Below are 72,089 nucleotides of genomic sequence, written 5' to 3' on the forward strand. Positions count from 1 at the left end.
AGACAGTATGGTACTGGCACAATAACAGAAGTATAGATCAGTGGAACAGGATAGAAAGCCCAGAGATAAACCCACACACATATGGTCACCTTATTTTTGATAAAGGAGGTGCGAATATACAATGGAGAAAAGACAGCCTCTTCAATAAGTAGTGCTGGGAAAACTGGACAGCTCCATGTAAAAGAATGAAATTAGAACACTCCCTAACACCATACACAAAAATAAGCTCAAAATGGATTAAAGACCTAAATGTAAGGCCAGACACTATAAAACTCTTAGAGGAAAACATAGGCAGAACACTCTATGACATAAATCACAGCAAGATCTTTTCTGACCCACCTCCTAGAGAAATGGCAATAAAAACAAAAATAAACAAATGGGATCTAGTATCACCTCACACTGGTCAAAATGGCCATCATCAAAAAATCTACAAAAAATAAATGCTAGAGAGGGTGTGGAGGAAGGGTTACCCTCTTGCCCTGTTGGTGGGCATGTAAGTTGATACGGCCACTATGGAGAACAGCATGGAGTTTCCTTAATAAACTAAAAATATAACTACCATATGACCCAGCAGTCCCACTACTGGGCATATACACTGAGAAAACTAATTCAAAAAGAGTCGTGTACCACAATGTTCATTGCAGCTCTATTTATAGTAGCCAGGACATGGAAGCTACCAACATGTCCATTGACAAATGAATGGATAAAGAAGATGTGGCACATATATACAATGGAATATTATTCAGCTATAAAAAGAAATGAAATTGAGTTATTTGTAATGAGGTGGATGGACCTAGAGTCTGTCATACAGGATGAAGTAAGTCAGAATGAGAGAAAAAAAAAAAGTATGCTAACACATATATATGGAATCTAAAAAAAAAATGGTTCTGATGAACTTAGGGGCAGGACAGGAAAAGAGACGCAGACGTAGGGAATGGACTTGAGGACACGGGGCAGGGGAAGGATAGCTGGGATGAAATGAGAGAGTAGCATTTCCATATATACACTACCAAATATAAAATAAATAGCTAGTGGGAAGCAGCTGCATAGCACAGGGAGATCAGCTCGGTGCTTTGTGCCCACCTGGACTGGTGGGATAGGAAGGGTGAGAGTGAGATGCAAGAGGGAAGGTATAGGGGGATATATGTGTACGTATAGCTGATTCACTTTGTTATACAACAGAAACTAATGCAACATTGTAAAGCAATTTTTTTTGTGTGTGTGGTATGCGGGCCTCTCACTGTTGTGGCCTCTCCCGTTGCGGAGCACAGGCTCCAGACGCGCAGGCTCAGCAGCCATGGCTCACAGGCCTAGCCACCCCGCGGCATGTGGGATCTTCCCGGACTGGGGCACGAACCTGTGTCCCCTGCATCGGCAGGCGGACTCTCAACCACTGCGCCACCAGGGAAGCCCTGTAAAGCAATTTCGTGCCAATAAAGATGTTAAATAAATAAAAAAGAAAAAAGATCTAGGGTCAATGGTATCATTTTGGCTAGTACTTTCCCAGTTTCAGCACTGGAATTTCCATGTCTCAGGAACCCCTCAGTCCAGGTCAAATCAAGATGGTTAATCATCCTATTCAGATTTGCAAGAGGCATAATAAGATTGGGGGATGGTTTCTGAGAATATAAGAAACCCATAAGTGTACACATTTTCTCAAAAATATCTGTCTCATTTTGGTATTTTAGGGGAAGTAATAATTTATATCTTTATAAATAAGCACAAGATATCAAAGGAACATTCACTATCTACCTTAAAATTTCTGAGGTTCTCTGCTGCGCAAAAATTATTTGGGTGGAAAAGTATGAGAATATCCGATACCTTGGTTGGGCTGAAAGATATGGGTGAATGCAATGACTACAAAAGTTTGTATATTTGGAAGTTCTCATGTGACCAAATAAGGCATACTCACATAAGACATTAATAAAGATAAAATATATGATACAGCAGGAAAAAGAAAGCATAGGTAGTTTTTGAATAGTCCAAGGCTTCCAGAGGCAGCTCCCCAGGGCCCTCTCAGTCACACAGGTTGAATATGCTTTGTCTTTGGATTATGAATTATCCAAGATATGTGAGAGACATTTTATTTTTGAGAGAGCTCATGCACTAGTTTCCTGCATGTTTTTTTTTTTTTTTTGTACTCTGCTAATGACACAGCTAAAAGTGGGCTGAGTAACCAATGAAACCACATGCAAGCCATCAAGCTATATAGCCTAGACATTGCAAACAAGCTAGTATAGAATACTTCCAGGGAAGTTTTGAACTTTAAATAACAGAGTATATCTATCATGTCTCATCTTTATCTGACCATTCCCAAAGGTAAGCATAGAGTTACTCAAGTCCAACTATCCAGCTGCAAGTTAACCCTAACCACACACCGTAGATAGTTATTGGAGGTTACTCCTTAGTATTTTCATAGTAAGAAGATGAGCTTAGAATGGAGTAATTTATGAACAATGGCTATAAAATAATGAAAATAACTGGAGAGTAAGTCTCAGGATACTAGAACTAGGAGATAATTTTTGATGCCTGAATCCTGACTTAGAATAAATGAAATGAAGTATTACTTTACGATTCAGGTTGTAAACCCATGGAACTTCATTTTCTATGAGAAGGTTTGAGAAGAATATATCAATGACTTCAAAGAGGTTTTAGTAACTCATGTTGACTTAACCTTGATGGGATTTTAAGGAGGTAGGAATTGTTTGCAGATATTCTTTTTTAAAAAAATTTTTATTTATTTATTTATTTATTTTTGGGTGTGTTGGGTCTTCGTTTCTGTGAGAGGGCTTTCTCTAGTTGCGGCGAGCAGGGGCCACTCTTCATCACAGTGTGCGGGCCTCTCATTATCGTGGCCTCTCTTGTTGTGGAGCACAGGCTCCAGACACGCAGGCTCAGTAGTTGTGGCACACGGGCCTAGTTGCTCTGCGGCATGTGGGATCTTCCCAGACCAGTGCTCGAACCCGTGTCCCCTGCATTGGTAGGCAGATTCTCAACCACTGCGCCACCAGGGAAGCCCGTTTGCAGATATTCTTGAGTCTGAGTTTAGTATCAAAAATACTGACATACCTCTCCATTATAACTCCATAGATGCTCTGATAGAGAACTAATGTTCTGCTCAACAGATCATACATATCACTCAGGGTAGCATTTCTCCTGTTCTTAGTTGAGTCATTTTATCAAGACTCAGGATGTGAGATATGGCAGCTAGAAAATCTGGTAAGCTGGCCCATGTTCATTGGTCAGTTCCATAATCAGGTCCCACTTACTTTGTTCATCTGATCCACTACTATTCTCCACTCTCCATTATCTTGAATCCCTTTACATCTATCTGCCATTGGCTCACACTGGGCTAGTCACTGTTTTCTGATCTTCCAGGCTCTTCTTCACCACCCTTGCATTTGAAAATGTAATTCTATATTCAGGGAAAATTGGCAAAATCAGCATTTGTCGTCTTCCTCTTTAACTGTTATATCTTCTTCTTATCTGAGTCAAAATTACACTTGCAGTTGACCCATTGTAAATGCTCAAAATGGTTGCTAAGTAAATGAATGGATATTGGTGTATTTTCCTCCTGAAAATGTATATTTCACATGTATATGTATATGTATATTTCAATGGGGGTAATTTCTTTACACACATAAATGATCTGAATATATCATTTAATTAGGGAGAAGAAAATTGTATTTAGGTACACATGTAGCCTCACACTAAGCTTCAAATGGCACCTTCATAGGAGATCTGCACACTTCATTGCATTTTCCACATTGATGTTTAGAGGAATCTGTCAATCTTGAATCACACCAATCTCTGGACTGCTCATCATCTAGCATCATAAGATTGTGCAAAAAAGAGAGATAAAAGCATAGAGAATTCTGTATTAGGCATAATTTGACAATCTAGAATATAGAAGTGGAAAACTGTCATTTCTGAAGAGTATCGTACATATATGTGTATGTGGTTTTCCTAACTCAGGTGAAAATGTAAATAAAATGACATTTTAAAATGACATGTAAAATTATGAATTTAAATATTTAAAAACATATAAATACGAAAATATGGAGTAAAATGGTACTTCCATTTTTAATTTAAAAATAACTGGTTTTGATTGTATAATTAATAATTTTTTTCTTTCACAAAACTCCATCATATCATAAGAATACATTCATTCCACTATTCCACATAAATGACAAGCCAGTTTATTACTGGCCAGCTTTAAGCAAAGAAATAGGACACATTTAATAAAAAAAAAATCCTGCATTTTCTCCTGTATATCCCTATTAGGTCATCCACACAGAAACTTCTCTGTAGCTACTGGTAAAAGCTTTTTATCCAGATATAGTACTTATTGGACTGAGCATTTTAAAAGGATGTAGACGTTATTTCCAGTTCAGCCCAATTTATTTTCAATATGAATTTGTTCAGATATTCTCTCATCCTTTTCTTTTTGCATATAACTTATCTTCAAGCCTAATTCATGTGAACATCCTTTTGCAATGATGTAAAGATTTTCAAGAACCTGCACCTCCAGCAGTTAAAATTACTTACAGTAGAATAATTTCAGCTTGGTCTTAGTTTTGTTTTTTATTGATTCATTTTTTAAGGGGAGGGTAGGGAACTTGGCCTATTCTTTTGGTTATTCTGTAAGCCTTTTTTCTAAACCATAGTAAGTCTTACAACTCTTAAAAAAAAAAAAAAAAAAAAAAACAGTGAACTTTTCATTGCTTGCCCTGCAAGGCTAATTCTTGTTAAAAGCCTGTTTGAGTAGATGCTGCCAGTTGAATTTTAAGTTCTAACTAGGTGTCCCATGCCATGGTTACAACTTTCAATTCCCTCTCCTTCCACTTTCCAATAGAGAACAATTAAGAAATGATCAGGATCAGTTATGATTTGTGGTTTCTCTCATAGGTTACCACAGAGAAATATATGACTCCTACCAAGCTTTCATCTGTGAATTATGGGGAGCAGGGAACTGATTCAGGGTCTTCCTACAGGGCTGCCAGCATGCTGATGAATCAAACATAAGCCTGACAGTGAAGCAAGAAAACAAAAATTAATTAAAATAATTTTTGGACACAAAAGTAATACATTAGCATTATTGAACATTTAAAAAATACAAGGGAATATTAGAAATATAAAATTATCATTATGCTACCACCCAAGAAATATTAATATTAAAAAAAAATCTTCCCGTGAGCCATGGCCACTGAGCCTGCGCGTCCGGAGCCTGTGCTCCGCAACGGGAGAGGCCACAACAGTGAGAGGCCCGCGTACTGCAAAAAAAAAAAAAAAAATCTTTATATAGTAAAAAACTGAGGACATGTTGTATTTACCTTGCTTCTTTTTATGCTATTTTAGTGTTTTCACAATTCTTAACATGATTTTGAATAGCTTTATAATGTTCCATTATGTGGGTTTCCATAATAACCTGGAGTTACTTTTTTTTTTTTTTTTTTTTTTTTTCTTTTTGCGGTATGCGGGCCTCTCACTGTTGTGGCCTCTCCCCTTGCGGAGCACAGGCTACGGATGCGCAGGCCCAGCGGCCATGGCTCACGGGCCCAGCCGCTCCGCGGCATATGGGATCCTCCGAGACTGGGGCACGAACCCGTATCCCCTGCATCGGCAGGCGGACTCTTAACCACTGCGCCACCAGGGAGGCCCAACCTGGAGTTACTTTGATGTAAAATTTGGAGATGAGACCCAGTTCTAGAATTTAAATTTCTATCTTACCAAATATATGTTTGTTGATTTTAAAAAAATTATACGTCCCTCATTTTCATGGGGTTCCTGTCCTTTGTGGATAACTGCAGTGACATTGGAGTACATCATCCCTGGTGTTTCTACTCATGGCACTTACTAACTGTAAAGGTATTTCAAGGAATGCTGAGAATAGAACTCTACATCACATGTGCTAACTAATGTGAGCTTCAGAGTCTCAGTTTGGTTTTGATTGCTCTTCCGAAGCACTTTCTGAACAGGGCACTGTTTTAATGTCACAGAATCCTCCAGAGGGAAGAAACAATGCATCACGAATCTGCATGAAAAGGTAGCTAGATGAGAGCTGAATGTAATTCTTTTGTTGAAGGCAGGGCAAATTATAGCAAAGTGCCACTGTAGCAAGTTTCCAAACAAATCCATAATAAAAAACTCAGCTGAAGATAGCATTGCAGCAGAGAGTTGGCCAAAGGCCATATTTTTTGAAATCCAGAAAAAAACATATATTTCTCACCTTCAAACATGGCAGTTGAATTGATGATCTCTCTTTGTTTCTTTCTGTTTTCATTCTCTTTACTCCTGCCCTTACTCTTAGTATGTGCCTTAGATGATAAATTGTCAGTGTTTGCGGATTTTCTTGTATGATCCAAATTTCATTACTTAACCAGCAGCCTAAATCACCTTCATTGAGTGTAGTCCTTGATCAGTCTCCTTAAATTCATATTGTTTATTGGCACAGCTTTGAAACTCATTTCCAGAAATTTCACGTCCCATTTCCACTCTCATACACAGATTTACTCCATCCACACCCGCACACTCAGGCACATGCATTCAAATTGTTTCCGAAGTTTGCGCTTCTCTCTCAGCTGACTTTTGTTGTCATATCACCCCCTCCCCTTACCATCTCATAGAACTAAAAGACCATGAGCCCCGAGACAGAAAATCACGTTGGAAACTGCCTGGGTCTGAGGTCCAGAAGAACTTCAGTATCAGACTGAAGCTGCCATTGATCAGGTGTGTAAAATCAGGCAATTTACATTCCTTTTGTCACTCAGTTTCCTTAAAAAGAGACAATGAATGAGCTTATACCTGAAATCCTAAATGAAATTACTTAATAAATAATGCAGGTAATTTTCATAAATAAAATAACAGAAATAACCCTGTGTAAGACAATAGCAAGTCCTGAGAACTGCAGACAAATGAAAACTATATATCCAGTATAAAAGCATTAAAATGTGTGGCCCCAAACAAACAGATAAGCAAACAAAACAAAACCACACTCTCTGCTACCTGGATTCAGTCCATGGACTAGCAGTGTGCAGCCAAAGTTTAGATTCTCTCTTTCTCTTCCTACCTCTGAAACTCTATAACATTCCAGTGTCAAAATTCTTTACAGAAAGAATTTTTAACAATAGCCAAAGCTAAAGAGGAGAGGAAAAAGAGGATGTTGGACTACTTTCAGTATCTTGTTATCAAACCTCACACTGTATACCTGAAGACACCCAAGAATAAGGAACAGGCTTGGGAGCCAGACATAGTTCCCAATCAGGAAGAAGTAAGCTTTGTTAACACTTTGTTAGGGATGATGGATCCATTGACTTTTGAAGAAAAAACAGGGTACATTCTGAATGACTATATGCACACTCTAGAATGAGAATCATATACCAAGTATTATTAAATTAAACATGAATCATTTATAAAACCTAGCAAATAGCATGTACTATAGTTAACAGTTATAAAATTGGTGAAAAACTTTTTAGCTAAGTCTGGATCAGACACCTTTCCGATCTATCCAGTCTTGGTACACTCTCCTCAGGATCCACCTAACCTTCAGTGGCCACAGTAGTTTTATGCCATTCCAGCCAATGCAGAGGTTTTGCTTCCTTGTATTAATTTGGTACTAGTTTTCACTTGTGTTGTTTTTCAAAATTCAGAGTAAATAATAAATCTTTTTCAATGTATTGGAAGGAGACATGCTCCTCTGACATAAACATGGCAAATATCAGCTTCCACTTATTTCTCCTTAAATTAATGTTTAGCTCTCAATGTAAGGTGGTCTGAGTCACAGAGTAGCATTCTTTTTCTTGCATTACATTTCATTCTTCTAAGAAGAAATTCAACTTTCAGATTGGACTCTGAGCTTCAATTCAGTTCAACACATATTTTGTGCCAGGTACAGGGATAGAAAGGTGAATTAAATATGGAAAGAAGAATAAGAAGATTCTTACTCTTTAGAGAGTATATTCACTTGGAGAATATAGGCACATATAATAGGTACTTTAAGTACAAGGTGATAAGTACAATAATGCAGGTCTCCAAGGTGCTTTGAGGGCTCAGAGTAGAAACAGCTCACCCAAAGTAGACTTAAGGGGCAGAGGAAAAGAAAGCATTCTGGACGTTATGTATTCTGACTGCCTCATGGAGTGACAAGCAATGAGCTGGAGCTGAAAATATTAAAAAATTGAATGTATTCAGGAATTTTCAAGTAATTCTGTGTGGCTTTAGTATAACATGATGCAAAGAATATTAAAATGAGAGTTTGGCAAGAAAAAGCCAGGTAACAAACAGGCTTGTATATTATATTAGAAAGTTTATATTTTATATTTTATTTTTTTAACTTTTTTTAAACATCTTTATTGGAGTATAATTGCTTTAGAATGGTGTGTTAGTTTCTGCTTTATAACAAAGTGAATCAGCTATACATATACATATATCCCCATATCCCCTCCCTCTTACGTCTCCCTCCCAACTTCCCTATTCCACCCCTCTAGGTGGTCACAAAGCACTGAGCTGATCTCCCTGTGCTATGCAACTGCTTCACACTAGCTATCTATTTTACATTTGGTAGTGTATATATGTCCATGCCACTCTCTCACTTTGCCCCATCTTACCCTTCCCTCTCCCCGTGTCCACAAGTCCGTTCTCTACATCTGTTTCTTTATTCCTGTCCTGCCCCTAGGTTCTTCAGAACCGATTTTTTTAGATTCAATATATATGTGTTCGGATATGGTATTTGTTTTTCGGTTTCTGACTTACTTCACTCTGTATGACAGACTTTAGGTCCATCCAACTCACTACAAATAACTCAATTTCTTTTCTTTTTAAGGTTGAGTAATATTCCACTGTATATATATGCCACATATTCTTTATCCATTCGTCTGTCAATGGACACTTAGGTTGCTTCCACCTCCTGTCTATTGAAAATAGAGCTGCAGTGAACATTGTGCTACATGACTCTTTTTGAATTATGGTTATCTCAGGGTATATGCCCAGTAGTGGGATTGCTGGGTCATGTGGTAGTTCTATCTTTAGTTTTTTAAGGAAACTCCATACTGTTCTCCATAGTGGCTGTATCAATTTACATTCCCACCAACAGTGCAAGAGAGTTCCTTTTTCTCCACACCCTCTCCAGCATTTAGTTTTTGTAGATTTTTTGATGATGGCTATTCTGACCGGTGTGAGGTGATACCTCACTGTAGTTTTCATTTGCATTTCCCTAGTGATTAGTGGTATTGAGCATTCTTTCATGTGTTTGTTGGCAATCTGTATAACTTCTTTGGAGAAATGTCTATTTAGGTCTTCTGCCCATTTTTGGATTGAGTTGTTTTTTTTTTTTTGATATTGAGCTGCATGAGCTGCTTGTATATTTTGGAGGTTGATCCTTTGTCAGTTGCCTCATTTGCAAATATTTTCTCCCATTCTGAGGGTTGTCTTTTGGTCTTGTTTATGGTTTCCTTTGCTGTGCAAAAGCTTTTAAGTTTCATTAGGTCCCATTTGTTTATTTTTGTTTTTGTTTCCATTTCTCTAGGAGGTGGGTCAAAAAGGATCTTGCTGTGCTTTATGTCAAAGAGTGTTCTGCCTATGTTTTCCTCTAAAAGTTTTATGTGTCTAGTCTTACATTTAGGTCTTTAATCCATTTTGAGTTTATTTTTGTGTATGGTGTTAGGGAGTGTTCTAATTTCATTCTTTTACATGGAGCTGTCCAGTTTTCCCAGCACCACTTATTGAAGAGGCTGTCTTTTCTACACTGTATATTCTTGCCTCCTTTATCAAAGATAAGGTGACCATATGTGCATGGGTTTATCTCTAGGCTTTCTATCCTGTTCCATTTATTTATATTTCTGTTTTTGTGACAGTACCATACTGTCTTGATTACTGTAGCTTTGTAGTATAGTCTGAAGTCAGGGAGCCTGATTCCTCTAGCTCCGTTTTCCTTTCTCAAGATTGCTTTGGCTATTTGGGGTCTTTTGTGTTTCCACACACAAATTGTGAAAAAAATTTTTTCTAGTTCTGTGAAAAATGCCAGTGGTTGTTTGATACGGATTGCATTGAATCTGTAGATTGCTTTGGATAGTAGAGTCATTTTCACAATGTTGATTCTTCCAATCCAAGAACATGGTATATCTCTCCATCTATTTGTATCATCTTTAATTTCTTTCATCAGTGTCTTATAATTTTCTGTATACAGGTCTTTGTCTCCTTAGGTAGGTTTATTCCTAGATATTTTATTATTTTTGTTGCAGTGGTAAATGGGAGTGTTTTCTTAATTTCCCTTTCAGATTTTTCGTCATTAGTGTATGGAATAGGAATGCTATTCCATAGGAATGTATATAGGAATGTATAGGAATGTATAGGAACATATAGGAATACTAGAGATTTCTGTGCATTAATTTTGTATCCTGCTACTTTACCAAATTCATTGATTAGCTCTAGTAGTTTTCTGGTAGCATCTTTAGGATTCTCTATGTATAGTATCATGTCATCTGCAAACAGTGACAGCTTTACTTCTTTTCCGATTTGGATTCCTTTTATTTCTTTTTCTTCTCTAATTGCTGTGGCTAAAACTTCTAAAACTATGTTGAATAATAATGGTGAGAGTGGACAACCATGTCTTGTGCCTGATCTTAGTGGAAATGGTTTCAGTTTTTCACCATTGAGGATGATGTTGGCTGTGGGTTTGTCATATATGGCCTTTATCGTGTTGAGGAAAGTTGCCTCTGTGCCTACTTTCTGCAGGGTTTTTATCATAAATTGGTGTTGAATTTTGTCGAAAGCTTTCTCTGCATTGCTTGAGGTGATCATATGGTTTTTCTCCTTCAATTTGTTAATGTGGTGTATCACATTGATTGATTTGCATATAGTGAAGAATCCTTGCATTCCTTGGATAAACCCCACTTGATCATGCCGTATGATCCTTTTAATGTACTCTTGGATTCTGTTTCATAGTATTTTGTTGAGGATTTTTACATCTATGTTCATCAGTGATATTGGCCTGTAGTTTTCTTTCTTTGTAACATCTTTGTCTGGTTTTGGTATCAGGGTGATGGTGGCCTCGTAGAATGAGTTTGGGAGTATTCCTTCCTCTGCTATATTTTGGAAGAGTTTGAGAAGGATAGGTGTTAGCTCTTCTCTAAATGTTTGATAGAATTCACCTGTGAAGCCATCTGGTCCTGGACTTTTGTTTGTTGGAAGATTTTTAATCAGTTTCAATTTCAGTGCTTGTGATTGGTCTGTTCATATTTTCTGTTTCTTCCTGGTTCAGTCATGGAAGATTGTGCATTTCTAAGAATTTGTCCATTTCTTCCAGGTTGTCCATTTTATTGGCATAGTGTTGCTTGTAGTAATCTTTCATGATCCTTTGTATTTCTGCAGTGTCAGTTGTTACTTCTCCTTTTTCATTTCTAATTCTATTGATTTGAGTCTTCTCCCTTTTTTTTCTTGATGAGTCCGGCTAATGGTTTATCGATTTTGTTTATCTTCTCAAAGAACCAGTTTTAGTTTTATTGATCTTTGCTATCGTTTCCTTCATTTCTTTTTCATTTATTTCTGATCTGATCTTTGTGATTTCTTTCCTTCTGCTAACTTTGGGGTTTTTTTGTTCCTTTTTGTCTAATTGCTTTAGGTGTAAGGTTAGGTTGTTTATTTGAGATGTTTCTTGTTTCTAATGGTGGGATTGTATTGCTATAAGCTTCACTCTTAGAACTGCTTTTGCTACATCCCATACGTTTTGTTTTCATCATGTTTTCATTGTCATTTGTTTCTAGGGATTTTTTAATTTCCTCTTTGATTTCTTCAGTGATCTCTTGTTTATTAAGTAGTGTATTGTTTAGCCTCCATGTGCTTGTATTTTTTACAGATTTTTTCTGTAATTGATATCTAGTCTCGTAGCACTGTGTTTGGAAAAGATCCTTGATACAATTTCAATTTTCTTAAATTTACCAAGGATTGATTTGTGATCCAAGATATGATCTATCCTGGAGAATGTTCCACGAGCACTTGAGAAGAAGTTGTATTCTATTTGTTTTGGATGGAATGTCCTATAAATATCAATTAAGTCCATCTTGTTTAATGTATCATTTAAAGCTTGTGTTTCCTTATACCATAAAAATTAACATAAAATCAATCATAGGCCTAAATATAAAAGCTAAAACTGTAAGACAAATTGTGGTATAGATATATAATGGAACACTATTCATTAATTAAAAAGGAATCAACTATTGATATGCACAACATGAATACATCTCAAAAATAATATACTGAGCAAAAGGAGCCATGTATAGCATATGATTTCATATATGTAATATGGAATTTTAGAACAGGCAAAACTAATTTACTGTGACAAAGCAAATCAGTGGCAGCTTTTGATAGAGGGGGTTGGAAAGGTTACTGACTGTAAAAGGCTGTGATAACACTTTCTGTTGTGATGGAAATGTTCTATATCTTGATTATCAAAATACATCAAAGTACACAATTAAAATGAGTGCATTTTACTGTACCTCAATAACATCAATTAGAAAAATAAAACATATATATTGATAATAGAAGGATAGGAGAGACATGATATGTTTAAAAGCTGCTGTCAAAGTGCCAATAGAAAAAAAGGTTGAAGATGCTGGAGAAGCTCAATTAAGTAGGGAGGTGTGGTGTCTGGGAAAATAGGAGGAAATGATATCAAGGGCAAAGATGGGAGGCAGGTGTTACATGATAAATAGGATATTTTACATTCTGAGGTAGAAGGGAGGTAAGTGGTAATACCACTGTGTCTGTTTATGGGGTTAGGTCTGAAAACATGAAAAAAATCATGATGTGTAGCCTTAATTCCACTGGTGAAGTAGGAAGAAAATCTTCTGTTGAAAATGGATTGTCCTATTGGCCAAAGACTTGTTGCAGTATTTTCAAGCCAGAAACTAACACTTAAAATAGGACTCCATTAAATGTTAAAATTCAGTCCCACTGTCAATTCCAATTTCCCTTCTCTCTGTAGTTTCTATTCAGCTCTATGACAAGTCTTGGCTTAATGAATCTCTCCACTTAGAAAAGAATGTACAAAACAATTCAAGTTATTGAGGAAATACCATGGATATTATTAAATATTTAAATTTTGAAAATTGTAATAGAAATATCAAGTAGACTTTGCAAAATATTTAAAATTTGTGATATGCATGAAAGTCTGAAAGAGATGATATTATTTCAAGGCTTTTAATAACAAAACGTATGCTAAAAACAAGCTTATTACTTAATCTGTAATACCTTCACACTTTCCTGGCTTCATGAGATAATATCTATAACTGGGAATAACATATCCTTCTTTTTGAATTTTTAAGATGTTTATCTGTTAAATTTATTTTCCTTCAAAAATATCTAATTAGTTCTGTGTTCCTATTTACAGGGTGTTTAAGTGGAAATTTAGGTTGATTAGACCATCGAAATAAGACATTATAAAAGAAAATGTTGTATAATAAAAGCACTACAGTTAAATCTTCCTAATTTCAAATTTAAATGTCATAAAGATGTTCTTTTAATTAAAAGCCATAGCCAAAAATGCCACATAAGAACACCCATTAAATGATGCTATAAACAGAAATTGACTGAGATGTGTGGAGAGAAAGAAGCCAGGGGCCCAGACTTTAATCTACAGCTACTGTAATCAATAAATAAGTGAAACAACAGTCATTAAAAGGAATACTAAGTAATAATACTTTAAAACAGCCTCAATGTCACAGTTATGTAATAGGCATCTGTCTACCAGGGGCCTTTTAATGACTCTTTTTATGCTATCCAAGGGACTAACTCAGACCGAGTATAGTGGCCATTATGACAGAAATAGTACCACATTCTGGAGAAATAAGTTCATGTTCTCTAACATACAATGGAAAACATGCAAAAAACACAGGATATAAATTTAGTAGAACAACTTCATGTAATTATGTATTAGATATAACAGTAAAATTTTAAAAAATGGATCAAGAACACTGTTAACCTGTAAGTCACAGACACACAGTTTGAACTGGCTTAAGCAAAAGGATGAGATTATTGAAAGGCTGCTGATATATTAGATAATCCAAGAGAAAAGTTTGGATCACTCAAGATATAGGAAGGGTAGAGATGCATCTAGCCTTTGGAACTAATAGAACTAGGTTTGAAGATTGATGACATCCATTTATATCTAGACTCTGCTTCTTCTCTGTTTCCTTCCATGTTCTCTCTTGCTGAAGACTGGTTTTCTTCTTATGCAAACTCTGACCACTATTTTTCCTGAAAATTTATATCTCAGCCCTACACAACAGAAAGAGTTGTGTTTTCTCTTGGTTCTATATCTAAAAATTTACAGCAGGGACTCATTGGCTCTGCTTAGAGCAAATGCCTGCCCTTGGTCCAAGCGATTGTAGCCAGGAGAGAGGGGGCTCACGGTAAAGTGGGCGCTCACGCAACAGCTCTGAAGATGGATTGGGGGACAGGGAAGGGATTCTAACCGTGCAGATAGTTCCACAGATGACCATGCATTGCCTTATTTCTCCAAGGCAATAAAGGTGTGGTTTTAATGAAAAACATTCATAGTAAGATACAGGTACAGAGTTTAAATGTCAATTTGTAAAACCAAGTATAACTGAACCAATTTAAATTACCTTGTTTAGATGCCGGAAATACACAGAGTGTTGCATTGGTCACTTAGAGGGAGCTTAATTTCCAAGATTTATTTGTGATCTTAGAAAAATAATTGGAGGTATATTTTCTATTGGATAATGCAAATAAAGGATTCTTTTAAAGACATTACGAGTTCTGTAGGTTTAATAAATGCATTTATGAGGTCCTAGATTTTTTTCATCTTTGAGGTTAGCTGATTGGGAGGATGGCGTTATACTTTACTCAAATAACTCAAGTAACAAATAAGTCAAATAAGTCCAACAACATATAACTCAGGTTTAGTCAGGACTCCAATTAAGGGAGAATTTGTAGGCAGTTACATGTGGAAAAGTTTATACACACATATTTACTAAACACTTTGACGTGTGTCCCTGAGTGCTTATCAGAGATGCACATATTGCCCTCAAAAAGCAGTATAGGGAGGAAGACACATACAGTTAACTGTATTTCAATGATGTGTATCACTTTCTCTTGTTTTCCTTCATTTCTCTCATCTCTTGTGGGATCTTCTACTGATGTTTATCTCTTAATTGTTTAAAAAGAGAAGTTATCAACTCATGTAGATCATATATAGCTTAAAAAAATTAAACAGAAGTCTAAGTGCAAACTCTAAGAATGCTTATTATATGGTCTGAAGTTGCCCTGATAATCTGTATTATTTGATCATTTGCAGGTAGTTTTGATATGCCCGCCTAGTTAGAAACTAATAGTATTGATTCTGAGATGTGCCTGGGTCCCTGTTTTCTTTTTACTCTGAATATTCTTTCTTGATAATTACATATCATCCTGTGTCTTTATTGTTGTCCCGTGATGAAGAAGCATAAATTTATATTTTTAGCTCAGACCTGATATTCAGACAGGTACATCCAACTGCCAACTGGACAGCTCTGCTTGCAAGTTCCACCAGAATCTCACACTCAACATGTCCAAAATTAAATTCCTCATCTCCACCCAGCTCTCCCAACCAGTTCTTTCCATATTTCCTGTCTTGAGACCACCACCATTCACCTAAAATTCCATACCAGAAAGCAGGCATGTTCCTTACCTCCCCTCTCTTCCTCACCCATTTCTCTCCATCTCCACTCTGTGCCTCAATTCAGATGCTTGTCATAACTCTAATAATGTAGTGACCTACTAACTGGCCCTGCCTGTAGTCCAGTCCAGAGTTATGCCAGAGTGGCCTTGCTAAATGAAGATCGGCTTGCACAAACTCCTTGCTTAAAACTCTCCAGTGGCCTCCTGTATCTTCAGCACAAGGTTAAAATGCATTTGTCTAACAAATAAAATTTTTCTTCATCTTATATATAGTTTTTGCTTATTATTTATATGATTAGAATACAGGTGTTTTTAGGCATCAACTTAGCCTGCCTTGTTGATTATTATATTCCCTAAACCTGAAATAGCCTTGGAATACTGCAGGAGTAAACTACATATTTGTTAAATGGATTAATGTGTTAGTCAAAGACTGAAGGTATCTAATCTCTACAAACCGTTTTGACTTTGTCCTTTGTTGTATTCATGCTGAACTATTGCAATTGCAGGGACAGGCTGTGATACCACATAACAACCTCCCTCCCAGACTGCTTTCTCTCTTTTTTGGTATTCTTCTTCCTGTCTCTTCAATTTTTCTTCTTTTTCACTCCCTCCATCCCCACAATGTGAACTCCATACACACACATACTCTGACACACATGTACACATGCATGCACACAGGCATATACACTTATATCCACACTTGTTCTTTGCTAATTCCAGCACTTTCAAGCAGACTCTTATGTATCAGATTTTTGAGAATATGTTTTCTGACATGTCTTTCTTACCACCCCTCCTCCCACTCTCAAAGCCCAGTAGGTGTCCTTTCTTTATTTCCATAAAAGACTGTCTTATGTTGCAGTTGACTTTGGGGGGTTTATCTCCTCTAACAACTATAATATTTGAAAGCTAGAGCTGCATCTCAAATTCCTGAATCCTCAATATATGTTAGATAATAAATACAGATGAATGAATAAAACAATGAATGAGTGAAGCACTAAGGAAACACAGCAAAATAAGTGACAAATAATATGAAGCTGCTAAAGAACTACTATAATGTCAAAAGATGAGTGATATTAAAGAATTTATTAAGAAGTTGAAATTCACATTATTTATCTAGAATGACATACATGCCATCTGTTGAATAATTTAATTATAGATTCTAAACGACATTACTGACCTGTTACATTGTGAATGATAAGATCACATAAGTATTCACCTTCTAGGTTTTGGACTGCTGCAGTGTTGGTACCTCTTAAGTACATTGTCATTCATGCCGAAGCCAACCCCAGAAATAACGGAAAAAAGGAAGTTGAGAAATCCTATTATATGTAATAAAAGCATTAATAAATTCAATCGATTATGGATCTCACAGAAATTAAAAAAAGAAATACAAAAGGTGTGTAAAGTGAAAGATGGACATCTGAAAATTCTTTACAGACAAAATAAACAGGAAATAATATTGAGAAGTGAAATAATGAAAAGATAAAATAATAATAGTATAACAATAATATTAAAAATAGTCTGTATTTCTTTAAAGAGAGCTTGCAATATGCCAGAAACTATGCTTAGAAAGGAGTTTTAGACTAAGCTAGTTAGAAATCAAGTGAAAGTGGATCACGGAGTTTCTGATGCCAATTGAATTATGTATTATTTCTTTAAGCATAGAATTAATAGAGTGGATTCTGGAATTGGTCCACATGGCCTCAACTCTGGGCTCTACCATTCATTCAGTGGGTGAACTTGAGCAGGTTATTTAATTTCTCTGTGCCTCAGTTTGCTTCCTTACTAAGAAACAAAAGGAGTATCTACCTCATAGAGATGTGAGGACTCCATGCATTAATATACATAAAACAATGAGAACAGTGCCTGGAAAAGAGTTAACACTCAGTAAGTATTACTACTGCTACTACTACCACTACTACTGTTATTACTACTACGTCTTCCACTGGAGAGCATATTTTCCCCTGATGATGTGTGCTCGTGGCCTATGACAGGTCATAACTCAGTGACCAGCTTTCAAGACTGCCAGGAGGAAGAGGAAGGTTAGATATTATCAATGCAGAATCAAAGATTAGTTCTTTTGTATTTCAACCTTAATAAAATTTTAAAAATGGGAGAAACTGAGAGCAGATATCAGATTCTGCCAGTTCATTTTGAAACACAAGTGCTGTTCTTAAAGTAAGTTTTAAGAAATAATACATAAACTTTTTTTCTGATTCTAAAATTACACATTTATTACAGAAAATATGAACAATAATGCTTACAAAGAAAAGTTACTCATATCTCACTACACAGAGTTAACCACTCAGGATTTCTGAGCAATTATTCTCTATCATATTTTTTGCCTCTAACAATTTACATGTTTAAAGACTCTCCCATCAATAACTTCAGTTGTCCAGTGAGTTTCAAAACATATGCTTGTGCATTTGTGTGTGCGTGTGTGTGTGTGCACGTGTGGAGGAAGAGGGCTGGAAGAAATGGAGTCTTTTTTTTTTTTTTTTTTCTTTTTGCGGTATGCGGGCCTCTCACTGTTGTGGCCTCTCCCGTTGCGGAGCACAGGCTCCGGACGCGCAGGCTCAGCGGCCATGGCTCACGGGCCCAGCCGCTCCGCGGCATATGGGATCCTCCCAGACCGGGGCACGAACCCGTATCCCCTGCATCGGCAGGCGGACTCTTAACCACTGCGCCACCAGGGAGGCCCAGAAATGGAGTCTTTAATAGTAATTGCTATAAATCTTTCATTTGTAAGAAGTGGTGGATTGGATAGCTTAAAAAATCTCCCCATATATTTTAATCCTCAGGGCAAGATTCTCCTTCATTAGGGGAAGTCTATATTAGTATATATCTAACATATGAGCATATTATCTTATATAGTTAGGATCAAACTGCATTTTAATTATGTATCCCTCTTTTCTACTATACCATTTCCTCAAAAGCATTTCCTTCTTTTCAATAAAAATAATACTTTTTATGAGCATAAGTTTAAACAGCTTCATTAAACACCATGCTGGGCTGGGATATTGAACATATAGGCTATATGAGTCTAAAGCCCATACACTGAAATCTGATTGGCTCAGCCCCACAAAATCCCATATGTCTGTGTGTATTAGTCCTGCGAGCACCTACTACTCCCCCAATGGTGAGATACCGAGAGAGGGATAATCAAAATAAATTTGATGGTATACATTTTAGAGCCACCAAGTATAAGAAAATGGACAAAAAGATTAATTTTACAAAACCTTTATCAAATAAAGTCTCAACAACTGCAGCTGACTTGAAATATTTCTCATGCAGAGGGACTGAGGTGATGATATTTTATCAAACTCTCTGACTTGGCAGGAGAGGCATGCAAAGAGAGGGCATAACTACCTAATTAAATATGATAGTGGGGAAGCTGAAGGCTACTTGACTCATTTCTTTCAGTTATTCTTAAAAAATTAGGAATTCTGAAGTCAGGAAAGTTGAGCAGATCTCATGGAGACCTTGAAGCATGGTGGTGGCAGTGGAAGAAGCAAGGATAACAATAAGAAGCCATAAGAACAATAATAAAAAATGGAGCTGCATTGCTTTGAAGAGATTCTTTATATTCATTGTGTAGCCATAGCATAAATTACTTTTTCACATTTTTAAATAGTATAGGATATGTGGGTAGTTTTCAAATATTCTCTATTAAAAATAATGATATAGATCCATGAAAAGATGCTCAAATCACTAGTAGTTAGGAAAATGCAAGTCAGAAACACAATAAGATGTCACCTTCTGCCTGTTAGAATGGCCATCACCAAAAAAGAGAAGAGATAACAAATGCTGGTGAGAATGTAGAGAAAAGGGAACCCTTGTGCACTGTTGGTGGGATTGTAAACTGTAAACAGTGGTACAGCCACTATGGAAAACAGTATGGTGGATCCTCAAAAGATTAAAAAGAGAATTACCATATAATCCAGCAATTTCACTTCTGGGAATATATGCAAAGCAAATGAAAACACTCACTCACAAAGATATCTGCACCCCCATGTTCACAGCAACATTATTTACAACAGCCAAGACATGGAAACAACCCATGTCCATCAAAACTTATGAATGGATAAAGAAATTGTAATATATATGTAATACATATATATATGAGTATTACTCAGCCATTAAAAAATGAGGAAATCCTGCTATTTGCAGTAACACTTGATGGCTCCTGAGGGCATTATGCTAAGTGAAGTAAGACAGAGAAGGGTAAATACTTTATGATCTCACTTATATATAGAATCCAAAAAGCAAAAAACACTCAGATTTATAGAAAAAGAGATCAGGTTTTTGGTTACCAGAGGTGTGGTGGGAGGAGGGAGAATTAGAGAAAGGTGGTCAAAGATATAAATGTATAGTTGTAAGATAAATAATTACTAGGAATGTAGTGTACAGCATGATGACTGTATAGGAAAGTTGTTAAGAAAATAAAGCTTAAGAGTTCTCATTACAAGGAATTTTTTTTCTTTTTCTTTTAATTATATTTATATGAGATGATGGATGCTAACTAAACTTATTGTGTTAATCATCTCACAATATGTCAACCGTTATGCTGTATATCTTACATGTTTACAGTGATATATGTCAATTATTTCTTAATAAAATTGAAAAGAAAAACAAAAAACAAAAACAACTAAAAATGCAATTTTAGTAGCTAGCATTTACTGAACACTTACTATGTACCAGGCAGTATGTTAAAAGCTTTTGTTTATATTCTTTTGATTCTCTCAGCAACTTTGTGAAGTAGTTGCTTTATCATGTCCATGATAAATGGAGATTTAGAGAGTTTTCTTTCCATGTGCGTCATGCTGCTAGCCTGTAGCAGAGTGGAGCTTTGAACCCAGGCACTCATAGAGAGTGGCACACACTCTTATCCACCAAACGGTATCACTATACATTGGTAATAGCCTATGTCACATAGCTCTTTCCAGATTATAAAATGCTTCATGTTCAAAAATTATAATGATATGATGAATCTTCTCCTGCTTAAGTCTTTGTTTGCATTATGGATTATTTCTTTTCAGCGAATAAGACAAAATTTCTTAGCATAAGTTGACAAATGATGTTCCAGAGTGTTTATACCAATTTTCACTCACCTGCTAAATTAAGAGAGTGCCTATTTTTTTCATGCCCCAAAGAGAGAAGTTTGAAAACAGAAGAGTGCAACATGGTTAAATCATATATAAATAATAATGAAATGGAGATTAAACATTAAGGTGGAAACTAGTAAAGTATTTCACAGAGGAGTATCAGAGGAGCTTTACATAGGTTGATAGACTTGAATATGGTATTGATGGATTTGACAACAGAAAGAAGAAGAAGGTACATAAATTATTTGGAATTAAGAAATGCTCAAGAAACTCAAGAAATGCTCTTTAAAATCAGCACAAAATTCCAATTTATGAGTTACTTTAAGACTTGAAAAGAAAAGAAAGTGGATACCTTCCTGGGACATTCATTGAGTTGGCATAAACACAGATGTTGATAAATGTGAAAAAGATAGAAAAACAAGACAGAACGATTAATTATCATTATTATGATCATTATTTTCAGTTTAAACACATTTTGTTTTGGGCCAATCTACATATGTTTATTTCTTAATCTTTAAAAAAAGAAAAGGAAGAGAATAGACAAAAGCAAATAGGCATTTGTGAGTACTAGGTTCATCAGAAATTGATAAGGAATGTGTAGAGATTTTGCTGGTGTTGGTCATGTGAAAAGAATTTTAAATAGGTAAATACCATATAAGTAAAATTTTTAAGATAAAATATGATAAAGGATGTGAAAATACTCTGAAAAGTGTAAAGCACCATGGAAATGTAATAATTAGGTTATGACTCATTATTAGATCACAAATTATTTGAGAAATAATATGTTGGTACTCTTCTCTGACATGATTTATCTTGCATTAAATCCAGAAAAAAAAAGCATAATGGAAGATGTCATTTTGCTAGTGGCTCAGTTTGTGTTATGAGGGCATTTGTCATTAACCATGTAGTTCGTGAAGCAGTTCTGAATGTCAGTTTTCAGGGAGGGACGATTTCTACTATTATTCTTTAGACCACATAGGACCCAGTAAACTTTATAATATGTTAATGAGGTTGGACAAAGAAATACTAAAGAGCTGAGCAGTTAAATCACCTTCTAGAAAATGAGCCCTACTGTAGATAATAAATTTTATAATATTGTCCCATCTACTTTCTGTAAACACGTGTAGTACAGGCTCTAAGTTTATGAATAATGGCTCCATTTTGAAGCAATTAGGATTCAGTGACATTAACAACCAGATGTCTGGATAATTATAGTTTAGAATGTAATGTCTAAGAAAAGGCATTTCTGTTCTTATGACAATTATGCGTGTGATTAATGGTATAAATGACAATATCCAATATACATACAGAACAGCAAAATTAACTGTATCTATCATGAGTGACAGTATGAAAATTAGATGAAATCAATAAGCAGAGGTAAAGAATAGCTCCTTTAATATTGTGTTCTCCAAGGCAGGGCAGGTTGGAGCAAGGGTCTGGGGATGGGTAGAGATGGTACCTTTGTCAGTCTCTCTAGAGTCTTAGTGAAGATCAATCAGTAAATACCACCTTTAATTATGTGCACTGTGTAAGTGCACCAAAATCTTAAGGATGCTTGAATGCTAAAGGAACATCTCAGGCCCAATTTTGAAAATTGCCATATGCAAACCTTTCAGAAGGAAAATTCAATTCTAGGATTTATCATATTTTTAGAGTAGTGTGCCCCAGGACCTGTCCCTGTTAGATGAGGCAATGGGATTTTTCCAAGGCATGGAGCACACCTTTAGGTGTTAACCCCAGGCATCTGGGCATTTCCTTCCTCTACAGTGAGAAAGTGTTCTGCAGGTCTCCAAAACCAATGACTTGCATTTAGTTTTTTGTTTTTTCATTGAGACATATTTGTTTCTTTTCCACCTCCTTCCCTTCACCCTCACACAGCCCTGCACACACATGCATTTACACAGGTATCTGAATTGTTTTCATTTTGCTTTGTTTAGTGTTCATTTATTATAATACTTAATAAAGACTTTCATCAACTTTACTTTCATTTTTTTGAAACTTCTTCCTTTGGAGGTATCTTGTATCTTTTAATTCTCCTTTGTAAATATATCTTACCATCTGTACACACTAGACACCCATTAATTTCTATATAGTAAGTACTTCTTCCTCTTTTATTTCTCTACCATGCTATTAGTACTATTTTCAAATGTCTTAAAAAAAAGCGTCTTGTCATGAATAAATGGAAAAAACTTATAAAACAGATAATAGTATAATCTACCTCCATGTGCTTATCTCAGTTTAAACTATTCTCAGTGCATTTCCTTTCCTACCTACAATTACTTCCACTCTTGCACTGGATTATTTTGATGTAAATCCCAGGCTTCTTATCATTTCACCCATAAATACTCTATATTTAAAATATAAGAATCATTATTTTAAAAATAACCAGAGTATAATTATCTCACATATTATGTCAAACTACTCCCTGAATTTCCCATTCTATTTTAAACAATTAGACTAAATTCACTGCTTTATATTCCTATAGTCATCATTAAATAAATAAAAATGTTTTTGCTCCCATTCTATTGTCCTTAAAATAAAACCATTCTCTTTTTTTCTTATTTTCACCTGTTTTGACCATTATTAACTAAAAGTTATGTTTCTAATGATCTCAGATCCTTCAGTTTTCTTTGAGGTACATAATTTTATTTTCTTCTTGAAGAAAATAATAGGATGTAGCCAGGCCAGCAGGAGGGAAAGGGAATTTCATTAGAAATAATTCGAAAAGAGAAACAAACACATAAAGTACATTTTTGGTTAGATTAAGTTCAGCAATTTCACTCTTGCCAGAGTCCAGAGGGACTAGTAGGTCTTTATAGAGGAGAAGCTGTAAAAAGAAAGCAGAGCCCCAACCTATATATCATGTATGCAAGTGTTGCTTCTTTACAGAGAAATGAAACAACCTGCTTGAGGGACTTTGGGATGGGAGGAACGTAATAAGATCAGAATTTTACCAGGGGCACAATTGAGACAGCATGGAAAACGTATTTGCAAAGGGGCATATCTGGAGTCAGGTACACAAGTCAAGAACATATTGCAACAGAGTCAAAGATACTCGGGTCTTACAATAATTTAAGGTAGTGATGATGAAGAGGGACAGATTTAGTAGGAGACGATGCTGAAAGAAACTGATGGGGATAGAGGGGGGAAAATCTTTGAAGACTTTAGATTTGGGACCTGACTCAGGTTTGGAGTAACTGGATAGATTTTGGTGCTTTGAAACATGGGGGACATAGAAGAACTGATTGAGGTAGGAGCATTGGGAAAGGGAGCAGGGAAAGTTGTGATTCTAGCTTGGGACACTTTGAGTTGGAGGATCTGTGGGACATTCAAGGAGGAATATGAAGCAGGCAGTTAAATTAATCCAGAGCTCAGGACTGAGGTTGTTGCTGGGAATTTCCATCAGGAATTAATCCTGCTCAGTTGGTGTGGAGGCCTTGAGAATGAGCCTGGCAGACCTCCAGAAATGCCCAGTAGCTGAGCTTTCAAGTTCATTGCCCAGGCTGAGGCCACACCCACCACACAGGCTCCTTGCCAATGACTGAGTACAGAGAGAACAAGATGGTAGACCGACACTTGGGAGAAGCAGGACTCCTTTGCTAATCAGCTTTGGCTGAAGCGCTTCCTATGGGCTTTGCCAAACCCTTCTTAGATGGCATGTCAGTCCAGGAAGCTTCAACTCAACCCTTTCTCCCAGGCCTCCATAACTCCTTCTTATACCCCCTCTCTGAGGCCCTTCCCCCTTCCCCTCACTCCATTTCCCCTAATAAAATCCTTGCTTGTTTAATACTTTTTGGTATCACTTCTCAGAGGACCCTGAATAATGCAGTGCATGAGTAAAGTCATTTTGGTGTGGAGAGTGTAAAAAAAAAAAAAAAAAAAAAAAATCGATCAACCTGAACATAGGATAATCTGGGATTATAAACATAATAAAATATATATAAACATAAGATAACCTGGGATAATCATAAGAGGAGTGTTCCATGGAAGATGGAAAAGATCTGAAACCTAAGAGGAAAGTCTTTAGCTCAGGCATTCTTTAAGAGAAATACAGAACTACATCCAGGTTCTTAGCTTGTTAGTCCCACCGCATCTCTCATTCCATTTACATTTGTCCAGTAATCAAAATAAAAGCCCCCAAAGGCACCTCTTCCCAGAATATTCTTTTTCTAAGACTGACTCCTAATTCTTCCCTACTGACTCAGTTATTTCAGGTGGGCCCTCTAGAACCACTACTGTTGGTTAAATCAACAGTGAGTCTCATACTATTTATAGAATGCTCCCTTTTACTTCCTTACTTAATGGAAAAATTCCAAAGGCTAGACATTAGAGTCTTTTAATTAAGGTTAAGATTTCTAATATACAATACTATCAATTACATATTGACCACTTGTCCTGTGCCAGGCATTATGCTACTTGCTTGGCATATTTTATATTATTAATTGTTAAACAATGCAGTAAGATCATTAATATATCCAACTTTAACAGATGGGCAAAATCACCTAAAGTCCCTTGGCTGGAAAATTGGCAGTTGATGCAAATGAACCCTGATTCAGAGCCAGCATTCTCCGAACCCTTGAGTGCACTCTTCATGTTCTCCAGCACTCCTCTACAGTGGGGCCTTCAAGTGGGATCAGCACTGTGATCTGATCTCTGGGAAAGGTGCTTCCTTCTCTGGGATTCATCCTTCTTTATTGTATCATCTACCAAGCCCCACCTTGGTTGAGATAACACACACTACATTCTCACCTCACTTGATGTCACTTTCTCTGGAATCATAAACTCTAAACATTAATTAAAGCTATCAATATTTTTAATTTTACCATTATTTCATTCCTAATATACTTACCCTTTGGTCTCATCAAGACTTGACCATTGTTTAAAGGGGGGTGGCATGAAACAATATAATGTATCAAGAATAAAATACTCTGGCAAATAGTAGTTCTTAATTTAACTATTCAAGACAATGAAGGAAGGAAAAAAATGAATGAACATATTCTAAATAGTTCTTATCATATTATCATTTACAAATACAGTGAAATAATAATGGCCACTATTTCAGTTGACTCAACAGGTATTTATAAACTATGGAAGTTTTACTATTAAAAATGTGTTCCAATATATGTTATATATGCACGTAGTTGTATGTCTATATACATTATGTTAGCTTATCTAAACTACAATCTATTTGCAGTGGATTAAGCTAATTGCAGGGGGTTACAAAGATATTCAAGTAAAGTTCTGTGTTGGGAACCACAGGTTATCAGTAGGAGAAGCTAACTTGAGGTTAAGAGGTTTTTACACTTTACATATCAAGAGGTATTTTTGCTATGGTCCAGGGGATGGCCTTCGTTTAGCATGTCAGTAAATATGATCTTTAAACCTTGAAAGTATAACCATTTTCTCTGATAGACTCCCATAAACTAAGCTCATAGAAATGACATATAAAATTTAAAAGTCACTTTATTAATTTATACTAAGTAGTATAAGTACCAATGTAATAAGTGAAGAAGCCAAATTTTAATCAGAATATTACTTGCGAACATGGAATAAAACAAAAGGATATTTAATGAAGGGGTTTATTTAGTAACATTGGTTTAGAGCAGTTGACTTCATCTGTCTCCACCAAGGGCATCAGGAATGGAGTCCTTTGGTTCTAACAAGACACTCTCTTCTCTTTAAAGTGCCTGGATAGGCACTATCTACATTTTCCTTTGTGAATTTTCTGTTCTTACATGTTTGCTGCTGCTTAAAACTATCTCCTTCCAATCAAAGGAATTTTTCTTTAAACATGATAATATAACAGAGATGTAAGCTAAACATCCCTGCCCCTTGAGATCTAGGTAAGACTGCTTTTTAAACTCCTATTTTCTGGAGCTTGATGGAGTCCATAGCCTTCCCCAAGATTTCTGTACATTCCCAGAGTAATCTTTTAGATTCTTCTACCATTGTAATCCTGCTTCCTAAGTGTTTTCTTCTCCTTCATGCATTTATTCAGATGTGATTATCTGTCCTTCATAATTTGACATACATGCGCACATTCTACTTACAGAGAACAACAATAATTATGCTAGATTTTTACTGAAGCATTGAAGCTCTATGGGAGGCTTCATACTGGTATGTTTACTACATGCCATCTAGCAAACTCCATAGAGAAATCTCTGTTAGGCAGTCCCATCTCCCAAAATTGCTTTCAGTCATGCTGTTACTGTGATTCCCTTCCTTGGATCTGTCTCTTTAGGCAGAGCTTGACCCTCCCGTGTTCCTCCTTCTTCTTCTCTTCCTGTTCCTCACCTCTGTCTTTCTAACCTGCCCTCCAGACTTTAAATTCTTCTTCTGTATCTTGCAGAGGATATAAGCTGTATCCCATTTTCCCTAACTTGCACTGCCCAGCCTTTCAGGTAGCTGAAAGACAGAAGAGCCTTTTCATTTACAGAAATTATTCAAAAAAAGCAATTATATTTTTTAAATAACAATTAAAAATATTCATTTGTTGTAATGCCAAATCTTGAAGGACTGGTTTTAAGGTGACTTCATGCCTCCATGATATGTTACCCTTTTCAACTTACTTTCAGAGAGGAATATCACATCCAAGTTTTTGGTAGACATCTCCTGTCACCTCTGTGTACTGCCTACAGTTATCAAAATCTAAAAAGAAAATGATGTTAGTGAAAATCAAGGGTAAAAATCAACAGCAGCACAATGAACAAATAGATGTTTACCTCTTGGTAAGAATCATTCAATGTAGTATGTCAACATCTGGAAACATAAACTATTCTATGCATTTGTGTTACCATTGGGTCCCTGTGGATGAGAATATTTAGTCAGCATAATTGAAAAATTCTAATTTCAAAGTACAGGAAACTGTCATCCAAATCAATCAAAAGGTCTTTGAAGTTTTAATGTTTCAAGTTCCTTTTTTTTCATTTCTAATGGTCTGAAAAAACTTTTCAAACAAAATATGCCCAGAGAGTCATCTTTAGTTAATTGATTTACAATTTAATGACTTCTAAAGTGCCATATTGCTTTATCCACATCAACAATTTTACTTTCACTTAATTGCATAATTTCTTTTCTTAGTCACTATCTGTTACACAAGCTTTAAAAATGTGATAATACCACTGCACAGAACCATATGTTTAAATACTGGAAAAGTCCTAGAATTTTTAAGAAGCCCTAAAGAAATTTTCTTTCTGCAACATAACCTGGACAGGTCAATATCCTGTTTGTTTGCTTCTTGTTTTCCTAAAGATGTCTTAGCTAAGAGCTATAAAACACTTAGAATTCCAGAGTCCTTAGCCTCACTCCTCCTCTTGCCACCAGAACCCCACCAACTAAAATCAGTGTGTGCGTTCTGGTCCCTTTGTCATACCTGACAGTTATAGAGGAATCCAAAACCACAGTTAATAGCAATGATGTCTCACAATCAATTAGAAAGTTATCAGAAATATTTTTTAATAATTCGATTTCTTTTGTAATAAATCTGTAGGCCTTGTCTAGGGTAGGGACTATGTCATACTTATACTGGTTCAAACCCAGGTTTGCTATTTACCAGCTCTCTGACTTGGGATTATTTAGCAAAATTCTCTGTGCCTTAGTTTTCTCCCATGGGAAAGGCAGAGAATTCTGATACCTACTTCATAAATTTGTGACGAAGATTAAATAAACTAATATGTATAAAGCACTTAGTAAATTGTTCAGCATATACTAAACACTATACATATAGTAGTTACCATGATTTATTTATTTATTTATTTTAAAATATATTTCATAGCAGAGCCTTTTTTTTAAGATGTTGGGGGTAGGAGTTAATTAATTAATTTATTTATTTTTGCTATGTTGGGTCTTCGTTTCTGTGCGAGGGCTTTCCCTAGTTGTGGCAAGTGGGGGCCACTCTTCATCGTGGTGCGCGGGCCTCTCACTATCGTGGCCTCTCTTGTTGCGGAGCACAGGCTCCAGACGCGCAGGCTCAGTAGTTGTGGCTCACGGGCTCAGTTGCTCCGCGGCATGTGGGATCTTCCCAGACCAGGGCTCGAACCCGTGTCCCTTGCATTAGCTGGCAGATTCTCAACCACTGCGCCACAAGGGAAGCCCGATTTATTTTTTAATTGTTAATGGTTAGTACCATGCTTGGAATATAGTAAGTGCTTATTAATGTTTGTTGAATATATTCCTAAATTACACATTTAAAAGACCTGAATGTGCCATGAAACACATTTTAGCAATTCAGTGGGAGGAGGTCTATAGTTGTACAATAAACTGAAGCAGGGAAACCCTGTTATATCTTGGTATGTTAATAAAACAGTGCTTAATGGAAAGCTGCTGATTAATTAGGATTCTTATTTATTCTTTTCCACCATGATAAACAAATGAGAAGTAATCAATAAACCTAGGTAATCCTTTAGGAATCTGTTCAGTAGAGCATACTATTAGCATAGGATTATGCCCCAGAAAGCACAAGTATAATATGGGTTTTTTTGTAGTTTGAGATATGAGTTACTTATAGTTGGGGTAACCATATAATTTGTTATTTAAAATGTAACCGTTTTAAAGAGTGAGAAGATATATTTCATGATGGACTTATTGATCAAGGTCATTAAATCTGCTAGCCATCCATCCACAATATTTTTTCCAATACCACTTATAATAACATTTTGGGTACATAGGGAGACATAGCACTTCTATTTTCCCAAGTACTGAGAGTTACCTGGGCACAAGAAGATAACGTATTATTTGTTCTGTCGTAGAATACTACAAGTACTTTGAGAATTTCACTCAGGAAGCATTCCTTAATGTTATGCAGAACCTAGAATTTACATCTGGTATCTCACCACTTGATGAACTGGGATAATGACATGTCAAGCTGTATAGGAAAAAGGTTTGCCCTGAAATCCAGGTCTCAGAGGGTGGCTCTGGCTGTGGAACTTGCTTTGGTCCCAGCAATCCACAGTCACTGTCTCCATGGTTGACAGCCCAAACTACTTATCGGAAGGTAGTTTTTGTTGAGGACCATAGTGATAACCAACACATGGATTTTGCTACAGGTTACTGGGGACTCTGGTTTTGGTTTGTTTTCCAGTAAAGTAAAACCTGGAAGATAGAAGATAGTTTATCATTTTACTTTAATTATTAAATAAAAATGACATCTAGAGCACTAATTAATTCATTCACTTAAAGGTTATTGGGAGAATGTAATATTCCTTTCCTTCTGAAATCCTATTTTATGTGTATATTCATGTATATGAATGTACGATTGTGTGTATATATGTATGTATGTATATGAGTATATATACATATTCCTTATTGAAAATTTTATTATGTATTATTTGTCTATAGTTCCTTTCCTCTTACTAGTTATAAGCTCCTTGAGGGCAAGGGTTAGGTCAATTATATAAAAAATAATCCTTTGTCCTTAGCATGGTGCTTTCTTTATAGTAGGTGATAAATATATACCTGCTGATTAAATGTACAGATTCTATTAGCATCATTTATCAGTATGGCCTTATGAAATATGTACATTCCCATGAAGCTATCCCTTGCTGTAAATGAAATAGCAGTGGCATAATTATAGAGAAAACAGCAATGATGTGTAGACTTCTTTGATTCCAGCTTTGTAAGGGTTATGAGGCAGCATGGAAAACCTTTGGTGCCCTTCCGATACCCAGGTTGTAAAGTATCTGGAAAGTTCACATCCTCACTTAATAGATTTGTCCAGGAAGTAAGATCTTCTAACTCTGGTCATTCTTTCCTCCTGTCATACTTTGCCCTGAGCTCCAAAGTTCCCTGATCCCGTCTGTGATCCTTACAAGAATCATTACGCCTCCCATATAAGGAGATCTTTCAAAAGGTTTTACAGTGACATGGTCTTCCTCTTGACAGATAGAGCCATTTTAAAGATACCTTTCTCCCAGATAATTTATTTGCAAGGTGCCACTTCCATGATTAGGTTAGAAAGACTTGCATGGAGGTAAACCATTAAAAACACACACAAACAAATAGTACAACTTTACTGAACACCAAATTAATTCCAGATGTTTTCTTCTTTTACTGAATAGAGAAACAAATGGGAGTTTATTCAACAAAATACTGAATTAATCATTAGAGACCAAACATATCTATTTTTAAAGCTATTGAACTCTGTATAACATTAAAAAAAAAAAAGGATTGACTCTCTGAGTCAAGCCATAACTGAACAGATACCTCATTTGGTCCAAGCTCCTGATAATTAGTGGGACTTAAATCTTCCTGGCACACCTCAGCATGTTTAATCACAAGCATCCAGTATTTATAGCACTTATTTTCATTCAGCCTCCGCCTCTTTGGTTTCATTAGCAAGCATTACTCTCCAGGATATTTAGGCCGAGTTTATAGGAACATTGCCAAGTGAGTCAAGATCAAAACATTTAATAGATTCAATTCACTGTTGCTTATATATACAGTTATGCCACATGTTGTGTCCTAGAAGCACTTTTTCTTTAACATGCTGTGGTGGTGTGGCTGTCTTGAGATTTTTAAAATTCATGTTGTATTGTGAAATAATATTAAAAGAGAAAATATACTTAGCATGGAGAATGACACAAAAAGATAATCAGTAAATTACCAAAGTCATACATATGAGTGAAAATAAGGACCTAAAATCTTTAATATAAAGAAATAAGTAAAAACATATATATCTAAAGTTTCCTATTCTTACAGCATATACTCTGGAGGGAGACAGGGAATAAGTGAACTCTGATGGCCCAGGCAAAGCCACCAAGCAACTGAATAGTGCCTTTGCCTGCCCCAGTTGACTTCTTCATTCAGCACACCTTTTCTCCCTTTTGATTCTCTTTCCTCTTCTTTTTTTAATATTAATATCATTTTTATAGCAGTTTAAGATTCACCAAAAATTGAGGGAAGGTACATAGGATTCCCCCACCATGCATAGACTTCCTAATTGTCAACACACCCCCACCAGAATGGTACATATGTTATAACTGATGAACCTATATTGGCACGTCATCATCACTCAGAGTTCCACTCTTGGTGTGGTGCATTTTGTGGGTTTTGACAAATGTGTAATGATATGTGTCCATCATTATGATACCATACAAAGTATTTTCACTGCCTTAAAAATCCTCTGTGCTCCGTCTCTTAATTTCTCCTCTCCCCATTCCTGTCAACCTGTGATCTTTGAACTGTCTCCATAGTTTTGCCTGTTCCAGAGTGTCATGTAGTATGTAGCCTTTCCAGTTGGGCTTCTATCACTTACTAATATACATTTAAAGTTCTTTCATGTCTTTTCATGGCTTGATAGTTCATTTCTTTTGAGGGCGGAATAATATTCTGTTGTCTGGATGTGCTGAAGTTTATCCACTCACTGATTGAAGGACATCTTCTTTGCTTCCAAGTTTTGGCAGTTATGAATAAAGCTGATATGGATATCTGTGTGCAAGTTTTGTGTGGACATAAGTTCCCAACTTCTGTGTGTAAATACCAAGGAGTGTGATTGCTGGATTGCATGGTAAGAGTATGTTTAGTGTTGTAAGAAACCATGAAACTGTCTTCCAAAGTAGCTGTAAAATTTTGCATTCCTACCAGCAATGAATGAGAGTTCTTGTTGCTCTACATCATCACCAGCATTTGGTGTTGTCTTCCAGATTTGGGCCACTCTAATAGATGTGTAGCAGTGTCTTGTTTTAATTTGCATTTCCTTGATGACATATGATGTGTGGCACCTTTTCATATGCTTATTTGCCATCTGTATATCTTCTTTGGTGAGGTCCTGTTAAGGTCTTTGGCCCATTTTTGAATAGCGTGGTTTGTTTTCTTATTGTTGAGTTTTAAGAGTTTTTTAAATATATTTTGGATAGCAGTCCTTTATCACGTATGTTGTTTGTAAATATTTTTTCTCTTAGTCTGTGGCTTGTTCTCTCATTTTCTTGACACCATCTTTTACAGAGCAGAAGTTATTAATTTTAATGAATTCCAGCTTATCATGGATCATGTCTTTGATGTTGTGTCTAAAAAGTTATCACCATACCCAACAAGGTCATCTAGTTTTCTCCTATCAATCCTTCTTTTTCAAGCCTCTGGTCATTTCAGAATAGCTCCTTCACTTTCCTCTACAGTTATCCCAAATCTCCCTCACAATGATTACTTTCTAATATCTTTTTAGCCCTTCAAACTCTGTATAAGGTAATCAACAAATCCATGGTGATGTATTTAATGGCACTCATTGATTCATATATCTGCCATCTCAGATATATGAATTAATAGGGATCATCTTGGGGTAAAAATACCTTAAAGCAAATGAGAAACTCTAAGGTAGTTTTGCAGGCAACAGGATAAACAAAGGTAAGATTTCTGGAAGACAAACTTTTAGGAAGCTGTTATAAATAATGTTATAAATGGATACTCCCACTTGTGAATATTCTACATTACCAAAGAGGAAAACATCATTATCAATATGTGTACATACTCAAAGTTAATTTTTTGAAGTATAAGAAAAATTTCTCAGAAAACTTGGAATAGAGGACAATCTCTACTTGATAAACAACATCTCTAAAAAACTTACAGCTAATATCATACTAATGGTGAACAACTAAATGATTTCCCCTTAAGATAGGGAACAAGGAAAGGGTGTTTACTCTCATCACTTCTATCAGCATAGTACTGGAAGTTCTAGCCTGGGCAAGAAAGCAAGAAAAGGTTATAGAAGACATAGAGATGGGAAAGGAAAAAACAAACTCCATCTATTTGCTGGTGACATGATTGTGTAGAAAATCTCAAGGAATCTAAGGTTCCTAGAACTAATAAGTGCATTCAGCAAGGTTACATGATATAAGGTCTACATATAAAAATAAAATATATTTCTAGATACTAACAGTAAACACATAGATACCAAAATTTTAAAAAATGAAACACTATTTATAATTGCTTAATCAAATGAATTACTAAGGTGTAAATTTAACAAGACATGTACAGGACCTCTACGGTGAACACTATACATTGCTGATGAGAGAAATCAAAGGAAATCTAAATACATGGAGAGATACATTGTCTTTGTGGATTGGAAGATTCAACAGAATAAAGATGGCCCTACTCCCCAAACTGATATACAAGCTTAGCACAATTCCTATCAAAATCTCATCAAGAACTTTTGTAGATAAAGACAAGATTATTTTAAAATAACAAACAAAGGAAATAGGATAGCTAAAACAATTTGAAAAATAAGAATCAAGTGGAAGGAATCAATCACCTGATTTTAAGACTTATTCTATGGCTACACTGATCAAGGCTGTAAAGTACTGGTTGAAGGGTAAACACAAAGATCAATGTAACAGACTAGAGACCCCAATATAGACCCACACAAATATGTCCAACTGATTTTTTTTCCCACCCTACCCAGGGCACTTTTGACAATTTTGTATGAGTATCTATCTCTAAAACTGCTTCTCCACCCTCCAGTTCTCCATAATTTCTGACAGATTAAATGGGAGATAATTTAGCTGAGCCCTGGAGTCTTGGACTCCCTTAAAATACACAGAGGCCATATTATCCTTCCTTAATTTGGGACTAAAGTTCACACTTAACATCATTCTCTTGAGTGGAGCACTGAATAAGAAAGATAAGGTTTTTCCTTCTGTCACTTGTGAATTTGACATCATCTTCCCAAGCACTAGATTAATCCTTTATTTTTTGCTTTATCTGTACATTTTCCTAAATAGCTTTATTTTAAAAAGATAATGTTTTTCCATGCAATTCACCATTTAAAGTGCACAGTTGTTACTCAGCTTGGGCTGCTGTAACAGAATGCCGTGGGCTGGGTGGCTTATAAACAACAGAAATTTATGTCTCACAGTTCTGGAGCCTGGAAGTCCAAGATCACAGTGCCAACATGGTTGGAATCTGGTGACTACCCACTTCTGGGGTACAGACTGCCGACTGCCTACATCTCACATGTTGGAAGGGCTCTCTGCCCTCATCTTTTTTTTTTTTTTCTTCATCAAACTGAACTTCTTTATTAAGTGCCAAGGGTCCAGGTGGGTGCTGTCCCCTGCCTGTGCCTGGAGCATTTCTGCCCAGGCCTGTACCTGGAGCATTTCTCAGGAGCCAGAGTGCCTAGCGGTCCTGGGCTGGGGCAGCCCCTGCAGAGCCAGCTGTGCAGCCTCTGCCCGTAGTGTGGCGGCACTCACTGCACGTGCTGGGCCGCGTGCGCAGAACAGTAATCGTTCTTGTGGGCGATGAAGGGGGACGGTCTTCTGAACTTGATGTCGCACAGGCAGCAGTACCTGTGCTGCCTTTGGGCACAGGGGCCAAGGCCCCCTGGATGGGGGGTCTGCAAGCCCTTGTCTGAGTGGGAGGGGGGCGTCCGCACAGCTTGGGGGCCCGGTCTAGGGCTGCCAGCTGGTGGAAGTGCTGGATGAGGTTGCCTGGGACAGCGCGTTGGGGGCAGTAGGGCCTGGCGTTCTGGCTTCTTGCTCAGGTCTGTCTCTGCCTCTTCTTATGCAGGTATGAATCCCACTCCCAAGGGCTTCAAGCTCATGACCCAATTACCTGATAAAGGCCTCACCTCCAAATACTATCACACTGGAAATTAGATTTCAACATATGAATTTGGGGGTGGGGGGCATGCATTCATTCCATAACAAGAATTTAATGGCTTTTAAAAGTATATTTACAGTATATTGCTTCCATCACCACAATCTAATTTTGGTACATTATTGTCCCCCACTAAAGAAACCCTGCAACCAGTAGCAGTCGATCCTAAGCACTTTTTCCAATATACATATTTTTTATTGGAGGTAGAATGGGAATATTAAAGAGTTTTAACTATAAAAGACTTATTAAAAATGACTTAAAAGACTTTTAAAAATGCTTATTTACTATCTACATATCCTTTTCAGTGAAATGTCTCTTCATGTCCTTTGCTGATCTAGTTGGATTGCTGATATTTTACTATTGAGTTTGGAGAGTTTTTAATGCATTCTAGATATTAATCCTTTGTCACATAAGCAGTTTACAAATAAATAAGCAAACCTTAGACTAAGTCTCATATCCTATAGAAAAATCATTTCAAAATGCATCAGAGATTAAAATGTAATACTGTAAGACTTTTAGAAAAAACATAGGAGAAAATATTCAAAATCTAAGTCTAGGCAAACAGTTTTTAGACTTGTCACCCAAATCACGGAAGTATAAACAAGAAATCAATGTATTGAATTTCATCAAAATTAAAACCTTTGGCTCTGCAACCGACCCTATTAAAAAGATGAACAGGCAAGCTGCATACTTGGAACAACTAGGCATAGTTATGCAATTGAATTATAGAACAGAAAAGTGTATCTTACATACTGGAATTTGCAGGTTGACATGAACCTACACAGTCTATCTTGTTCAACACTGTGTCTTCAGAGCCCACCACTTACAAAGGGTTTAATGTGTTCCTGTGCCGAGTTTGTTGTCTGAAAGAATAGTATAGTGTCAGATAGAAGACTTGAGAGACTGATGAGATGATGAGAGCAAAAGGAAGTGGTTTTTGGTTTTAGGGGAATCAATCCTGAGAGTGGATGGATGGCAATACTCAGGTTTCTTCTGAAAACTTGTAGGGTGTCAGTCTTGGTAGGTAGGACAATGATAGGCTGTTTACTAGGAACTTTATTCCGGCTTGGATGAAAAGAGACTCGTTGGTGAAATTCAGGCTCCCAGTACACAGTTGAGGTGGGCCATGGGGTATGTGCACTCCCTGATGCAGGCATGAAAGCTCCAGGAATTCCTTCGTGACCTCTTCCCCACCGCTCTCCACCCCACACACAGAAAAGTAGAAATTGTATCATGAAGGCATAACTGAAGAGATGATGTGCATGATATCACCTTCCACCTTGATCCTCTCTTGGTCTTTGTTGACTCTAGCAAGGTAGAGAGACAATCTGAAAATGCTCTTATGGACCCTAGGAAGGGCATAGATGGTAACTAAGAAATAATTGCCTGACTTATGTCACAGCCACCTGGGTGCAATGATCTCAATCCTGTATGCATATTTAAATCCTGGGTCCCTTTCCCCAAAATAGATTCTGATTTTATTGTCTGGATTGAGGGTCAGAGCACCAGTTTCAGAAACGTCCCAGGTAATGATAATGTAAAGCTAAGTTTGAGAGCAGTTGCCCAACAGCAGAAACAATGTAAGAGTTCCAGCAATGGATTAATGGGGTTTGGTGGAGGGAAGGGTGCAGTCAAGGCTCAGAGGTGTCTCCATCAGAGGTTTAAGATGACCAGCTGTGGCAGGGCCAAAAATAGACCAGGGGTTGTTCCAACTGTGAACACCACAAGGACAGAGGCCAACATACAGAGGCCAAGCTGCAGGAGGCACCTTGTGAGTCAGGAGGACCAGGAGAGAAATAGAGCATTTATTCTACAAAGGTTGAATTATATCCTCAAGACATACTTAAGAAAATTTGTAGTGACTGTAATATAATTTTTTCTTAAATGTTGTCTTGACCCAGTTTTAAAGCTGTGACCAGAGGCTGGTCAGTTTCCCTTCTTGAGCAGCTGATTGTCTACACCTCAACCCCTTCCCTGTACTCAGAGGCCACTGTAAACCACCGTAGTCACACCAGGCCCAGGCATAAGACAGCTGTGGACAGCCCCTATGCCCTGGAGCTGAGAAATTATTCAAATTAGCCAATCCGTAGCCCACCAAACCTAGCTAATCCCCACTTGTTTGCCATACATCAGTCCCCTACAGATCCAGCTTGCTGTTACCTTGTCCCAGGTACAAAACTCTGTGCCCTTACGTAGTAGCCCTTATGTAGTAGCCTTCTTTCCTTTGGAGTTGTGAATAATAGCCTTTTGTCTATCTGTATGTCATTGTGTTATGTCTCACTATGGAAAGAAATTTTAAGTCTTATAAAATATCCCGTTATGTTTAATGGACAAGGTTAAGGATCTAGTGCTTTCCTCCTTTCTCCACCCCCTCTTCACACACATTCACAGGGAAAATTAAAGTGATGAGTGATGATGTGGTCAGCCACAAAAATAGTTGCTTGATCTTGACCAACAAACTATCCTCAGTGTAGATGACGACTTGAAATACCAGTAACTTACCAAGAGTGAAAAAGGGTCTTGGCCTAGCTTCTGACCCAGGATTGACGAGCTCAAACTGTAATAATTCTTGGAAACCTTGATTTTATATCCATCATTTTGTAATACATGTTAATTGTATTACATGGCAAGATTCAAATGATCAGGCATGTGTCTTCCATAGAACTCACTTTAATGGAGTGAAAACTAAATTTTCAAGTACTGTCTTGCTTAGTGTTCAGTGCAGGGGCACAAAGTCCATATAGCAAATCACAAAAGCCCAGTGATCTAGAAATGCGATGAGAGTACATAAGTAAAAAGTGTGGCTTAGTGTAGCATTGAAAATACTCCTACACATAAACCCTGGAGAAGATATTTAAGAAATAGAGTATGATTTAAACAGATATTTATAACTGAAGTCTTAAGGAATAATTGAGGGTTACAAAAAATTTAAAGTTGCATGTACAGAAAAAAATGTATTTGAAATGGATCTGATTACCATGATGAGAGTCCACCTCAGGATGGTCATAACTCTTCTTCAAAGATCTGAAATAAATTTTTTTTAATATGCAAATACTTAAACTTCAATTTTTAGACAGAAGTAGAACTCAAAGAATCTGAGCCTATAAACCTTTTAGCTACATCATTACAAAATTTCTTTCATTATGATTTTCGCCTAATGAACCAGCTTTAGTGTACTTATAGGTTGGATGACTGACAGAGCCCTCCATGTATTAGTTGCTCCGATGGAATTGCTTGAAGGTAGATGTTAGGAACAAGTTTGAGTTTAGGATGCAGTTGGAAATGTCATAAATGTTGAGCTTCAGGTGCATGCGATCTCCATTTTGCATTTACAGATCACAAAAGATGTCTTTTCCACCAATTTCATGAATAAAATACTTCCACACTTACCATTTGGTGGACAAATATTACATGTGTCAATAAACTGAGTGATTTAATGCTTGGAAATTATACCCTTCTTTTGGTTTCTTGAAACCTTGTTTTCAATGATGTGTGTTTGGGTGCTATACTCTAAACTCTCTTTGAAAGAAGCTACTAGAAATAGCTTCTGAATATATTGTGTTTTTGAAAATGCATTCAGTGCATCAGCCCCCTAAATTAGTACTACATGGAGTTCAAGAGCAATTGCTTATGAAATGCTTTGATTTCACTTATAACCTGTATAAGTATATGCATGTATATGTATATCTCTCCGTACGTCCACGCAAAGTTAGAATTATTACATTGTTTATTTTGTTTTCACTTTATACTTTGTTTTATAAGAAGCTCAATGTAAAATTTTATATTTCAGTAAAGCAATATGGATATTTTTATTGTTTGAATGTTTGTGTTTTTCCCTCCTCTTGTCATGGACTACTACAATTTATTGTATATTTTTTGGTCACTGACATTTATTCTTACTTATCTTTTATTACATATGTTTTGCTTACTTTTACATCAGGGCCTTTGTGGGCCATGTCAGGATACAAATAAACTGGTAACCAAACATATAAATTGGTCATAGTAAACTCAGGGACAGAAATTCTTAAAAGTTGAGACAGGACCAAAAAGACCTGGAAAATGAATGTTTGTTTTACATACAGAGATTGAAGCCTTATAGCACAAAAAACATGCATGTTCAAATTATACATATTAATCAAGAGAAAAAGAAGGGATGTCCCATAAGGTTCTAGGGACTGTTCAAAAGAGTATGAGATCTTTGGGCTTCCCACAAAGAAAGGCTTAGGGACCACAGAGTTTGGAGAAAGACCTTGTAAATCACAAGGTAGCATCTCATTTGCAAATAGATTTGAATTTGAAAGTAAGCCTGTAACTTTGTTGAAATGAAAGAAATAAAAACAAAAATGCAAATACATCAACTGTTTTTTTAATAATCATCCTTCATTTTTGGAGGTGTTTTCAGAGGACAAGGGGCAACTTCATTTTGTGTGATCACAGAGAGTTCACTAATGTGTCTTAGAGAAATAACAGACACAAAATGACTGAAAATAACTTAAGAAATAAATGTAGAAAATTAAAATTGATTACCTGCCTGTCCAATCAATCTGGGAATTTTACATTTCTCAGAAAAATATCACAATGCTTGTCTATAAGCTCTTTCTTTTGATATATTATAAAATGCTGACAATTGATACTTATGAAGGAATTGAAAATAACTATATACAAAGGATGAAATATCCCACAAAGTTTAAGTACCTTTTGCAGATGTAGAAAGGGCCTTTTACTATAAATTAATCTATTCATATGGTTGGAATACACAATCTCTTGAGACTAGCTCTTTTTCTTATCATATCCTGGGGCCTCATAATCTTCTTCTTGGGTTAGGAGATTATGGGTACTAGAAGAGAGAAACTCTTTATACCTGTAAAGTTTGGCATCATATGTATGTATTACTTAGAATGCTACTGTAAAATCTTTTGTTGTGGTAGCTGGAGTTAAGATTTCTAGGTCAAAGAGATGTGGATGTGTACAAGGGAGGGTTCTGAGTATGGCTAGCACACAGTGAGTTCGTGTGAGGTGGAATTGAAGAACAGGGCTGGAGAAGGCCAAAGCAGATAGCATGTTTAGAACCGTCTGGACCTAACGACTGTAGAATAATGTCTAACAGTAAGAAACAGAACCACTTTTCAAATTTTATTTAAAATCATCTCAACATTTATAAACAAACCATAAATTTCCTAGGAAGTGTATTTAGTTTGCTTGTAAATCACAGAATGTTTATTTACATTCTGGGATTTGTATTAGTCGGGATTCTACCAGAGAAGCAGAATACACACACACAAACACACACACTCTTACAGTTTATATATATATGTGTATATAGAGACAATTATAATTGTATGCAATTATATACAAATGTGCTTTTGTGGGCAAAAATTGTGTATATATATTTATATTTACATCTGATTATCATAGAGTATATAATTTGTTATAGGGATTTGACCTTATGCAATTGTAGGGGCTGATCAAGCAGCTTCTGTGAAGCTGTTGTCTTGTGCCTAATGCTGAAGTTTTAAGTTAGTTGTAGTCTGGCCATTTGCCTTCTGTGAACTGCATGAACCAGAGAAAAGTACCAACATGTATAAGCTCCATCATGACTGATGGCTCACATGTGCCATCCAAATCTCCCATATATCAAGAGTTCTCCAGCAGCCCACCTTAATTAGAAGCATACATGGAAGAGAAGTTGGATTCAACCTAGTCAAGTTGACCCATTACAAAAGCCATCTTAGCCTTTTATTTTAAAGAAGCTTATTGTAGAAGAGAAAATCCTCCCAAATAAAAATTAAACAAAACCCAAAATCTTAAAATAGAAAAAATACTCTAAATTATAAGAAAGAAAAAAGGTTCTAAGGTTCTAAACCTTAGAAGTAATAAGGTATAATATTAAACTACATTTAAAACATCATAAATTTGAAGGATGTGTTTTCTACATGTTTCCTGTTAATAGGGCTACCTTCAGGACCATGTGCTTAGAGTCCATTGCTCTACAATCACTATCTTGAAATTCTTAGTAATTATATCTTTGAATTTGTGTTTTATAAGTGAATGTGAAAAGGAGCATGTGCAGAGGCCTGGATCTTATCAGTATGGATTCTTTGCAACCTTCCACCCCAGGTGGGGGCCGGGGGCCAGGCATGGGGAGGGATGGAATCACAGTGCAGGGTACTTGGTGTAGGGTGTGCAGTCAGCCTGCAGGTGTCCCCATGACCGAGGGTGTGTGACATTAAATAAATATATAAATAGATAGATAGATAGTCTATGATTTATATATGCATATTTTATTAATCTATTTATTTAAAGATAAATAAGAGATATCATAATAGGTTGAGAGAGAAACTGTGGAAAAATGAAAGAGCTTTTTTCCTGATTTTTGAACAAAAGGCCGATTTTCATTTTTAAATGAAAACCCTGCAAATTATTTAGACAACCCTGCCTGTTCAAATGCTCTTATTATATGAATACTTTTATGTTGAAGAAATATTAATTAACATTTAAACTACAATTTTGAAATTTTTCATATGTGATCTTGTACATCATACACACTCAGTCGTGGTTCAAACACTTATAATTTGATTTAAAAATATGTACATGGAATTCATTTGTCTAAACTTTTCTGTATTACTAGATGATACATTTTAAGTGGTATATCTTATTTTTCACTGTTTTTTTTCTTCTGGGTATTATATACATATTTGTATTCCCAATTCTTCTATGTTTCTTAAAAATGATAAATAGAAGTATGTGTGCATAACACACATGTGCACACACACACAAACACTCTCTCTTTTTCTTTTGTGGTTAGGAGACTTCTAATTAGACGCTTTCCTATGTGCCTACAAAAAAAGGTGCTCTAAAATCTTAGAGGAAGGTCAGATAATCATCTAGACACCTCTCTTAGTGGCAAGGTTGTCCCTCTGTTGTTTGTCTCCATAACTAAGAGTGACCAAATTGCTTCATTTACCTTAATATGTTCTTGACTCTGCATTTGCAATTTACTGACTCCTCAAATTTTAGTTAGGGTTGTCTGAGTTCTGTCCTTTAGACTTTGAAAGCCTAGACTGAAAATCTTGAAATACTTCTTAAAGAAAAGACTGTCAGACCATTATTTTCATCACTTCATGTAGGATTGGATAAGCATCAAGGAACATGGTTTATGGAGCAATCTTCCACTCTGTGGGAGATGGGAGACGATGCCTGAGATGACCTGCTACTCTGGTCATCCTAGCAACTTAACTTCACTGCAATAAGGGCTTGATTTGGATTTAGTACCAGAGCACTCACCAGGAAAATGAAAAGTTGGCACCTGTGATATGATTAAGACCTTTCATTATCTTCATGTGGAAGCAGAAAGATCCTGTATGTTATGAAAAAAATGATTTTCGAATACCCTTTGTTCCAAGACTTGACTGATTTAATATTTGAGAGGTCAAGATACAAGACACTTTTCAAAACATGGGGAGGATAAAGACAGACCTCCTGTCATTTAGGAGTTTACAACCTAGTGAAACAAGATTTATAATATAAGGTGCTCTCTGTACAGATTTTTTTAAAATTCCATTCTATTAGAAGATGAAGGACATGAAACAGAAAAATGAATTATTGAAATATTCTGCTTGAGGGCCTCCTGCTCCCCCACCTCCCCTGGCATTGGGAAAGAAGAAGAAACCCCCCTGATTCTCTTCCCACATACTCCTCTGGTGGTAGTAGCTGTGGGTAGCCATCGCCTCTGATGGTTTTAGGGTTACTTTCATACAATGTAGAAAAATGTCAAGAGAGGACTTGAGACATAGAGGGCACACAACCAGTGATCAGTGTTTTAAAAATCAAATAAACTGTGTTTATGTTTATTTTTTAAAGAAAGTATTATGTTTAAAAATATTACTATTGATACTATACTGATATTGCGCATGTGACTTAGTAAGAGTGATGTAGCTTTCAGGCTTAGGAACTGGCCTCTTTTTGGAATAAAAAAGAGATATCTTCTTTATATATCTTTATATTTTTAACTCCTAGATGGAACATCAATAACTTAATTTTATTTTACTTTTTATCCCTCCTGGTGCTTAGTATATTGCCTACACATAGCAGTCTCTTGGTCTGGTTATCTCTGTGGTTTGACAAAATATCCCAAACTCAGTAGTGTAAAGCAATGACCATTTTATTATGCTCACGTATTCTGTGGTTAGGAATTTGGAAAGATTGTAGTGGGGTTGGCTTCTTCCTCCTGCATGTTGTCCAGGGACTCGACTGGGAGCACACCAATGGCTGACTGGAATGGCTGAGGGCCGAAGTCATCAGAGGCTACTGCATTCATGTCTCTTGCATCTGAGATAGGATGACTCAAAGTATGGGCTTAGCTATGACTTGAGACCTGAGACCCTACTTGGTTTCTCCTTGTGCCTTTGGTTTCTCAAAGTATGGCAACTATGAGGGGAAGAGACCTGAGAGTGAGTGTTCAGATGACCAAGGTCGGAGCTTGGTTACTTGTCTGACTTGCCTTCAGAAGGCATGCAGTGTCACTGCCACTGGATTCTATTGGTTACAGCTGAATCACTAAAAACCACTCAGATTCAAAGAGAAGGGAATTAGACTCCTTCCCTTCACGGGGAAATATCAAGGTCACATTGCAAAAGAGCATGAGGAATGACATATTGTTGTGATCACTTTTATGAAAAACAGTCTTTCATAATGTGCAATAAATAGTTGATGTAATTAATTTAATTGAAGCCTCAAGCAAGGGAGATGATAAGTTCCAGGCTTTCATGATGCCTTCATGTAGTAGGGATATATCAGTTTTTGGAATTTTGTTTTTTCTTATCTCTCTTTGGTTAGTGGTTGTGATGGTTAATTTTATGTGTCAACTTGTATGAGTCATTGTGCCCAGATATGTGGTCAAATGTTATTTTGGATGTTTCTGTGAGGGTGTTTTTGGATGAAACCAACATTTAAACTGGTGGACTTTGAGTAAAGCAGATTGTCCTTCATAATGTGGCAGGCCTCATCCAATCAGTTGAATAGAACAAAAGACTGACCTCCCCCAAGCAAGAGGAAAATTCTGCAGCAGGGGACCTTTACACTTTAACTGCAACATCAGCTCTTCCTGGATCTCTAGCCTGACAATCCACCCTGCAGATTTTGTACTTTCCAGACCCTATAATCACATAGGCCAATTCCTTAAAGAAAAAACAACCCCCCCCATCTCCCTATCTCCCTATCTATCTATCCATCCATCTATCTATCTATCTATCATCTATCTATATTTCCTATGGTTTCTGTTTCTCTGGAGAATGCTGACTAATAAAGTGATGTTCTCTGAGCTGGAGAAAATAGAATTGCACTTAGAATAGATTGGGCGGGATTTCCCTGGTGTTTCTGACTCAGGACTCTAAATTTTCCCATGATAATTATTCTTCTTGCTACTGCTTCCAAAATTGGAGTAGTGTTTGATCCAAATTAAAAATAAACTTTGCTGAGACACTTTCTGCTTCAAGAATCCAGAAATATGATCTTGTACCTCTGCATAACACTGGTAATATTTCCTGTCTCGTTGACTTTAGAATAGGACATGATTAAAAAGTAACCTTTAATATTGCTCTCCTCCGAAGAGCAAGTCAATCAGATATATTTGGGCAGCTCCCACACCCTTCAATCAGCAGATGACTATTAAGTATTTGAGGGCTGACTTGTGTATCAGCTGATTAATCATGACACAGCATTTATAACAGAGCAAAGGATTTTCATTTCTGGCGCTTAGGGTATAAACTCAGGTTACCAACCAATATTCTTATATGTCTTCTGGCTGCTTGTCCAGCCTTTCTTTAATTTCCATGCTCCATGTTGTGTTTACTCTTCTTAGTCTCTGATCCCCATTGTATTTTTATTTCACTTTGTCCTGTGAAGGTGTATCCTTTTAAAAATATGTAGACGAGAGACCTTTGGCAACTGTCCCACCCATGCTACTGTCAGAAATCAGTAAGAAATCAAGGCTTTTTTCAGTTGAACCTTGGTAAGGCCTGGGAATCCTGCTCCATGTGCTGTTCCAGGGAGCCACAACTGGTTGATGAGAGTTGGCACCGGAGGTAAAGTTTGTGTGCCAACTCTTCATTTGGGGTAATTTGCCTTCAACACTCTGAATGACTATCTTTATTAGATCTCTGGACTATGGAACAAATACATTAGATACGTAGTTTTGTTGATAGCAATATACTTGTTCTTCCAAGAATCAAAATATTTAAAATATTGCTTAAATCACGTCAGAGAAAAAAATTTACTGTATATAAGCAACAACAGTAGTATTACCTAGAGGCTTCTTTCAAAGCTCTAAAGATATACCCATGAGGATTATGGACTTTGGTGCCCACTAAGTATTTTTTGGCTAATTGGCTCACACTATCTTTGAATTTATAGTAGTACCTTTTTTTCAATTCTTAATTGAGAAGTATGTTTTGGCAGAAATATGGGCAAAAAAGATTTTCCAAACATACAAATGCGCCATAACAACTCAAGGAAATTTTGGTATCCGCTATTCTTCTCTATTACTAGAGGTAACACACAGAGGTGGGATGCAAACTGTCAAGTATTTAAGCTTGTGTATAGCAGTTCATACTTTGTAACTTCTTTATATTCTCTGTACTTCCATCTTTGAGATATTCAGAAAGGGTTGTGAAATTTTCTATATATTAAAACAAATTATAACCCCTTAAGCACAAAAACAAATTAAAAAGAAAAATTAAAGTCCTGTGGTAGATCCAGATTTGTCTAGGTAGTTTTGTAGGTTGTTATGTATCCATGTTAAAAACAAAGGTTTTAGCAGGAGTAGTAGTGCATGAAGCTGAAACTTTTCCCACTATTCTTTGCTATAATTCTCTTTATATTTCTTAGGAATGGTACAAACAACTGCAGAAGTTTTCACACACAACCTTCCATCTGCCAACAGCTCAAGCTGGCAGGAATAGGCAGCTTTTCAGGGGTGTGAGCAGAATTGATTTGTACACACCGCTGGGTCTGTTCCAGTGTATTTTCTCAGCCAGGACCAAAAGTAGTGTTGCAAATGAGTGGTACGATAGACTTTTTTTATCTGATGTATACTAGGTTACACATATCGAGTGCTCTCAGAAGCACAGTTTAAGAGTGGGTATCACATTAATCAATTCACAGCAGGAGGGAAAAAATGACTGTTAAAGGATGCAGATTGAGTAATGGTTAGCAAGAACTTAGGAGAAATGTAGCTGCGCTTCATAGGTCCTGCTGAAGATGAAAAACAATAGCTGCAATTAAAGCCATACACTCCTAGAGTGGATTCAGAATTTAGGTAAATGAGGAAGAGAGCAGAGAGAGCCATAGAAGAGTGTGGCTGCAAATAAAACCTGCTGTCTTTTGCCAGCACCCAAATCTTACTCATGGCTTGTGAGGGATAAACAAAAGCCAAAAAGGAAAAAGTTCACATTACCTGTAAGAACACTCTAGTTTCTGCAGTGCTGTGATGTAACCAGGTAGCCTGCTTATCTGTTTGACAAATAGGGAATACCTAGCAACACATTTTCTTGCTTAATTTTCCAAGTACAAGAGGTTAAGTATTAAACTGAGCTAATATTATTCAGGTCACTAAACATACTTTGAAGTCATTTCTTCGTACATGGAATGTCTTGTTTTTGATAGTTGAAAAGGATAACATGTCTGTTAGATATTTCTAGCTTCTCAAAGGGAATTTGTTTAGGCATGTGAGATAATTTTTACTGTAGGATAGTTTTCCAATAATCATGAGTGCACATTGCATATTGTGACTCATTTGTTGGAAGAAACCTGAAAGCATGTTTAATTCTTTTGATAGGAAAACTGGAAGTTTCTACAAATTCTCATATTTGAATTTTATTCTTAGAAAAAAACCTATTTATCAACTTGCCAATATACTTCATTTCTGTTCTGTAAGCATAACAATTTTCCTGATGACTCTTTTCTTAAAAAATATCAATTACAATTGCTGAAAAAGAAAGTTTGGAACAGTGTCTCTGTGGAATACTGCAGTGGATTTATAATAACATTTTTTAACATTATTTAACCTCATTGTTGGAATATATTTTAGATTTTATTTACTGATGTTGAATCTAGTTAAACACTATACAGTCTCGTTGAATGGTATAATTTTCTTTAAAAACATCACAACATCTGTGAACTGAAAAACAGGTTCTGGCTGACCTAGGGAAAGAGAACTGGGGGGCCTCTACTGGGGCATGGCAGCCATCTGGGAGCAGAATCAGGGGAGTCAAGACCAGGGCTGAGATTCAGTTATAGAGCTTTATTCAAAGTATGTGGAACAAATAAAATACCTGGACCCTAGAAACCTAGGCTACAACTAAGAGGTTAGTAAGCCGATGGCAGATGAAGCAAGGAAGACAAGTGAAAGCTTGAAGAGCAAAGGTTAGAACCTCAGTACTTGATTTCTGTAGCTAATTAATGAGGTTGTCTACTCTCAAGGGCAAAGCCCAGGACATATGGGCTTCCCTGTCCCCATTCAAGGTCCTTCCTGCCTGGCTCATGTTCCAAGCTTCTGGCTAGCCACTCTACCCCTCACTGGGCCAATACCCCACCCTATTCCTCTCCTTGCCATCTCCTTCCCATGCTGGGACTGCTCTTCTTCCCAGTTCTTTTCCACTTCCTCTCTCTAACTTTTAAACACCTCTGTATCTGAAAGTTTCTGTAAATCTCACTTTCTCTATGGTCACCTTGGACAGACTTAGGTGTCTCTTCCTCAGTGTTCTGTAAATGCAGTATTGTTGTATGTATCATTTTACATGATAATTACTTGTTTATCAATCTGTCTTCCCTTTTAATCAGTGTTCCCCAAGAAAGCAAAGATTTTGTTTTATATAAACTCAAATCACTGGTGCCTGGCACATAGTACCGATTTATTTACAGATTGTCAAATGGAATCATGAAATGTTCCATTAACTTTCCTCCACTTTAGGAAACAAATTGCAGATTATTTACAGGATTTTGAAACTAAAAAGAAAAACAAGAAAATTCTTACGTTGATATAGTGTTCCTGATCTGCACTTAAAAAAATAAGAAAACCTTAAAAAAATCTTAAAAAATGCTAAACTTATACAACCAAAACAAAGTAAAATGATAATAATCCTACCAGTTGAATAGTTTTTTACATTACTGTCTAGAACTTGGCCGTATGTATCCATATTTCACATAGCTATATTTGTTGTTAAACTCTAATTTTCACTTAATATCATATCATAAGTAATTCTTCCAAGTATTGATGTTACGTGTGTTTTTCTAACTTTGAGTAAATGGAAATGGTGAAAATCTCCCCCACTGTTCACCAATTCTGAAGGAATTTTTTCTTCTTTCTGTTTTATTTTGCCAAATCACCTTATATGAAACAAAATTCATTGTCGGAGAATTCATTTCAATGATGGATGACTGCTACCTGTAAACGTAAATATTGTTTGAAATTCTCTGGCCAGAGATTTAGACATCAACTTTTGAGAGCATTGAGATGATGCTAAATTATAACAAAGTGTTTTTGATTGGAGGGCTATAATCTGTGGGTTAAAAAGTTTAAATATCTTATGAATGTCTTGCCAAAACTAAAATCTTCGTGTATAGAGAAATGAATGTGATTGCTCTCTATGTATTCAACTTCTTTATCTGACCTTGCTCCTTCAAAGATGCACTTGTTACAGGATGTCAGTCACTAATGAGGCCTAAAGTAATTGAGGCTGATTGAGCTGGCAAGATGCTGCCTAATTAGAATGATAAATGGAACTGGCTGATCAAGAATGGAGGAGTGAATGGCACAGAGGGCATTAAGCAAGGTCATTCTGTCAAGGAGGACCACTCCTCCTCCCCCCTCCCCCCAGCCAAACAATGACTGTCCTTCATGCCCTGTGAGCCCAACACTAAACAATGTATGAAGATCATTGCTTGTGGAACTTTCTGACTCTTTCTTAGGCTAAGTGTGGGGAGGATTTAATGATTCCCTAGGTAAGTCATTCAATATAAATATGAAAACCAAATACTTTGAGCCGTATAATTCTCTATTAAGAGTGTGGATTTACAAGTGCATTTGTTTTCTAAACAGATAAATCTAGGGTACCTCAGAATTTGCCCCATGATTTCTATCATGTTAAACTTTCCACACCACATGAGAAATACATCAAGCAACTTCACATGTTTGAAGGACACAGATAACATTTAATCATTGTGTTTTAGAACCTGAATCATATGTAACTGATCTTTTTATTTCTTAAATGTATCTATTAGAATCATTTGCATTTTATTATTTTAGCATTTTTCCTTTTAAACAATATATTGACTTTATTCTTCAAACTGATGTGGATGAAAATGTATAAATATAGATTCATAAATATTTCAATGACAGTGTAATTTCACTCAGCTTATTTAGTGATGCCTATTCACTTGCTATCATCTGGGAGTAAATGTTCTGAAAGAAAGCGGCTCCTATTCCTGTTAAGCCATATTTAAGCCATTTTTAATAGAAATCGCTCTAAAATGTATAATACACCTGTCAGAGGACCCATCCCCAAATTTCCTGGGACGTAGCCCTTGATGGCACATGACAGTCTTCTAGGATGGTTGAAACTTGTTACTCTAGGCATTATTTTAAAGTTTGTGTGTCTGAGATGCAGGCTCCAACTTCTCAGAACCCCTAGCTGATGCTTAGTGTAAGAAAATGCTTTGACCTGAGATCTTTAGTCAGACATTGGCAAAAAAATATCTGAAATAAAAGACAGATGTGGCCTACTCAAAAAACAAGTAGGTAAGCACCAGAATTTTGGGAAAAATAATTAATAGAAAGTAACATTAAATTGATGTAATATTAAAATAATTCAGTAAATGGCATTTGGAAATAGTAATTACCCCCTGCCACTAAAATCTCATTCATTACTATATCTGTCACTTCCTCCAATGATGAATTAGAAGGATGTTTATCTGATTCAGCTTTCCTAGAGGTTTTCTCTCTACCTTTCTACCTCTGTAGTCTTCTATAAGGATTCAGTTACAGATACAACCTTGCAAGATTCATAGGTAGGTACATCATCTCTATGGCATTCAGAGCTGTTTGCTTGACTCCCTGAGTTACTCTGAAATTCACTGACTTTAGAAAGAAATGGTTAAGATATAACGTTTGTACTCAGTGAGGCCTGGCCTTCAGTATTGTCCCCACCGTTTACTAGTTATGTGGTTTTGGACAAGTTTCCTGACCTCCATAAAATGGGCATAACGATGTTCACACCCCTGGCTTGTTTTAAAGATTAAAGGAGATAATGTATCTAAAAAGCTTAGCATCAAGGCTGTTACATAGAAAGTACTAAGTGGTAGATAGGGATACTGCTTACACACTTAGTGGTGGTAACTAGGAAATGAATAAAACTTTTCTGTCTGTGTTGCCATTCCTCCACCCTTCCACTCCTCCCATTCCCTAGCTTGACAAGGTATTGCCATCTTTCTGTCCTCTACAGCATTCTTTTTTCTGGCAAAGAGTCACTTCCAGTCTCTGTCCTGTTGGCCACTCTCCCTTCTCCATCAGTCTGCAGCCCCTACCACCTCTCTCCATCCAGCTGTCATATTGCCCCTCCTTACCCCATTGAATATCCTCTGTCATATTGCCAATTCTCTTCCCACTGACACGAGGCATGACTAAAACTGTCAGTCATCTCTTTCAGGCTCATTTATATCCACTTTATAAATGTATTTGACAGCCCCTGCTTTATGAAACAGAATACGTTGAATGGAACCTTTTCTTGATGACTCAGGGTTATGTCCATGAACACCAATGATTGTTCTGTCCTATACGGAACCATCGAAGTATATAGGTTGCTTGTCCCTATGCTAAATGGATTTCTTTTAAAATTTATTGTCAGGAAAAATCCAGCCTCTCCAGACAAAGCTGGGTATGTCCTGTTATCTGACAATGAAACATATCTACATTGCCCATGTTTCATGCAAACATAGTTTCTCTCTTTTACTTTGTACTTCAGTGGTTTTCTTTTTTGCTTGCTTGGTTTTTTTGTTTTGTTTTGTTTTTTATACTACTCTATTTATTTATTTATTTTTGGCTGTGTTTCAGTCTTTGTTGCAGTGCGTGGGCTTCTCATTGCAGTGGCTTCTCTTGTTGCAGAGCACGGGCTCTAGGCTCATGGGCTTCAGCAGTTGTGGCACACGGGCTCAGTAGTTGTGGCTCGCGGGCTCTAGAGTGCAGGCTCAGTAGTTGTGGCGCATGGGCTTAGTTGCTCTTCGGCATGTGGGATCTTCCCTGACCAGGGATTGAACCCGTGTCCCCTACATTGGCAGGTGGATTCTTAACCACTGCACTAGCAGGGAAGTCCCTGCTTGGTTATTCTGTCTGTTTCTTGTTACTGAAAAGAGTAGGGAAAGAGCTTACAGTCCAGAATAGCTAGCCAGTGTACTTGTATTCAGAATGTAACTTCTCCTGAATGTGAGGATCTCCAATCTTCCATTCAACCCCAAAATTACAATTCTAACACCTAATTGACTTTTTGTTCAATAGTTGTATTTTATATATGATTTCATTGTCAGTTCCTTCGAATCTATTTTGGAATTAGGTGGGACAAATATTATATGTATATATTATAGAAATTGTATTAGTTTCTTAAGGCTGCCATAAAAACTACAGCAAACTGGATGGTTAAAACCAGAAATTGATTCTCTCAAAGCTATGGCAGCTAGAAATCTGAAATCAGGATGATGACAGAGCCATGAACTCCCTGAAGGCTTTAGAAAGATCCTTCCTTGTCTCTTCCTGGCTTCTGGTGATTGCTAGCAATCCTTAGCATTCCTTTGCCTGGAGACACATTGCTCCAATTTTTGTATCCATCATTACTTAGTGTTCTCCCTGTGTGTCTCTGTTTTCTCTTCTTATAAAGGCACTAGGCATTCAATTAGGGCCTATTCTAATTGAATATGACCGCTTCTCAATTTAACTGCTTACATCTGCCAAGATCCTACTTCCAAATAAAGTCACATTTAAGGTTCTCGGTAGACATGAACTTTAGGGGGACACTATTCAACCCAGTACAAACACCAAATTTCTTTGACTTTCTGTTTGGTTATATTTTAGTCAATACCACCTGCTATTATCTCTTTGTGGTAATTCTTCCAGCTATACTCCCTTATATGTCCTAATTTCGAGTCTTTAGAAAAATATGTTAGGGCAAAACAAATTAAATTAGCTAAGTCGGTTCACCTGTTAACATTTTTAACCTGGTTAACATATTTTTTTAAAGGTGACGATAAGGTAAATAGCCCATGTCTGCATTGCAGTCCTTGCTGGTCAGGATAATGGCAGAAGCTTTCAGATGACAGCTAGAATCTACAAGCTGTGAAGTATTGGTCTTTAATAGGAGGCAGTATCCAATAAGGAAGTGATAAAACCCAAAGGAAAGTAAGAGCAGCCTATAATCCCCATTGAATATATTTGTAGAACACCATGCTCAGAAATCTTGTTTAGTATAAGCATTCACTATTAATCCCTCCTTCTGCACTGCCTATTGCGGTAAGGGAAACTACTGTCTGCTCATTTGCTCTGACCGCAGTGATGCTCAGTGATACTCAGACTCTTCTCTGTCCTTCATTCTCTGCATATAGTCAGTCATCACATCTTGCCTAGTCTGACTAATAAATATTTTATTCCCTGCTCTCCATCCTTTTGTCACTCCCTTGGTTCAGGCCCTCGTCACGTCTCATCTGCAATATAGTGAGAGTAGTGAAACTACTCTCCCTGGTTCTACATCCTATCCGTGTGATTCCTTCCAATACCTCTGAGAAGATGTTCTTCGTAAAATAAAATACTGTTCGTACTGCTTCCTTATCAAAACGCCTCCATACCTTTCCATACACTAAAGGATAAATTTGATATATCTGAACAGGACATGGAAGAGTAGTAATGATCTGGTTGTTTCCCCCCCTTCCAACCTCATTTCCCAGGGCTCCCCACATGTAATCTAGGCTATAATGCCGTGAAACATCTGGATTATACACACTTACTAGATACAGCTCACTGTCTTTGTGATGCCTTCTGTACCCATTTCCCAGGCAGAATCCAATACTGCCTTTTCTCTGCTCGCATAGCATCTTAAAGTATATACCACTAATACATTGACTACATATCATTTTGTGACATTGTGTGTGTGTGTTTCCTTTATAAATAGAATAAACACAATAGTGGAATAAGATGGGCTTTGAGGGCTACATACATGGTAAGTCAAAATAGGTTCCTTTACTTTCCATTCATGTGTTAAGCAGGAGGGTAGAAAAAAGAGAGAGTAAATATTCCAAGGGAGAGAGCAACTCCTGGGACAGCATCAGAGAAGACACTTCTATAGGTACCAAGGATACAATAGTGAATACAGCAAACTAGGTTGTTGCCTTCACGGAGGTTTTACTTTGCTTTCATGTAATTATCTGTTATTTCCATTTGCTATCTTCACTGTTTCCATTTCCTAGCACAGTGCCTATACAAGGTAATCAATAAATGTTTGTTAATTTAATTGACTCAAATATAAAATCCAGATTAGATTTTTACATGGAATTGTGAAATGTGCATGATACACAGCAAAAAATACTAGACAATCAAGATGGTCTTTTTTCTAACCCAGTAGTTTATGAAGTGACTATTGCTTAAGCACTCTTCCGTACTAAAATTTTGTATGCTGTCAGACTTAAAATGCTGGCAAAGCTGTCCAAGGCAATCAATCAATATATACCAGTAATAGCAGACATCAAAATCTTCAGCATCTGTAACATCTATTACATGTTCCCACTTTTAAACTAATAGAACTTTGGCAGAGGAGGACAAAATGTGAACAGAATTTACAGCTATTCTCCCAGGTTATAATCATTTAAGTGTATCAGAAAAAATGTAGAAATTTCCGATGTAACATTTAGCCAGGTAATGACAGAGAGAAATAAAAATGTTAGTCTGCAGGTCTTTAATACTATCTTTGTCAAAATCATCATCACTCCCTGCAACTAGATTTGTTGGACAGCCACTCTGTGTGCATTATGTGCTAATGTTATATTTCTTGCCTAAAAATCAAATGCCAGATTCTTACCCAGATAAAGCTTAGAATGTAATAGAGGAGATGTGAAGTACACCCGACTGGTGTTAACAGAAGTACTAGCACACACAACCATAAATGTGTGAGCCGTTGCTGAAGTTGGCAAACATCAAGTGATATCTCAGCTAATTAGTAGTTAGTGCTTTTGTTGATGACACATGTTCTTAACCTAATGATTTATTTACTTACCTGTGGTCAGTTTTTAAGTTTATGTTATGAATGAAATTGAGGTTACCACATCATCAGCATATGGACTACCTAAATTGGCTTTGTTAACGTCTACTAGTTAGCTGGTGAACAGTTCACAGGAAAGAAATGACGACATGTCACTGTATCTAAACATTTGCGTCACAGCAGCCAACAAAACAACTAGAAGAACATGTCTTGTTAAAAATAAACCAGGAAGATCATTTTTATCTGCTAAAGAGGAAAAAGGGTCATTTGTGATATTTAGCCAGCTACAACTTAATGACTTCATTAATAGAAAAAACCCAGTGTTAAGCAAAGAAAGATCCTTTTTCTTGGTAATATTGTTAAAAATCAAGGAAAACATTCCCTGGCTAATGAAAGCAAATATGAACAAAGCATTTGGCAAAGTTTTAGGAAGATTATGCTTTGGGGACAAGATGAACTAACCAACAGTTGTTTCTATCACGTGCATGTGACTCTCTTAAGATCATTTCTCTGGGCAGCATATTACTTCAGGTTGATGTTGCTTTTCATGATTTGTGCCATCCAGGGACCAGTGTAATCACGAACGCAGTGTAGTGGGTTTGCTCAGAACCACGCTTTTGCTACCTCTGTCAGTTCCTACATGACCATTTTGTGCTTGTGCACCTCAACCTTTGTGATTGCTTTAGATGAATGTCAGAAGCAATGAACTCCTGCCTCTGTTAAATAAATACAGAGCCACCACTGTTTATTTCCAGTTGTCATTAGTAAGAAAACGGAAGAGCAGAAATAAAGGACAGGAAAACAAAAAGTGGGGATAGCTGATTAAATCTAGTTCTAGCGGCAAAAATAGTTGACACAAAATCTTTTTTTCATAGAATTTTGTTTAGAAAGTGCACCTGAGGGACCAGAAGGATTAGCAAACCTTGCCAGTCACTACAGGGTGCAGCTAAAGTAGGCTCATTGAAGTTTCAGTTCAAAAATGATAAGGTTTAATAAATCTCTGTGGGTAGATTTATCTCATAATTGCAGATCATATTTAGAGGACTGGACTCATTAGACTTGATTTGTATATGTTTTAGGTTTAATTGAAAGTCATTTTTTTCCTATGTTACTTCAAAATTATTCTTTGTTAATGTGGAAAGAGGTAACTTTCGTATAAGCTAAATTCTAAAACATACTGTGTTTATCTTCACACAGAGCATGCTACTCTGCTGTTATGAAATACAGTCACTGTGCTAAAAAAAAGAAAAGACGCTGATTTCTGTGGTCTGTGATGTGTGATACTAAAGTATGAGGTTTAGAGATAAATCTTAAAGAGAACACAAGAACATATTTATGCCAAAGCAGAATTATATGTTAATAAAGGAAACAAAAGGATAAGAATAAAATAATTTCTTCTGTGCACCACCTTATGTTTAACAAGGCCACTCTTGGTGGCTGATTAATTGTTTAAAAAGAATACTAAACCTAAAATGCTATACCTCATTGCAATAAAAATTATAATCCTTTGAAGTATTTAAATTAGCATGGTTACAAATATGACTGTATATGTTGGTTCCATTATTAGGCCATTATTATTTAAATTTTGCATTAGTATTCATCCATTCTGGAATTTTGTCTTTGGATTTCCATAATGTTTCTCTTGGTCCTCATTAGGGTATCTTGGTACATACGCTGCTTATTGCTAATGTGGCTATATTGCAATATCTTTCAAGTTATGGATGAAATCCGCAGTCATTTAAGTGCATTGCTGCAGTAATCTTTGTGTAATATAGCAAACTTCCTCATGATTCAAGTTGTTTATGAAATTGTGGAGGGGGTCCAAGGACAGGAAGAGAGCTTTGGTGTTTTCTTTGTGTCAGTGTTTTCCTGGAATTATTTTCCAGTTTTCCTTTCCTAGGCTAAACTCATGAATTAACAGCTCATGTATACAGTTACAGGACAAATTTGGAAACCATTGGGAAGTCTCTCTTACCTCAGAATAATTGTATTTGAGTCTCATTTTCTAACTATAAGCTGTGTGAATCTCCATCACTAGATTTTCATTAGGTAAAAGTTAATATCCTTTTAGTTAGTAAAAATAAAGTTGATCAATTAAATACCACTAAAATTCCCAGGAAGTTATTTTGTGGATATTGATAAACTTATTCTAAAGTTTATGTGGAGAGTTGAAAGACCCAGAATAGTCAACACAATATTGAAGGAGCAGAACAAAAGAAGCTGACATCACTCAACTTAAAGACTTACTATAAAGCTACAGTAATGAAGACAATGTGGTCATGGTAAAAGAATACACAAATTGATCCATGGAACAGAATAGAGAGCTTCAGCTAATGGTGCTGAAACAACTGGATATCCACATACAAAAAGATTAATCTAGACACAGACCATACACACTTCACAAAAACTAACTGAAAATAAATCACAGACCAAAACGTGAAGTGTAAAACTATAAAACTCTTAGAAAATAACATAGGAGAAAACGTAGATGTCCTTGAGTATGCAGATGACCTTTTAGATACAATACCACAGGCACAATCCATGAAGTGAATAATTGATAAGTTAAACTTCATTAAAATTATTAACTTCTGCTCTGTGAGAAACAATTCCAAGGAAAATAATAAGACAAATAAGATACTGGGAGAAAATATTTGCAAGACACATTTGATAAGGGATTGTTATCCATAATACAGAAAGAACTCTTAAAACTTGACAATAAGAAAACAAACAACACAATTAAAAAATAAGCCAAAGACTAACAAACACCTCACCAAAGAAGATAAACAGATGGCAAATAAGTATATGAAAAGATGTCCTATATCATATGTCGTCAGGGAAACGCAAATTAAATCAACAAAGTGATACCACTACACACCTACCAGAACGGCCCAAATCCAGAAACCTAACAACACCAAATGCTGGTGAGGATGTGGAGCAACAGGAACTCTCATTCATTGCTAGCAGGAAAGCAAAATGTTACAGCAATTTGGAATACAGATTGTCTTTTTCTTACAAAACTAAAAATACTCTTACCATATGAGCCAGCAATCAGCCTCCTTGGTATTTACTTAAAGGAGTTCAGTTTCTTTAATTTATGTCTACATAAAAACCTGCACACAGATATTTATAGAAGCTTTATTCATACTTGTCCACACTTGGAAGCAACCGAGATATCCTTCAATAGGTGAATAGATAAATAAACTGTGATATACCCAGACATTGAAATATTATTCAGCATTAAAAAGAAATAAGCTATTAAGCTAAGAAAAGATATGGTGGAACCTTAAGTCCATATTACTAAGTGAAAGAAGTCAAACTGAAAAAGGTTACATATTGAATGATTCCAACTATATGACATTCTGGAAAAGGCAAAGCTAAAGTGACAGTAAAAAGATCAGTGGTTGCCAAGGAGTAGAATGAGAAGGAGGTATGAATAGGCAGAGCACAGAGAATTGTTAGGGTGGTGAAACTACTCCGTATGATATTACATTGGTGGATGCATGTCACCAAATATTTGTCAAGGCCCATAGAATGCACAGTACCAAGGGTTAACCCAAATGTAAACCATGGGCTTTGGATGGTAATGTTGTATTTATGTAGGTTCATGAATTGTAACAAATGTACCACTGTGATGAAGGATGTTGCTAATGGGGAAGGTTGTGCATTTGTGGGGGGAGGGAATATATGGGAATTTTGTGTACTTCCTGCTCAATTTTGCTTTAAACCTAGAACTGCTCTAAAAATAGTCTTTTTAAAATTGAAAAAAAAGAAAAGAACGTTTCAATTCAACAAACAACAAAATAATGAAGTTAACCCTTATATCCATTAGGCCAAATTATTAACTTTTTATGTCTCCTCAACTTTCAAATAAAGCAATTTCTCTTGTAGAAATATTAATAACCAATGTTAAAAGGAAACTTCAGTTCCCTTTCCTTCCCCCCCCAACTGTCTGTCCCAAGACTTTCCACGTGCCAGATTTTGACTACTGCTCAAAGATGCCAGCTGCCTTGATGACAGAAAACATTTAATAATTATATGTCTAAGAAGGGGTGTGTTGGCAGGTGGGAAGGTGGGGTGTGAGATCTATCAGTCTGGAACAGAGGCTAAGAAAGAGAAAGGAGAGCAACTACAAAATCAAAGGGTTCTGAGAAATGTCTTAAGAAGGAAAACAACAGAGAGGACACAGAATGGTAAGTGAATTTGCAGAGTTCTTTCCATGGTGGGCTCAGATTCAAAGGTGGGGTGAGGAAAAGATGAGCCTTGCCTCACAAGGAAGGGATGAGAGAACAAGCTGAGATGCCCAGAGGACTGCAGGATGGCCTTGAGCATGGATGGGAGGAACCATATATGACCCACATCCAACAATAACTTTATGTTCATCATTCAGGGCATTTATTGTAATAGGTATAGTAAAGGGTTATTGTCCCGACAATTGATTTGTAAGTCAGATACCTCTCAGTGAGTTGAGATGATTGCTTGTTGTGAGATTTTTGCTAGAAATCTGGCAGTAGCTGAAAGCAGTTTTTGTTAAATAGGAAAGAGAGAAAGAGTGCTGGATTAAACGGCAGTGGACATTAGAGAGGAGAGAAACTGGCAAAAACCCATGGGATGCTTTCTAGCTTTTCCTGATCAGGTTCCCCTCTTGCTTTAGAGAGCATGGCTAGTGTGCAGTGAACCATATGGGTAGAAGGATGACAGCTATTTATTAAATAAATGATTGTGTGTAAATGTTTTCAGTAAGTGAAATTAGTTTAAATTACATTAAAGGCTAAGATTTTTTTAAACTTTTTATTTTTGAAAATTCAGTCACATAGTTTTTAAATTCAGAACTGCATCAAAGAGGGTGATGCAGTCAAAGATGAAAATAGTCAAAGGAAGCAAAATTGTTTGGTGAACAGCAAATGATGGGACATGTGGAAGGCTAAGATGGCCTATAATGCTTAAGAAATGCCATTCTCAAGGGCTTTGTTGTTGGGTGAGCAAGAAAGTAAATGCAGCTAATGCAATTTGGCACTAATATTCCAATTGATGATTCATTGGTTTTTAATGTGTATTATTCATAACTTTGCAACATAAGGGAGAAAGCAGTGTAAGCACAGGGGTAGTATTCTGACCCTAGCATTCAAACTAACGCTGATTTTTTTCATAAATTGGATCTAAAGATAGATTGGCATCTGAAATATTTTCTATATAAATTTTAAGCTCTTTTTAAAATATTGTTGATATTAGGTTTTGAACTGAAAGAAGTAATAGTTGCCAGATGTATGTAGCCTGGAATGGATAATGGATATTTTGCAATAAAATGAAGTATTAACTTTGAGAAAATACTTCATCATATTGAAAACTGAACATGTTAGTCTGATGCTTACATAGTTTATAAGGCATGTGAATTCAGATATGTGGCCTTGTTAGGGGTCCTAAGAATCAGGGACTAGAACTTATCATAAGTTTCCTATGCTCTTAAGATCCTTATGAGTGTTTGTGTAGTAAGGTTTTCTAGTTCATTGTAAGTTAAGTTACACACACACATATATACATACATATATACACATATAATTGTGGGTGTATATATGTATCTGTATATATACATGGGGGGACTAAGGGGGTGACAGAAAGTGTGTGAGCACAGGAGCAAAGAGTATATGAGAATCATTTTCAGAAGAAATCAAGCAAAATTACTAAAACATCATAATATAGATCTTAGTGAATGAAGAATCGTATCAAAACAAATTAATGGATAATTGTTAAATGAATATTGCTTTATATTACTTACTTAAAATTCTTCCATCAACCGTTTTAGATGGTAAAATATAATTGTCAAGGTATTTTTCTGTCATTCATTTTTCTCATTCAATCATTCATTTAATGAATAAGCATATAATATCCTAACTCTGATTTAGTGTTTTGAAAAAAAGATGCAAACACTGCATATTACTAAGGATAGGATGGGGAGGTCAGACATTTTTCTAAAGAAAGTAGCTCTGATCTCTGAGTCATAAGTGCTGTTAATTTAGCAAAGTTGTGGGTTACTAGTGAAAAGCACATTCTGTTAAGCATCAGTATGCACAAGGCCTTGAGGCAAATGAGAACAGCAGAGAAAGCCAATACATCTGAACTGTAGAAAGGGGGCTAACCTGCAAGGTGAGGATGGGGAGTTAGGACACAGATCATGCAGTGATATGTAGGCTTTGTTACCAATGTTAGTGTTTGTCTAAGAGAAGTGTAATTCTTTGGAGGGTTTTACAAAGCGGGATGAGTAGTAGCATTTGCATTTTGCAAAGATTGCTTTGGCCCATAGAGATAATAAATTGGAGGAGAAAATTAAAATGTGTAGATTTAGGGTTGAAGTTCGTGGAATAAAGTATTTTTATTTATTGAAACACATAGAAAAAAGTGTGTGTGTCTGTGTGTGTGTTTGTGTGCGTAAGTATCAAATAGTAAGGATGACAACAAATTTTGAACAATATCTATAATAAAAAATGGTCCAAAACAAGACAGCATGTTGAGAGCTAACACAAACTACAACCTCAGGTTGAATACATACATCTTTTGTAGAAAGTGCCATATCTCTGAAAGGCTTATCCAATGTTCCCTTGATTAATAGAAAAAAGATCAAAGGGTTTGGATGGATCAAAGGCAAAGTAGGGAGAGTCCCTGACACTGCCGGTTCCAGGTCTCAGAGTGGAGAGTGGCAAGGGATGGGAAAGTGAGAGGACACCTTTATCATCTAATAACCTGCCCCTCCTGGTGAGAGAGCCTGCAAGAGGGAAGGTGCTTGAAAGGTGGGAGGGGAAGGGGCATGGGATTAGGAGATTAAAACCCAGAGAGTATGAATAAAGGAACTTCAAACTGCCACCTCCAAAATCAGAGTGGAAAATTGTACCCAACCAAAAAGAACACAGCAGATTTTGGGAGAGTGGTTCATCAAGGACTTGAAATTATTGATAGCCCCAGGAGAGTCTCCTGACTCTCACTGTATTTCAGACTCTGCTGAATGCTACCAGTCACAATACAGAAAGGAACAAATGCAAGACCTGTGCAGATATGCTGTAAATAAAACTAAAACACAATAAACAAACAATAGCAGAAGCATATAAACACATGACAACAACAACAAACAACAGTTGGAAAGAAAGGAAGATAAAAGTAACATCTAACAAGTTTTAGTTTTAGAATCAGAAGAGGTCTGGAATGTGGTTCTCTACACTTTGTAGCAATTCTCACTCCATCATAAAGTGGAGACAAATGTAGAGAAGAAAATAGATGGCTCATGATCTGTAACCAAGAAATGCATTTTAAATTCTCATAGACTTCATAAATTTGTGGAATTTGTGGAATTCCATGATTATATTGAATCCAGTACTTTACTGGATTTGTAGAATTCCGTGATTATATTTGTGGAATTCCATGATTTGTGGAATTCCATGATTATATTGAATCCAGTGCTTTAATTCTCCACTGTAATATTTGAGTCACTTTATATTACATTTAGGAGAAAAAGAGAGGTGACAGATCAAATTATCCAATATAAGTGTACTCTTACACGAGACTAAACATGCCCGGGGAAAATTGTGAAAATAATATCTGTAAACTATTACAGCTGTTCTTCTAAGGTTATCCAGACTATACACACACACACACATGTACACGTGTGCACACACACACACGGCAATCAGGAAATGCTAAAAATTCTATTTTCTTTTCTTTAGTTGTTCTTTAGAATATTTATCTAAAATTAGAAAACATAATTGGGAAAGTAAACAATGGAATCTAATCTTAAAAATTAGGAAATTATTATTTCATTCTTACTTATATTTCACTGTTTATAAAGAGATGCATGATTTAGTCATCACCTATGTCTCCAGCCTCACTTTGTACCATTCTAATTCCTAGCTCAAATTACTTCAGCCACAATGATCTTCTAAGTATTTTTTGAATGATCCAAACTCAATATGTACCAGCTTTTGTCCCAGCTGGGATTGCCCTTCCTCTCAATTTCGCATGATTTTCTCTTCCTTTTTGTTCAGATCTCAGGTTAAATGTCATGCAATATAAAGTAGCTATTCAATCTCTTGCTATCTCTTTGACTTACTTTCTTTTCTTTTTTTTAGCTTTACTGAGGTACAATTTCCAAATAAAATTATAATATATTTAAAGTGTACAATGTGATGATTTGGCATATGTATACATTGTGAAAGGATTTCTACCCTTGAGTTAATTATAACACACCAATCATCTCACAAGTTTACCTTTTTTCTTTTTTCTTTCTTTTGGTGAGAACACTTAAGTTCTAATGTCTTAGAAAATTTCAATTTTACAATACAGTATTATCAACTAGAGTAACCATGTTATACATTAGATCCTCAGATTTATCCATCTTATAACTGAAGGCTTTACTTTTTTTACCAGCCTTTTCCCATTTCCCTCACCTCCTAGTCCCTGGCAATAACTGTTCTACTCTGTGTCTTCTATGAGTTTGACTTTTTTAGATTCTACATATAAGTAATAGTAAACAGTATTTGTCTTTCTCTGCCTGGCTTATTTCACTTAGTATAGTGCTTTCCATGTTCATTCATTTTGTCATAAATGACAGGATTTTCTTGGTTTTTAAGGTTAAACAATATCCCAGTGTGTGTGTGTGTGTGTGTCTCTGTGTGTGTGTATCACATTTTCTTTATCCAGTCATTTGTTGATAGACACAGGTTGTTTCCATACCTTGGCTATTGGCTATTGTGAATAATACTGTAAAGAAAATGGGAGTACAGATATCTCTTCAAGTTAGTGATTTCATTTTCTTTGGATATACACTTAGAAGTGGAATTGTGAATTATATGGTAGTTCTGTTTTTCGTTTCTTGAAAAATCTTTATATTGTTTTCCATAGTGACTGTACCAGTTTACATTCCCACCAATAGTGCACAAAGGTTTACTTTTCTCCACATCCTTGCAACATACGTTATCTCGTCTTTTTGGTGACCACCATTCTAATGTGTGAGGTGGTATCTCACTGTAGTTTTGATTTACATTTTCCTGATGATTAGTGATATTGAGCACCTTTTCCCGTACCTGTTGGCATGTGTATATCTTTATTGGAAAATCAATTCAGGTCCTTTGCCCATTTTATTTATTAGGTTATTTGGTTTTTTTTTTTTTTTTTTTTGCTATTGAGTTGCTATTGAGTTCCTTGTATGTTTTAGATATTAACTCCTTATGAGATATGTGGTTTGCAAATATTTTCTCCCATTACATTGTTTGTTTTTTCACTTTTTTGATGGTTTCTTTTGCTGTGCAGAAACCTTTTAGTTTGATAATGTCCCACTTGTTTATTTTTGCTTTTGTTGCCTTTGCTTTTGGGGTCAAATCCAAAAAAATCAGCTTCCCTGACGGAAGTAGCCACCCGCCTAGTGCATGCTAAATTAGAAGACTGGCTCTCAGGCAGCTTTTAAAGTATGCAGATAAACCCATTTCAGGAAAAAAGTGGGAAATGGGTATTTTTATCTCCTTCCTCTGGGCTGAGCCCTAGGGGGATAGTTGCAGTGAGTGCTAATGAATTTGTTAAGATGTGCTTCTTTGTTTGCTGAAGTCCTGTGGGTCTTGTGGACACAAGCCCTGTTAGCTTTCAGAGCTGTTCCGGGGGGCCCATTCCTCCAGTGGGAGTCTTAAAAGTTAGGGCACTAGATGTGAGGTCCAAGCCCTTTGCTCCTCAGAGAGAAGCTGGGAGTCAGGTGTTCCTTTCTGATTGTATGGTGCTATGCCATGGGTGGAGATTTTGACAAGAGTGTCTCAGCCTCTCCTTTGTGTTTTTTGTTTTTTTTTTGTTTTTTTTTTTTTTGCTGTACGCGGGCCTCTCACTGTTGTGGCCTCCCCCATTGCGGAGCACAGGCTCCGGACGCACAGGCCCAGCGGCCATGGCTCACGGGCCCAGCCTCTCCGCGGCATGTGGGATCTTCCCAGACCGGGGCACGAACCCGTATCCCCTGCATCGGCAGGTGGACTCTCAACCACTGCGCCACCAGGGAAGCCCTCCTTTGTGTTTTGATGTGGGTATTTTCTCATTTATCTGATGTGTAGGAGTCACTCAGCTAGTTTCTGGATCTCTTTCTGATAGACTTGCTCCATGGGTAGCTGTACATTTGGTGTGTTCCTGAGAAGAAGGAAACTCAGGAGGCTGCTATGTTGCCATCTTAGTCTACTCTGACTCTCACTAATTATTTTTATATTGAACCCACTAGGATATAAAAGTCATGAGAATGGAGACCTTGCCTATCTTATTCACTGCTGAATTTGGAGTAATACTAACACACAATAAACACTTAATAACTACTTCTTGACTAATTAGGTTAACTAAATTCAAAGGCAAGAAAATGTTAGTCATCCAACTTCCGAGTTCAAATAGATATTTTGTCAGTTCAAACAAACTCGCAATGTTATGGAAATATGTTGCTGCCTCCCTCTAATATGAATGCAAAGTATTGGATGACAATACTTTTAATCTTTAGATATGGTGCTTTCCTATAAGGCAAGCATTATCAACCTTGTTTTCTTAGATTTTGACTTTTCCAAATGTTTATAAATAATTCTGTATAATAGTCTAATACAACTGTCGTCTCTTAGAAGCTTAAATTTTTAACTTAACTTTCTTTAAGTGATCTCTTTTAAAGGGGATTCCATGTGCATTTACATCAATTATTAATATTAAAGAAGTCCATTTTAAACTTTTTAAGAAAATTCATGTGGTAATTTACTTGTGTTTTACTCAGCTCAGGCTGCTGTTGACTGAAGAAAAATGAACAACCTAAAAGTTGTGAGTTAAGTTTTATTCGGGGACCTTACTGAGGAGTATAGCCTGGAAGACAGCTTCTCAGCTCAGAGGAACTGCTCCAAAGAGGTTAGGAAGGAGCCAGGATATATAGGAGTTTTTGCAGGAAAAAAACAAACATGGAGTCGAACATCAAAAGATTACTGCAAATCACAAAAAGCAGACATCTTTTTTTTTTTTTTTTTTTTTTTTTTTTTTGCTGTACGCGGGCCTCTCACTGCTGTGGCCTCTCCCGTTGCGGAGCACAGGCTCCGGACACACAGGCCCCGCGGCCATGGCTCGCGGGCCCAGCCGCCCCGCGGCATGTGGGATCTTCCGGGATCAGGGCACGAACCCGTGTCCCCTGCATCGGCAGGCGGACTCTCAACCACTGCGCCACCAGGGAAGCCCGCAGACATCTTAAGTTAATAATTTTAGCACTTTTCTATGTTTGGGAAGATGCAAAAGTCTGGGCTCATTGAAATTAATCCTTAGATATTCATCTTAAGTATTTAGGGCCAGTATCCTCTTGTTTTTTATTTTCCATCCTGAATTCCCCTCTGGGTGCACCATGGTTGGGGGTGTGTAGCTGCAGTGGCTATGGCTTGATGGTGATGGAGGGCAGCATTCGTAGTCTACTGGAGTAGCAGGCAACATTTTTTGTCCACACTGCCATAACAACAACAACAACAACAACAACAACAACAACAACAACAACACAGACTGGGTGGCTTAAACAACAGAAATTGGTTTCTCACAGTTCTGAAGCCTAGAAAATCCAAGATCAAGGTGCCAGCAGATTTGGTGGCTGGTAAGGGCTCTCTCCTTGGGTTGCAGTCAGCTTCTTTCTCACTGTATATTCCTATGGCCTTTCCTTAGTGTGTACACATGGACAACTCTCTCTCTCCCTCCTTCTAAGGTCACTAATCCTATCAGATTAGGATCCCACTCTCATGACCTCATTTAATCTTAAGTACCTCCTAAAAACCCTATTTCCAAATACAATCTCATTGAGGAGTAGGGCTTTAACATATGAATTTGGGGGCAGGGACACAATTCAGTTCATAACATATAGATAATTGAATAAAAATAGACATTGAGGTCTTAAAAAGTAACAGCCCTAGAGTTTTTGGTTTTGCTCTGTAAGTGTGTGTGAAAGCACAAACAGAAAATATTTACCGTTTATCAATCAGAGTGTCAAGAGGAAAGGTCTGTAATTTACGAATATCTGTGGCTATACGTACATGAATCTAATCCATGCAATTGACAAAGTAAAAAAATTTAGTCAAGCGTCATTCAGGGATCTGAACATATAGATGGTTGACTCTACTGTTTTTTGTTTGGTGGTGTGTATAGAGGCAGAACACATTTGCATGAAAGGGTCATATTCCTTATTGAGAGCTAAGAGCTTTTCTTCATGCAGATAATATACTCACAATTTACAACATTATGATTTTTCTTTTATAAAAGACATTTTCTAGATCACTGACTCAGAGTTTTATATATGTGTGTGTGTTAAGAGACTTATGACACTGATAAATTTTCAATAAAAATAGAGAAAATATATTGTGAATATGCTGAAGTGCACATTCACTGAAAAATCACCCATACCCTTCTATATTTGTTTACAGTTACACAACATAAGCATATTAATTCATATAAGTCACTCAGTAATTCATTCAAAAATATTTTAAAATTTTTTCTATTTAATAAGCCATGGGTGAAGTTGGGAAGCATTTCTTCATGTATATTGCACATGCTATTTGATCAAAATATATTTTGTATAGAAAATTAACAATTATCCTGGGGACTTTTTTTTGAGACAGAGAAGGTTAGAGAGTTGAATTATAATTGTGTTAATATGCCAACATGTACATAAAGGACTGCATAAGTAAATGAATTATTTTATGTTCTCTTGTATGGGGAAAATAATACAATATCTGAGTAGATAGGAACTAATAAACTGCAAGAGACAAGATCTATTTCATTGACACATTAATGCTCTGTGTCATTAGCACAGGAATCATCAAAGAAATATTTAAATGAGGAAAGCTAGGCAAGTCTAGAATCTGGATAGGCAAGGCATATCAGCCCAGTTTCTCTGTGTAAGAAATAATAAAAAAAATCTCAGTGGTATACAATAATAAGCATTTATTTCTTGTTCATGTACCTGCTACTCATTTGGGTAGATTTGCTTCAGCTGTGTATATAAAGTTTAGCCAGGGCAGCTGTTTCAGACTGTGGATCCAGCTTAGCTTGGTTACAAATGGGGTTCAGTTTTCTTCCACGTGTCTGCATTTGGGAGCCCAGATAAAGGAACAACAGATGTCCAGAGGAAGCTCTTCTCATAATGATCTCTAGAGTACATTCACTGATGCACATGATAAACCTCACTTGCATCACATCCATTAGTATCTTACTGGCCAAAGCAATGGTGTATATCTAAGCCATTATCAGTTAGGCAAATAAATACAACCCTGTATTCATGGTGGGGCAAGGGGCAGGGATGAATATATGCTGAAAAGTAATCTAATTTTCACAGTGTGCCCTCTTATTCATAGGTATTCACTTCCTTTCTTCATGCAGAGTTACTATCTCCTTAGAAAGAATATGCCAAAATTTCATTGAAAAGTTTCATTCAATCATGGCGTCAAGCTTGAAGTCTAGGATCTTGTGATTTACACTGGGCCAAGATTTTGCTCCTCTGAAACCAGAAACAATGAACAAAAAACAAGTTATTTATTCCCTATATACCCAGTATAAAATAATGGAACTGGGGCAGGATAACTTCATTAACAATCCCATCCAAAAAGGTGAGCATATAGTATTCACTGATACATAAAAATTCTAAAATTTGGCCCAGTAAATGCTACCAGGTTGTTCTCCTGTTAGGGAAGTTTCCTTGATCAGTCACCAATTAACTTCCTCAAAGTGGCTTTCCAGTCCATAGTTTTCCACAGTGCTTGGATTCACTTTCTGGGGACTGCTTCAGTTTTTTGTTTTTTGTTTTTTGTTTTGCTGTACACGGGCCTCTCACTGTTGTGGCCTCTCCCGTTGCGGAGCACAGGCTCTGGACGTGCAGGCTCAGCGGTCATGGCTCACGGGCCCAGCCACTCCGCGGCATGTGGGATCCTCCCGGACCAGGGCACGAACCCACGTCCCCTGCATCAGCAGGTGGGCTCTCAACCGCGCCACCAGGGAAGCCCCGGACTGCTTCAGTTTTATCATTTCCCTTGGTCATTTCTAAAGAAAGTATTGGGAAATACGTCACTCATTGGTGAATGCATAGCTTTTCAGCCTCTTTCTGCATCTAGAAATTTGGGATCCAGTCTTCTTTTTATACTTTATATAATCTCAGTTTCTTTTAATCTGGCTGCTTATACTTTTTCCATCATAACTCTTTCAAAAACGTTGTATGTGTTTTACTCATTAGTTTCCAGCAAATTTATTTGCTCAAAGCTATACCCACAATTACTTTCCAGACTTGTCTTTCTTTTTAGATTTACTTACCAGTAATTTGGTATATTTAATTTTTCTGCTGTCAAACTTTCTAAAAGCACATTGGGCCAGCTGAAAGAATCTTCTACAATCACCTTAATTCTTTTAGAGGTCTAAAGTTTTGCAGATACACTCTTAATTTCATCATTGCCTTAGTACCAGTTCCATTTTTCAGTTCTGTAAATTCTGGGCTGTTTTTATTTCCTCTGAACTCTGCTTGCCAACAGGTCAACTCCTTTCTGAGCTCATCTTTTTCTTGTAGTGTCTTAACTAATTGTATTAGTCAGGGCTCTCCTAAGTAACATAACTGATAGGATGGATAGATACATACATACATACATAGAAGAGGAGATTTGTTATAGGAATTGGGTCATACAGTTATAGAGACTGAGAAATCCCACTACCTGCCATCTGCAAGCTGGGCAAAGAGGAAAGCTGGTGGTACAATTCAGTCTGTGTTGAAAGACTGGAGACCCAGGAAAGTCGATGGTGTAAATCCTCAGTTCTGAAGTTCTGAGAACCAGGAGTTCTGATGTTCAAAGGCAGGAGAAAATGGATGTACTATCACAAGGAGAGAGAGAGAATTCTCCCTTTCTTCACCTTTTATTTTTTGTTCGGGCTTCCAACTGATTGCATGATACTACCCACACTGGTGAAGTGGATGTCTTTACCCAGTCAACTGAATCAAATGCTAATCTCTTGCAGAAGCACCCTCACAGACACACCCAGAAGTAAATTACCAGCTATCTGGGCATCCGTCAAGCTGACACACAAAATTAACCCTCACACTAAGGTACTTGATATACACTTTCAAAATATTGCCTCAAAACTGCCTGGTTCAACACTGCCAATTCAACGCATACATTTTCTTTTTACTTCATTACTGCTAGAGTTACCAAATGTTTTGCCACTACATTACACAGAGCATTCTTCTCAACTGCATTTAACAATTTCTTTACCAGCCTGCCAATTCCCAAAATCACTGCCACTAATTTTAGTTTTTAATTTTTGCAGAACCATGCTCCTAGGACCAATTATGTGTTAATCAGTTGTTGTTGCATAACAAAGCACCACAAAATCTTTGTGGCACATAAAAATAAGCACTTACTTCTTAGTCATAGATCTGTGATTCACCTAGAATGTCTCTACTTCAGACTGGGGTAAGGTTACTTTGGTTTGAGAGCCTGTGTTTGAGCCCATGTCTGTTCAAGTAAATTCATTCTGTAGGTAGAACTGAAAGAGGCAGAAGCAATCTGAGGGAAGCTCTTCTCATGGCAAAATACCAGAGCCCAAGAATATTTGCCTAAAGGCATATCATATTTTGAGTCTTGTCATGTACACTATCATCCCATTGAACAAAGAAAATCACGTAGCCAAACCCAGTATCCATGGGGCGAGGAGGATTTTCTTTCCATGGAGACCAAGGTTTGCAGGAAATGAGTGAATGCTTGCTAAACAAGGATTGAATCTACCAAAGCAAGGGAAAGCATTAGAAGAATACAGTTATTGCATGTCCTGCCGTGATGGTGATAAGCATGGGCTTCTGGGTCTCTCTGTGTAACTTAATGTTGAGACCCCACAGATATCTGGGGAAATTGATGGATTTTTTCAACCTAAAAGTAGACTGTGAGACCTTCTAAGAATAATAGAAGGTGGTTGGATTCTGGTGTTTGGGAGGAGAGAAAGTAATAATTGGCAGCTCAGAGTAAAAGGCAGCTGAATACTAGGAAAGGACGACTGAGTAGGAAAAGGTGTTAGGTGTGCGTTTCTTCTCTTCCCTACTTGCGCATTTCTTTACATGAAAGGGGAAAACAGCATTAATCATAGCAGCAGTCCATGGGCTAATATCAAGATGACATAAGGGCAAAAGTAACTATACACCTTATGCTGGGAAGCCACCAAGGAAGACTATGCAGTGGTCAAAGCCATTAAATAAAGGTACCTGTCTATGTGTCTGCTCACACAGTCACCCTGCAGCGAGATTGTTTGGGACCTACATGATTTTCCTTAAAGGAGGAGCCCTGCTGAATGGAAGATGGACTAGAGTAAGAGAGTAAGGGTAGGGAAATCAATGCTCCTATGAAATGAATAGCTGATTCTGGCAAGATTTCCAGGAGAAATATGACTATGGCTAAAATGCAATCATATCAGAATTGATTTGCTGTGCCTGACCTCATTGTATACCAATCTACCATAAACTGAATGGGAATTACTTTAAAGAGGAGGTGGGTCCACTATAAAGCAAACTGTCAAAGCTGACAAATATACATCTTTCCCCTGCTGACTTCCTCTGCTTCCTTCTGGCCTGAAGGCAGCAGCCTTTCGTGTTTATTTAATGGTGACCCTGTAACATTCTTCTCTATGAACAGCCTCATTGCTGTCCTGTTGGTAAGAAAGTGGCTTGTTTTTTAAAGTAGATCTCAATTATCTTACAATCTCATTCAATGTGCTTCTTAACCCAGGCATAATAGGAATTGATATGAAAGCCCCTGTTAAATAATAAAAGGGTAGGAAGAAAAGCAACATTTTTCTATTCATATGTAAATGAAGGATAGGAGATGAAAAAGAAGAACAACTCTCCTTTTTGTTGTGATTCTTTTTCTTTACACTTTATACTATATATTTTATCAAAATTAATTCCTTATCCCTATTAAACTTTATAGTTAAAAAATTTAGATACAAGTAGTGTCTTATTTATACTAACTCAAGATTCTCTTTTTATCAACAAAAATAATGTATAAATCAGCTGAATCATGTACAAATATTGTTGCTTCTTTCTTTCATAAACATTTGAAACTCTTTAGAGTCAACTAAAGTAGAAATCAAAAGAAGAAAGCAAACCCCCATGCTTTAATAAAATGAACAGGTAACAGAATAGAGAGATATTTGGTGCAAGGAAGAGAGCTGTCTTTAGAAAAGTAACAAGGTGAGCTTTCAGAGACCCTGTTTATGTTCACCTCTAGAACCCATCGATGTATGCAGTAATTTGCAAGCAGAGGCTTGTAAATTTCATTCTCTTTTCTACTCTCCTCTATTTATTGAAATTCCTAGTCTACCTGAAAAATTTTAATAAGTGGCGTAATGCATTCAGCCAAGATTTACAATGTCATCCATTGAGTTGGTAGAGCCAAAAGAAAGTGCT

This window comes from Mesoplodon densirostris, chromosome 12 (genome assembly GCF_025265405.1).
Source record: "Mesoplodon densirostris isolate mMesDen1 chromosome 12, mMesDen1 primary haplotype, whole genome shotgun sequence".
Classification (NCBI taxonomy): Eukaryota; Metazoa; Chordata; class Mammalia; order Artiodactyla; family Ziphiidae; genus Mesoplodon; species Mesoplodon densirostris.